Source organism: Acomys minous (assembly GCF_964271855.1).
Source record: "Acomys minous genome assembly, chromosome: 10".
NCBI classification, from domain to species: Eukaryota; Metazoa; Chordata; class Mammalia; order Rodentia; family Muridae; genus Acomys; species Acomys minous.
The window spans coordinates 118,684,897-118,754,372 of NC_140491.1; the positions used below are offsets into that span (position 1 = coordinate 118,684,897).

Below are 69,476 nucleotides of genomic sequence, written 5' to 3' on the forward strand. Positions count from 1 at the left end.
TTGTGAGGCTTGAAGCACACTGTGATGGGCCGCACATTTAATAACTTCTGTCTTGGAAAGTGTCCATCCTACCGCAGTCACTCGGCAGTGTTTGCGTCTTTCTTGGTGTGGCGCCTGCTCTGGCGTTCAGGGGTTCCTCGCTGGCTCTCTATCTCTGTGGAACTTCGCAGCTCTGTGAACACCACCCTGCTGCACTCCTCACTTGCTCTTGTTTTGAGACACGGATTCGTGTAGCTCGGGTTGGCCTCTAACTTTGAAGACAACCTTGAACTTCTAATCCCTTTGCCTCGAGCTCTCCTGTACCAGGATTAGAGACCTGCACCACCAACCCTTCTTTGTGCTGTGCTCCAGATGGATCCTCAAGCAAGCACTAGACCAGCCCCACTCTTACACACACACACACACACACACACACACACACACACACACACACCTTTCTTTCTTTGTTTTCATCTTTTTTTTTTCAAGACAAGGTTTCTCTGTGTAGCCTTGGCTGTCCTGTACTAACTTTGTAGATCAGGCTGGCCTCGAATTCACAGCAATCCACCTGCCTCTGCCTCCTGAGTGCTGGGATTACAGGTGTGAGCCCCTTTGTTTTCCAGACAGGGTTTCTTTTTGTAACAGCCCTGGATGTCCTGAAACTGTAGACCAGGCTAGCCTTAAAGTCACAGAGCTCTGCCTGCCTCTGCCCCCGGGGTGCCAGGATTAAAGGTGTGCACCAGCACCACTCTTTCTTCTCTCTTAATGCACTCCATCAACCCACATCCGTATTTTCCTTCAGCATGATTATTTCCTTAATCTCCACCATTGTCCAAAAAAGTACTGAATACCTTGCCGGTTTTACAGAGGAGGAAACTGAAGGCAGGTGGTCTGAATGACTTCTCGAAAGACCACTTAGCGGCCAGAAGCACCTGATCACTGAGTCTCTCGAAATAATGACGGCAGCCCCAACGAATGAACATTATGCTCACTATGCCAAGTGTACCATCAGTTCAACTGAATCCTAATTCAACTCTTCGACAGGCCGGCAGATTCTACTGCTATCCACATTTATACAGAAGGAAACTTAAGCCCTGAGAGGCTAAGTTTCCCAAGGCAACTCGGGCTAGTCAGTTTTCAAAATGCAGACTCCTAACTGGAGCGTATAAATAAACTCCCAAAGAGTTCTGACTCTCAGAAAATACTCCTTTTTGACTTCACAGTTTAAAACCCCACCCAAGCCTTTTCAGCATCCAATCTAACTCCAGCCAAGTCCTTGGTTGTTTTGAACAAAGATGCAGGGAATGCTGTCAAACGTTAGTTCAGGAGGTCAATAGAGAAGGTGGGGTCAAGAGTGGAAATGTAGGCTCCCGGGGTGTACTGGGTAAGAGAGTATCTGGGGGGACCAACAGGCGAATCACGTGCGCATGAAACTCGACCTAAGGGGTGGGGAAGGGACGGGAACCCCCGCCCCCACCTTGGGGCGCTGCTCTCAACGCCTGTAAATACAACTATCAACTCGGCAGATCGCGTAGTCTAAGCCCTGGCTTCACTGCTTCACTAATCTGTGGCGCCCGGACGCTTCTTGGGAGGGCGCAGACGAGGTGAGACCGACGAGCTGTGCAGCTGACACTCCAAGGCCCGCTGTGTCGGGCACGCAGCAAAGACCCCCCGGCGTGGATGCGATTTGGGATTGTGATCCTGGGTCTCCGGAGGTCCGGAGTGTGGAACCACCACAAAGGCTCTGTGTTACCCCGGGTGTCAAGAGCTGCGGGAGGCAAGTTTGCCGGGGACAGGTGAGCAGCTAGGACCGCTCAAAGTCACCTAGCCACACTTGCAGGTCCTCAAGAAGCGTCCGTTACCTGAGTCTTTGGGCACATTAGCCCCTCTGTCCTACCCGTCCGTTCTTCTTGTTCCACTCTTTTTAGAGCCACTTGTCACTGTGGGAAGGGATCTCGGGGATCCCTGAATCGAAAGCCCCATTTCACAGATGAGGGGCTGGGCAACCCTGAGAGAAGGGGCGAGTGTCTCCTTCCCCTCCGTCTTTCTTGCTTGCTCTTCTCTGTTCCTTCTCTGCTTGCTCGGGTCTTGCTCCGGGTCCCCGCGTCAGATCGTCTCCCTGGTTGGCGGTGGCTACCGCGGCGCTGGCGAGCTCGGGTTTCTTCATTCCCTCTGGTAAACACACCCGCCCGCCGGTCACCCCCATCCACTGCCTTATAAAGTCAGTCCTTATAAAGTCTGCAGGCAAAGGACTTCCTGCCAGAGCCCGAGCCCCCTCCCGGGGACTGAGTGTCTGGCGCATTCCCAGGCGCGCTGCAGAGTGAGGGGCGCGCGGGGGCGCCACGAGGCCCGCCCAGGGTCTCCCTCCACGTGGCAGTTAAGGGATTGGTCCGGAAGACCGGAGGGACACTAGCGCCGCCGGCTGTGGCGGGCGGGAGGAGTTTTTCTATCCGAGCGCTGAAGAGGGGGAGTAGAATGAAAGGCGTAACAAGAACGGAGGGTCTCCGGCTAGCCGCAGACTTCCCTTTCCGCCTCCTGCCGGCTTCTCAGAGTCCGATCTGGCGCAAGAGGCTGGCTAGCTGTGGGCCAGCGGTGGCTACAGAGCACGGTCCGCCCTTGGTGACTTTGAGAGACTTTGGGAACTTGGGGTTTGCCTCCAAGAGCGGGCTCTGTGCGCCCTTGCCTGGGAAGGCAAGCGCGGCAGCGCGCCAAGTGGTGGCTTCGCTCAGACCAGACTTTTCTAGTTCCTGATAGTGCCCTGCGGGCTGTGGCGCGTTCGCCCCTGGCGCTGCCAGAGCGCGCGAAGCCGGCTCCGCAGCACCAGGCTCTATGGGGCCTCCATGAAGGCTCCATCTCGGCTTGGCTCCAGGGGTCTCAGGAGCCACCGTGATGGAGTACCCTTCTCAAGGGCCGCTGGGAAGCCCTTCTTCTCTCAGCGCCCTGTTTCTCTGCAGAGTCTCGGCCACCATGGCCCCCACGCTGAAGCAGGCGTACGGAAGGCGCTGGTGGATGGCTTGCACTGCTGTGCTGGAGAACCTCTTCTTCTCCGCGGTGCTCCTCGGTTGGGCCTCCCTGTTGATCATGCTTAAGAAGGAAGGCTTCTACTCCAGCCTGTGCCCAGGTATATCCGAGAAGGGTTTGGGGTGGGAGGTGAGGACCGCTAGGGACGGTAGAAGGAAGAGGTAAGAAGTTGGAAAATGAGGACAGGTGGCCAGGCGGAGACAAAGCAGGGCTGCCAAAGACTGGAACGTTGGGCAGGCTCACTTGGTGATCTATTCAAACTTTATGTGGCCACTCTCTTAGGATTCTTTGATTCAGTGGTCGCCGAATTCCCATGTTCTACTAGGCAACTCTATCCTGAGACCGATTTGCCTGGGACAACCTTAAGTCTGCACCTACCCAGAGTAAGGAATTGTCAGAGTTAAACACAGGGCTCTTTGGCGTGCTAGCAAACATCACTAACACACAAGGGAGTTCTTCAAGAGATCAAGCCGCCACACAAACCGGAGTGTGAATGTGAGGGACCAGCACCCGTGGGGTCCCCAGTTCTACAAATCACCCATTTGTATAAAGTTAACATCATTATTTCCTCTAGAATGGATATTTACTTGTGGAGGGTTTGTTTCTGTTTTCCACATCAGTCACCTTGGTGTTGTGTAAATGGACCCGAACCTGGCGTGGGAATCCTGAACTCTTTGAGAACTTAACAGCAGCCAAAGGCTGCCTGTCTGCATCTGTCCAGGGGGAGGGAGTTCCTCTCTTGGTGGGTGGCATTTGGTGGATATTTTTCTTTTCTGAAAGGAGAGTGCTGAGCTCAGTGAAGGAGCTGTGTGATGTGCAGTTTCGTGTCTCTCATTCCTGTCCTCTGTCCCCAAGTCCCATAGGATGGCGATGACTCAACACTTAACAGATGCAAATGTCCTCCTGGCTTCTGGCTCAGGAACTCAATCCCTTGCCTCATAGCTTATACTGTGAGTGTGGAAGGATGGAGAACTACGTTCTTTTCTTTTCTTTCTTTCTTTCTTTCTTTTTTTTTTAAGATTTATTTATTTATTATTTATACAGTATTCTGCCCATAGACCAGAAGAGGCCACCAGATCTCATTATAGATGGTTGTGAGCCACCATGTGGTTGCTGGGAATTGAACTCAGGACCTTTGGAAGAACAGACAGTGCTCTTAACCTCTGAGCCTTCTCTCCAGCCCCTGAAAACCACTTTCTTGAGGGTGGAGATGAGGCTGTCTTGATATCTGTTCTTACTTGCAGCACCTGCTATACTGTGGGGCCACCCCACCCCTCCTACGGTTATCTCTGAGGAAGCAGTGGGTTGCACCCATGCGCCTGGCCCCAGTTTCAGAGGGCTGGGACCGGAGATGATGGAGTTAGCGTGAGGCCTAGGAAGGCAAGGTGGGTCCCTTGAGGAAGAAGTCTGAGATGGAATGATAGGCGTTCCAGGGTAGTTGAGAAGACCAACCTTAGGGCTGCCCACCCACCTGAGGCTCAGATCCTCTGAGCTTTCCTTGGAGTCTAAAGAGGACCTTCCCTTTGCTGCCCAGCGGCCTTGGTGCTTGTTACAGCCCGGCCAGTGGCTTCTTCCTGCCTTCTGCACCCGGAGGTAGTAGGGCTTCACTAAGAATTCTTTTTTTTTTTTTTTTATTTATTATTATGTACACAGTGCTCTGCCTGCATGTACACCTGCAGGCCAGAAGAGGGCATCAGATCTCATTATAGATGGTTGTGAGCCACCATGTGGTTGCTGGGAATTGAACTCAGGACCTTTGGAAGAGCAGCCAGTGCTCTTAACCTCTGAGCCATCTCTCCAGCCCCTACTAAGAATTCTTTCTGTCTTTCTTTTTTTCTTCCCCAGGACATAGTTTCTCTGTGTATGTAGCCTTGGTTGTCCTGGACTCGCTTTGTAGACCAGGCTGGCCTTGAGGTTAAATTGATCCACCTGCCTCTGCCTCCCGAGTGCTGGGATCAAAGGTGTGCGCCACCACCGCCTGGCACATAATGTTTTCTTGTTCATCCTTGTTCCTTATTATTATCTTTTTTTAATAGCAGAGTGACTCTCCATCATATGGACTGACTATATTTTCTTCACCAGTTATTAAGGATAATCCTCTTGTGTTTGCTCTATAACTTCTCCTCCTCTCTCTATTTTTCTGTCTCTCTCTTGGGGTACCCCTCTTTCCCCCTTTCCTTCTCTCCCCATGCTCATTTAATAAACCTCTGTATAATACCTATTGCTGGGCATCTTTTATTTTTTAATTATTAGACATAAAATAAAGGTTAAATTTTTTTAAAGGAATAAAAAAATACTCTCATGTTTATGTATTTATTTTGGAGTAGACTTGCTGGGTCATGAAGGAAACTTTAATGTTTCCCAAAATGACCACTGCATTTTAAATTCTCGCCAGCAGTGTATGAGGGGCTCTGGTTTTTCCATATCCTCAGCATTGGCTGTTGATTGTCTTTTTAATTTGTGTTTCCCTGATGGCTACTGAGGTTGGATGCTTTTATTGGCATTTTCTCTGGAATAACATCTAGTCAGCTACTTCTTCCACTTTTAGGTTATATTATTTGCTTGTTTATTTATTTGGAGATTGGTCCCAGGGCCTTATACTGCTAAGCATATATACAGTATAGCACTGTCTTTTTACCACTGAAGTATAAGAATTCTTTATACACCAGATCTAAGTCATTTATATAGTTTTCTTTTTTTTTCTGGTGTGTATTTTTGTTGTTGTTTTGTTTTTTGAGACAAGGTTTCTCTTTGTAGCCTTGGCTGTCCTGGACTCACTTTGTAGACCAAGCTGGTCTCGAACTCACAGCTATCTGCCTGCCTCTGCCTCACAAATGCTGGGATTAAAGGCGTGCGCGCCACCACTGCCCAGTTGTATCTTTTTTTTTCTTTTTTTAAATGTTGATAAAAATCCTATTTGCCTATTTTTTATTCCACTACTCCGTCATGTTTAAGAAACTGTTGGCTAAATTTAAGGTCACACAAATTTGTGCCTGTGTTTCTTTTCTCTTCACACTTTGTGTGTGTGTGTGTGTGTGTGTGTGTGTGTTTGAGACAGGGTCCCTTTGTGTAGCCCTGGCTGTCTTGGAACTTACTCTATAGACCAGGCTGGCTTTGAACTTAGAGACCAGTTTGCCACTGCCTCCAGAGTGCTGGCACTAACGGCATGCAACACCACCACTAGGCTATAGACAGAGTGCACCTGTGATTTCTTAGGTTTGTGGCTTGGGCTCCTAATATTTGGATCCTTGATCTTATGAGGTACAGCCCTGATGTTTTGAGTGACTTGAAAGTGGGTGTGGGGTTGAGTCTGGCTGTCATCACTAACTGGTAAAATAAGTGAACTCTTGTCCTTTTCCCCAGAACATATTTGTGCACTTTTGGAAAGCAGTGCACAGCATCTCTCCCCGCCTCTGTCTAAGGGGCCCTGCGGGCTGATGGATGGGGTGGTGTTTCTTTCCTGTTCTGTCTTGTCTGTGCTGTCTGATCACAAACAGCCCTTTTGCTTCCTGGTGCCTCATTCACTGTGAGTCTCTGCTGACGTCCTAGGAGGCGCAGTCTCACAGCAACGTCTTCTCCTTCTGGCTCTTCTGCCCCCTCTTCCATTGTGATTCCTGAGCTCTAGGTGCAGGAGTTGTGAGGTAGATGTGTCACCTGGGGCCATAGCACTACACGGTCGGTCACTTGTTCTCTGCCTTCTGGTGGGTTGTGGTTTTCTGTATCGGGTTGCCATCTGGATACTTGTTATTTTCCTGTCACGGAGCAATGTGAAGTCTCAAATGATGTTGTTTAACAGACAGTTGAAGGACTCAGCACATGTGAAGACCAGAAGCGAGGTTGACATTAGTATAGGCTTTGGGGTTCCTTGGTCATATTGTCTGTTTTCGGGTTCTCGCACCCCCATGGGGTGGGAGCTAGTGGGAACTATTACTTAAAAGTTAGTCAAGGCCATCTCAGTTGATGACACAGTAACAGAATAACAGAACAATGCCAACAGTCGTTATTTACTATTTGTTAGGTCTTTAGAACTCATTGTAAATCAGTGACAGCAGCATTACTATAAGTCCACTTTGGGGGAGAGAAACCTACAAGTAAGAGATGCTAAGCAGTGTGCCTAAGGTCACTCATCTGGTAAGGGGAGGGCTAGGACTGCTCCTGAGACTCACAGGGTTTCCCTGAGAAGTGAGAAGCTGTGGTCTCCATCCCCAACACCTGGAGGTGAGTGAGGAGCACACAGAGTGAGGACTTACTTCAGTTCTGACCGTAGAACCTTGTTGCTAAGCCTCATGGGAAAAGCCGGGTGCCCCAACCACTAGTGGCTGAGGGTTGCTCTGGAGCATTCCAGCGTGTTTTAGATACTGTTCGTGTTGTGGAGGGATGCCATAACCAAGGCAACTTATAAAAGGAAGCATTTAATCAGGTACCTTGCTTATAGTTTAAGAGGATGAATCCATGAGCGTTACGGCAGGGAACATGGCGGCAGGCAGGCAGGTAACCGAGAGCTTACATCTGACCTGCTAACGGGAGGCAGAGAAAGATAGACTGAGTCTGGCATGGGCTTTTGACACCTCCAAGCCGGCCTCCTAGTGACCCACTCTGAATCCTTCCTAACCAACCACTCAAATACCGTTCACTCCATTCCCTGGACCCCATCAGCCTCGGGCCACATCATAATACAAAATGCATTTAGTCCAACTTCAAAAGTTCCCATAGTCAATAACACTATCAACACTTTTAAAAAAAAAAGGTCTCTTTTGAGGCATTCTCTTAACTGTACTCCCCTCCCCCCGAAAATCAAAAGGCAAGTTACATACGTCAACATACAATGGCACAAAATATACGTTACCATCCCAAAACCGGAGGAAAGGGGCAAAGTGAGGAAATACTGGGCCAAAGCAAGACTGAAACTGAGCAGAGAGAACTCCAAGTCCTGTTGCTTCATGTCAGTTATCAAAGGGTTCCTCAGATCTCCCACTCCTTCCAACTTTGTTGACTGCCGCACACTTCTCTCCCTTGGGCTGGTTCCACGCCCTGTTCGCAGCTCTTCTCCTTGGCGGACATCCCGTGGCTCTGGCATCGCCAACATCTTGAGGTCTCTGGTGCAAACTAGCTTCACTTTCACAGCTGCGTGAAAGGGTTTCTTGGGGCCTCCACGGAGGGACTCTTGCTGAAGTAGCCTGCTCTCGGCGGCTTTCCTCGACTGAGGAGGAAGATTCCACAGCCCCTTTACAGTTGCCCCTCAACCACGAGGCGGAAGTTGCCATGCTGTCCGTGTGCTGGGGCTGGAAACCAGCCCCCTCATGAAATAATACTTACATGAACGTTGACTCTTCCATGCTGCTTTTTAGGCATCAAATCCCTCAGGCCTTTTCCTCTCAGCGGCTGCAGGATTAGCTGGGCGTGGTCTCACTCTGAGGGGACCGCTCCTTCTATTCCACTCAGCACCCTGCCTTTCTTTAGACTTTTCTCTGAGCACAGGCCTCGAGCCCCATCAGTACACTCCCTTGCGCCATAGGCAAGACTTTTCCGTCTGGAACTTAGTCCTGAGGTGTTTTGGTGGTTTGACCATGCCACCAGCTGGAAAGTGTCATGGGGAAGCAAACACGGATTAGGAGATAAAGAATTCTTCATGTAGGGGACTCAGGTTCATCCTCAGACCCAGGTATTTCAGGTCACTGTCCCCATTTCGAAGGTGGGAAAAGGCCTCAGAGAATTTCAGCAGCATAGCTGTAGTGCAGGCTTAACCACAATCTCATTCCCCAGGGTTCCCCAGACAGGATCATCTACAAGCTACCTTGGGAATTTTTATCATTTCTGTGTGCCATAGTTACTGTTATTTAAAGTGTGATGCAGCCTTGGGTTTGACGTTGTATATACACATGTACATATTTATATATATCCCTAAGAAATACATATATTCACGTGGTTTCCTTTTTGTTGTTGTTGGTTTTGTTGTTGTTTTTAAGACAGGGTTTCTCTGTGTAGCCTTAGCTGTCCTGGACTTGCTTTGTAGACCAGGCTGGCCTCGAACTCACATCCATCCGCCTGCCTCTGCCTCCCCAGTGCTGGGATTAAAGGGGTGTACCACCATGCCCGGCCTCACACATGTTTCTAATGCACAAATAACTAATAATTGAAATCTCAGAAGTCATTCCATATACTTACTACCTAGCCCTACTTTGATGCCCATGTAGTGTGTGTGGTCATGTAGTGTGTGTGGTCATGTAGCGTGTATGAGCGCCTAAAAAAGGAGGCAAACAAGGCCTGGGGCCCAGTGGTGGTCACCTGCTTTCCCTTGATGCTCAGCACAGCTGCCTCACTCACTTACTGAGTGCATTCTCTTTTCCCCTTCCCGTATCTCGTTTGTCTGTGAACGTGGGGCAGATGGATGCCAGAGACTTACTCTGCGGTAGCTGTCATGGATGCAGGTCCTTTAACCAGCCTTTCGGAGTGATCGGGCTTTAGGAGCTAGCTCAGACTGAACCCACAAGAAGTGGATTGAGGGGGCTGGAGGCATGGCTCAGTGGTAGGGAGCACTGACTGTTCTTCAGGGGGACCCGGGTTCAATTCCCAGCACCTGCATGGCAGCTCACAACGGTCTGTAACTCCAAAACCTGACACCCACAGACATACAACGCACATAAAATAATAAAAATAAAAACAAAAACAAGTGGATTGATTAAACCAGAAGAGCTTCTGTGTTCGTGGACCTTGGGTGGCCATTGGCAGTTCACTGGGCTCGACTCTGTACCAGAGTACACACATTCACTGGCATTAGAATATACGTGGGAAAGTTTTCATGTCTGCCTGTGGGACAGCCAGGATGGGTGCTGAATCTGTGCTGGCTCTGGAGACTCTGCTGTAGCCTGCTGGGTGGCTTTTGGGAGTGAGACTATCGCGTTAACTCTTTAGGGTTGTTGTTAAGATTAAGTGAGATTTTGCTTGGAACAGCCTGGCACAAAGTAGATGTTTGCTACAAGCTAGTGACATTATTTGGGAGGGAACTTGTCATTTGATTATGAAAGACTTAAGGGCAGGGACAGTGTCTAACGCAGGGGCCACAAATTCAAATGCCATCTGAGGGCAGGCACGTGATAATAAATGAAACAAGAAGGGCAGGGCTACGAGAGCCAGCATCTGGGAGCTGTGAGATAGACACACACCCATTCTAGAAGGACAGCCCTGGCAAAAGAGGGGGCAGCACCAGCTGGGTCTTCCTGACTTGCCCTCCCCCCCTCCCTCCCGCCCTCCCTCCCTCCCCCCCTCCGTCTCTCTTTCTCCCTCTATTTTTGCTATATTGCTCAGGTTCTCCCAGAACTCCTGCACCCAAGGGCTCTTACCTCAACCTCCTGAGTAGCTGCGAGTGTGGTTGCACACCACCATGCCCCAGCTGAGAACCTAGATTTTTTTAAAAACACATTGTTTTTAAAGACTTATTTATTTATTATTATATATACAGAGCTCTGCCTGCATGTATACCTGCATACCAGAAGAGGGCATCAGATCACATCATAGATGGTTGTGAGCCACCATGTGGTTGCTAGGAATTGAACTCAGAACCTTTGGGAGAGCAGTCAGTGCTCTTAACCGCTGAGCCATCTCTCCAGCCCCAGAGAACCTAGATTTTCAATGAACTAAAAATCTGGATGTTTATTTAAAGTGACTGCTGGTCCAGCAGAACATGGACGGGGAGAGAGTCAGTGGGGGTCACCTGATCGCGGCCTTTCGCCCGGCTTCTCTTCTGTCTCTTCTCCCCTGACTCACTGCCCCAACACAATGGAGGCATACAGCAAATGCCCAGCAATCAGCTGTAGAATAAACCCAGTGGGCGTGGATCATAAAGATAGTTAAGGAAGGTTAAGTAGTCAGGGTTAGCATGGCCCTCAAGGGCTGGATGCTCTAACCCCTGCTGACTTCCTCCAGGCCCCTTTAGCCCTTTCCCTAGCCTCCCAGGGAGTTGGTACTGCCCAAGGCACTTCCTTTCCTGCCTGCCTGCTCTTATGATCTGACTGATCTTTATGTTCCTTTTTTTAAATATTAACACACAGATCTCATTACTTTCTGCTGCCTGTAAGTCCTTTGGCAGTTTGAGGTTACTTGAAGTCAGCGGTGGACAACCACCCTCTTTCCCAGCACCCGGACAGTCATATCCCTCCCTCCGTTGTCTTTACAGAACTCACTGTTTTTCTATTTTCAGTTAATGACACCCCCCACCCCACCCCCACCCTGGTGCCCAAGGCAGAGTCTCACACACAACCCAGGCTGACCTCGAGGGCATCCTCCCGAGGGCTGGCATTACATCCATGAGTCACTAAAAACAACACACCTCCCCCTTTTTGATACTGTGTCTCTTTTTATTTATTTATTTATTTATTTATTTATTTATTATTTTTAAATTTTATGTGCATTTCTGTTTTGCTTGACCACCTGTGTGAGGGCATTGGATCCCCTGGAACTGGAGTTGCAGACAGGTGTGAGCTGCCGTGTGGGTGCTGGGAATGTAACCAGAGTCCTCTGGAGGAGGCACCACTGCTCTTAGCCAAGGAGCCATCTCTCCAGCCCCACACCTCCCTCGTTAAATCAGCATCCACAGTTCCCAGTCGTGAGCACAGCTTCCAGTCTTAGGGCATGATCCTGTGGGTCTGTGCTCAACCCCACTATCAGCTGTGTCAAGAGCTCTGGAATGTTCCCCAGCCCTTTCCCCTGGGCCAGAACCGTGCAGAACTCTCTCTCCATCATCTGCAGCTGAGGCTGTCCATCCTCTGTCCCTGTTAACAGACAAGGGGCCTGAGGCAAAGACTGAGGGAGTTTCCCTGGCCTAAAGACTTCATAGCTAGTGCAGTGGGAATGGAGACCCTGTTTAGCCTGTTTCCCCGGTAATGCCCTGTTTTCTCTTGGTAGCTCTAGCCAGAAACAATTTGGAGACAGCCACCTTATGGCTCAGTGCACAGACTTAAGTCACCCTCTGTCCCCTTTCCTTTACCTTGTCACAACTCCTGAGTTCACAGCTGAAGGGCCTTGGGAGGCAGCACACTTGTGATTTTATGTGGTGGATGGGTTGTTTTACCAAAGGACTCTTGGGGCCTTGTTGTGACTTACAGGGTCTGTGCAGAGCCGTGACTGGAACATAGTTAAATGCTAAACAGTACTAGCTGTTATTATCAGAATGCCCTTTACTGAGAAGGCGTCCTCTCCTTTTTTTTTTTTTTCTTCCCCATTCTTGTTGCCTTAAAGAGCCAGTCACCGATTCTACCTCTTGATTTGGGGTGTAATACCACGCTATGATGTCCACTTTTCTCAACTGAGCTAGCTGAGGCCTCAGATTGAGACTGCAGGTGGTGATCCTTTCAAGGCCAGATGCTAATTGCTGTCACCCAGGAGCTCTTTTACCCCCTCAGACAGAGCATATACAGGACTCCTCATTATTACCTCTAGGGACACCATGTTGGTTCCTCTAGGGACCTGGATTAGAAGGCAGGACCCCAGGGTCGGGTTGCGTGTGCTGAGCCCTCTCTTCCCCTCCTCAGCTGACAACAAGACCAACACCAGCCAAGATGAACAGCACCAGTGGCCAAGCTGCGACGAGCAGGACAAGATGCTCAACCTGGGTTTCACCATTGGCTCTTTCCTTCTGAGCGCTACCACGCTGCCTCTGGGGATCCTCATGGACCGCTTTGGGCCCAGGCCCCTGCGTCTGGTGGGCAGGTGAGGTGGCTGGGTGCTGGGGAGAGATGCAGGGCCAGGAAGATGCTGCAGAGGAGGGAGGCTAACAAACCATGCCCCGCTCCTCTGTGTCCTTACAGTGCCTGCTTTGCTGCCTCCTGCACTCTCATGGCCTTGGCCTCCCGGGACACTGAAGGTGAGCCATGTGCTTTCCTCTAGAATGGGTGGTGGACATCCTTTGACCCCTCAGCTCCTGCCTGTGTGCTCCCACGGCTCCACAAGTGCCTCTTATCTGCCCTTCTTTCTTTTCCCAGTTCTGTCTCCGCTGATCTTCCTGGCACTGTCCTTGAATGGGTTTGCTGGCATCTGCCTAACGTTCACCTCACTTACTGTGAGTACGGTGGATTTGCCCTGGCAGCCATCCAGACACGTGGGAGTGGGTGGGGTCAGAAATGAGTGAGAGGGGGCTAAAGAGACGGCTCCACAGTTAAGAACATTTGCTGTTCTTCCAGAGGACCAGAGTTGGGTTGCGGGGGTCGGGGGTGGGGTGGGGGAGTCCTACAGCTTGAGCACGAGATAATCTAGCACCCTCTTCTGGCCTCCGAGGAGACAGCACACATGACTGGCACACACACACACACACACACACACACACACACACACACACACACAGATATACATAAATAGAAATAACTTTAGAATCAAGTGGAGGGGTGATGGGCGGCTCTGATCAAATGCCTGTGTGTGATAGTCTATGGAGCTGTGCGTGGGTGAGACTCTGTGTGTGTGTGTGTGTGTGTGTGTGTGTGTGTGTGTGTGTGTGTGTGTGCTGAGCCTGTGAGTGTCAGTTGAGCTGTGTTCCTGCACTGAGCCTACAGAACAAACAGGACTATGTCCTCACCTTCCAGAAGCTTTCATATGGGGACTAGGGAGGGGCAGGACAGAAAGCCCAAAAACCGAGAAAACTAATAAATCATGTAATAAATCATGTCTGCAGTCATAAATACTGGGAAGAAAACTCAACTGGGTAATGTGGCCCTAAGGGCAACGGAGCAGCTTAGCCTTGGGGACCTTTGTCACGCTGTAGGGGAGTGTGTGTGAAAGGGCTTGAGTGGAAAATGCCTCTGTGAGGTTGTGCCCGCGTCAATTTGCCAATAGCGGACATTTCTGACCTACAGAACGAACTTTTCGTGTGGCTCAACCGATTGCGTTTTTGTGTGGGTCTGCTTTACTGTATATGTCTATGCATACCTGTGGGTATAAAGGTTAAAAGTTTCGCAGGGGTTGGGGGGGGGGAGGGTGAGGAAATGTCCTGTTGGGCCTCTTTGGGTTGTTTATTTCTGATGCGGACAAACTGGGTGTTTTGGCCGAATTTCTCATCCCAGCAAGCTGCCTTTAACTGCAGCTAGGGACATTTCACAACTTTTAAGGAAGCTGATCCCTTCCGATCCACCCCTCTGTGCGGCAATCCCGTTCCCGCTGTGCAAATTGGCTCAGGTCTCTTAATCTCTTCTGGGGCTGGAGCAGTAGGCTTGACCTGGACCCTGCCCTCAGTACTAGAGGGGATCGGAGGGCCAGCCAGTCTGTGCTTCCCACAAGTCATCACCCCTGTAATCTCCAGCCAATGGAAGGGCCTGGCGCCTGCCCCGCCCCGCCCCACCACTTGTTGGCCCTCCCCTGATGACAAGCCTAACCAGGATCTTTTTGCTGTTGCAGACCGCCCCTGGGCGATAACTACTGCCAATATGCTTCCTCCCGGGTCACCCTGTGGTTAGCTCCGGCAGTGCTAGGCTGAGACAGAGCCTTTCCGACCCTTGAGGTACAGGGATCCTTCCTGATGTCCTTGACAGTGTGCATGGCCGATAGATGGCGCTAGTGAGATCTCTGTTCTAATGGGAGCCTACTTGGTCTCCCAGTCTATTTCCTGGGGTCTTTTGAGGCCCCCTGGGCTGAGCCTCTGTTCTGGTGGAGAGGTTTTATTTAGTATCTGCGTGACATCTATGGTCCTACCCACTTATGGCTTCTCCTAACCCTGGAAGTCAGTGGGATTAAGGGAGAAGGTAAGCAAAGGATCAGGAGGACCCTTCCCCTGAGGGCGTGGCTCACCGTTAGCGAGCCCAACATGACCATCCATTAATTCATTACTTGGCACTGTGGGTCTGTTTTGCACACCAGAGCCCCCTCAGCTCCATTCTTACTTCCCTGGTCTTTCCCATGATTTATCCTCGTTCAGAAGAACCCGTGGGCTGTGGTATTTGGGCCACATGGAGGATTAAAAGTCACCTTCGTGTTAGAGCATCATCCACAGACAAAGCCTTGACGGGCCAGGACAGGGAGGAAGTCTTTAAGCCTGTGAACTTGAGCGTTCTTCCCCTCCCTCCCCCACCCCCCAGCCCCCCAACCTCCACCCGCAGCTTCAGTTTTCTCATTTTGGAAATGAGTTGGATGACGTCAGTGTTTTTGTTTGTTTGTTTGTTTGTTTCTTCATTTTTTTTTTTTTGGTTTTTCCAGACAGGGTTTCTCTTGTAGTCCTGGCTGCCCTGGACTGGCTTTGTAGACTAGTCTGGCCTGGAACTCACAGAGATCCACCTGCCTCTTCCTCCTGAGTGCTGGGATTAAAAGGCGTGGGACATCAGTGTTTATTTGTGTTCCATGTGTGTGTGTGTGTTTTGTCTGCACGTGTGTCAGCCTATCTTGTGCATGCCCGGTGCCCTGCAGAGGCCAGAAGAGGCTGTCAGATCCCCTGGAAATAGAGTTACAACAGTTGTGAGCAACTGTACGGGTGCTGGGCGTTGAGCCTCTAACTAACTCCCCTGCTCCTAGCTCGGGGTTTCCTACTATCTGTTCCAGGGGCTTATCCAGGGTGTCAATGAATAAGGTGGCTTCATGAGTGCAAGAGCAAAATAAACAAAACAACACCCTGGTCAATCCTGGGATAAGACAAAGTTAAAGTTTCTCCCTAAGGGTACTTCTGGAACGCTTTTAGGTGCCCACGTGCACTGACAGTGTGCTAGGGGCCAGCGTGGGAACGGGGCTGCCATTCCTGCAAGCTCACTTTGAGAAATGCCTCCAAGTTCTTATTCATTGTTTGTTTGCTCATTTTGTTTTTGGTTTTTGTTTTGTTTTGTTTGCAAGACAGGGTTTCTATGTGTAGCCTCGGCTGTCCTGGAACTTGCTCTGTAGACCAGGCTGTCCTAGAACTCGTAGAGATGCCCCTGCCTCTCCCTCCCAAGTGCTGGGATTAAAGGTGTGCGCCACCACCGCCCAGCAGCCTCCAAGCTTTCGTATGGAGTGCTAAGACAGGGCAGCCGGGGTTTTACCAGGGCATCGCCAGCTCACGGGAGTCACCCCTCTCTTCAGCTGCCCAACATGTTTGGGAACTTGCGCTCCACTTTCATGGCCCTCATGATCGGCTCCTACGCATCTTCTGCCATCACGTTCCCTGGAGTCAAGGTATGGAATTTGTGGGAGAGCTGGGAGGGCTGGGTCATCCCCACCCCCACCCCTACCCCCGGCACATTGTGTGTGTGTGTGTGTGTGTGTGTGTGTGTGTGTGTGTGTGTGTGTGTTACAGTTGGGCTTATCCATGCTCTTTCTTTTTCTTTTTTTGAGACAGGATAGTTTTCTGCTTGGCCCTGGCTGGCCTCAAACTCACAGAGATCCACCTGCCTCTGCCTCCTCCCAAGTCCTGGGATTAAAGGCGTGTGTCACCACCACCTGGCTCCACCTTATATTCTTTCTTTTTTCTTTTTCTTTCTTTCTTTCTTTTTTTCTTTTTGGTTTTTTGAGACAGAGTTTCTCTGTGTAGCCTTGGCTGTCCTGGACTCACTTTGTAGACCAGGCTGGCCTCGAACTCACAGTGATCTGCCTGCCTCTGCCTCCCCAAGTGCTGGGATTAAAGGCGTGCGCCAACCACGCCTGGCCACCTTATTTGCTAAGACAGAATTTCTCACTGAACAAGAGGCTTGCAGTTTTGTCTATCATAGCAGGCCGGTGAGCCCACTGGGTTGTTTCTGTACCACAGCCCTCACCGGGTGGCAGACGCATGCTGCCACCTTCTGCCTTTAAACAAGTGGCGGAGATCCAAACTACCACACTGAAGCACTTTCCTGGTCTTCTCCATTGTCTGTTCACCATAACCCAGGAATTGGATGGGGCAGGGTGAACGGTGAGGGGGGTGGGTGGGCTGAGGAACTTGGTCTGAGCGTCACAAAGCAAGTCGGTGCCAGAGTAGATTGTGGTCAGGCCGGCCTGGGGGACCTGGCAGAGGGAGGACTGAGCTCTCAGTTTGGGGTGGGCTGGAGGACTCTGCTTCATCCCCCATCAGGTGGTCCCGGTACTCTTTCCGCTGGATCATGACACCAGTCTTCAGAGTTGGCTGTGGGCAGTTAGTTACTTTTATGGGCATTTTTGCTTACCTTCTCTAAAGGGGTTTGGAGTGGGTGAGCTTGAGAAGTCCTGTGTTCCCCCCTCCGTGCTGCCTATAGAAGGAAGCTCCGTCTTGCCTCCACAAGGAACGAGGCTAAGTCCCCCAGGTTCCTGCAAGAGGTTTCCCACACACAGTACGACCAGAGCTGTCAGCTGGAGGCTGTCGGGGAAGACAATTGGAGGCAAATCTCTTATCAAAGGGGCTGTCACATTTGCACAAGATCCCAGGCAATTCTATTTGTTCTGGGGTTAGAAACTTGCCCGATTACTCCACACACCTGTGCCCTCCCTCCCCCACCGCCCACCCCCTCATGGGTGCACCTGTGTGCACTTGGGAGCGCTCTGAGATAAGGCGTCTCAGGTTGGGTTTGCCTCGCCATGAGGAAGTGTGTTAGCAAGGGGAAGGCTAAACACACAGCATTGATTTTCCTTGTTCATGTGACAGGAAGTAATATGTTTATGTGTGAAAATAATAATTTTTTACAGAGTCATGGGCAAAAAGAAAACCCAACCCCCCCAAAAAAAAACCCCAAAAAACAAAAACACAACCCAAAAAAAAAACGCTGGCATTCCTTTCCGGGGTAGGATAGGAGCTGAGAGTCTCTGGGCTTGGCTGAGTGAGTGGGGGGCACCTTGAGCACTCTGTAAGAATGGCTCCACACTCCTTTCGTGGGGCCCGGGTGAAGGATGACGCGGCAGGCAGTCTGGGGTCTGACGTTTTAGTTTCTGGCTTTGGTGTCACCACCTGCAAATTGGTTTTAAGGAGTGGGATGCAAGAGACCTTGGAGACTCCGGTCCTCCACGGGTTCTGCCTTCGTGGGCCCCGGGCAAGCTGGCTTCCTCCATGGCCTGTCCTTCCCCTACAGCTGATCTACGATGCTGGAGTGTCCTTCACGGTCATCATGTTCACGTGGTCTGGCCTGGCCTGTCTTATCTTTCTGAACTGTGCTCTCAACTGGCCTGCAGAAGCCTTTCCTGCCCCTGAGGAAGTTGATTACACGTGAGAGGCTGGGAGAGGAGGTTGGAGTGTGAAGCCGACCCCTGACCCCTGACCCCTGACCCCTGACCCCCGACCCCTGCAGTAGAGCATTGAGGCCAGGGCTATGATGATGTGAGCCACAGAATCAGCTTTGGCCTTAGGGCTGGATTTGGAATTCAGCTTCGCAGATGGCCACACATTTCCCAGCTCTGCTCTTGCACCCTGAGTCACCTGCTCACAGGTGTTTTTTAAATGGTAAAGCCGGCACATAGTAGGTGGGCAACAATGTGCTTTTGAATTATTTGTGGTAATATTCTCTCCCAGCTTTGAAGGAAGAGAAGGTCAGAGTAGGAGACCCCGCCACTACCCCTGAAATAGTGTTAAACAGCACATGGACCCAAAGGAGAGGCTGCCCCAAAATTTAGCATACTGCTTTTTGGGGGGTTGGGGAGGGGAAGAACACGATTGCCAGCTTTTCCCACCCCTTGTCAGTTCAGCAGCAGCAGGAGATGGTACTGCACAACCTAGCAATAGGGCAATAGTCAAATACCTGACATCTGTTGAGTGCCTACTGTATGCCATACACCGTACTTACTCTCAAATAGCTGTATGATATAGATTATTATTAACTCCATTTATGACAGTGACTTGATAAAGGTCGTAGCATTGAAAAGAGGTGAGTTGACGTTTTGATGGGGCCAGGCTGAGCCTCCGTCTGAAGTTGTTGTGCCACCTTCCATGAAAACAGACCGAGAGAGGAACACTCATCTGGCCCTCATTCAGAGTATCCGTATAAGCAGCTGCCTAAGCCAAGCTCTGAGCAAGAGAGATGAGGGGGCAGCAGGCTGCGGTGATACCTAGAGCTTGTAGTTAGGCTCTGCACAGCTAGTTCTCACAGGCTCTGTTCTGACTGTTGGCAGGAAGAAGATCAAACTCATTGGGTTAGCCTTGGACCACAAGGTCACAGGCGACCGCTTCTACACTCACGTGACTATCGTGGGTCAGCGGCTGAGTCAGAAGGCTCCCAGCCTGGAGGAGGGGGCTGACACCTTTATTTCATCCCCGGACATCCCTGGTACCTCAGAAAAGCATCAAGAGAGTGAGTGCTGTGGTTTTCAGCCCTGGTGGGCAGGGAGAGTACGGTCTCATCCATCCCGGCTTCTCACACCTGTAGATCTTGTGGATGGGGAAATCAAAGCTGAATGAGATCTGGGGAGTTCAGATGCAGGGGTACCCTGCTGGATCTTCTGGGTGACGGTAGGAGATGCTTCCAGCGTAGGACATAGGTTCTTTGACCCTCATCCACCCATCGTCAATCTCCTTGCCTATAGCATCAAGGCACAGGCCAAATCAGGGATCTTGCAGGCAGGGCCTCCAGTGTCTGACATACTCACACCCCCTGCTGGCCATAGGAGGAGATGCACCAGCCTGAGAGGTCCCTTAGCTTTCTGCGCCTCTGGGACTTGTGGAGGAAGGGTTCTGGAGTGAGAAGTTGAGAGTTTGAGTCTTGCTTTCTATTGCATGATGTTGCCATTGGGTCTCTGTCACCTTTGCCTTCCTTGTTTCTTAAATCATCATCCGACAGTTATGAGGACCAGATGACTGACTCGGTGGGCAGGAAATGGGTCCGGCCACAATAGTAACTATTCCCACTGCCCATCCTTATAGGAGGATGGTTAAGAGTAAGGGACCTGAGTCAGATGCCTCTGCCATTTCAGCCAGGTGAGCTCAGGCAAATCATTTGTTTGCCTAAGCAGTAGGTTCCTCACCATTTGGTAAAAATAAAGTATGTTGAGTATGTGGCTCAGAGCAACTGCCTCAAAGATGTTGCTAACAGATGAACACAGGAGGCACTCAGGGTTCACCTGAAAGTGCGCTGTGGAGCTTGTTCTAGAGCTTGGCTGGAGCTCTTGGTCTCTGAGGAGACCTGATCCTCCCCAGAGCCACACAGTTAGCATGTTAGTTCCACTAGACTTGTGTACGCTGGGAAATGGAAGGCCTGGGGGCTTGACCTCCTACCTGCTGTCTCCCCAGAGTCTGTCCCTTTTCGCAAGAGCCTCTGCTCCCCCATTTTCCTGTGGAGCCTCGTCACCATGGGCATGACCCAACTGCGAGTCATCTTCTACATGGCTGCCATGAACAAGATACTGGAGTTCCTTGTAACTGGTGGCCAGGAATGTGGTGAGGCTCTGTGGAAACCTTGTGTGGGGGTGTGGGAAGGGGTGTGGGGGGGTGTGAGGGGTGCTGGGTGTATGGGGGTGTGGGAGGGGGTGTGTATGTGTGGGAGGGGGTGTTGGGGGCTGTGGGAGGGGGTGTGTGGGTGTGTGGGAGGGGACGTTGGGGTGTGTGGGAGGGGTGTTGGGGGCTGTGGGAGGGGGTATGGGGGTGTGGGGGGGTGGGAGGGGACATTGGGGTGTGTGGGAGGGGTGTTGGGGGCTGTGGGAGGGGTGCTGGGGGTATGGGGGTGTGGGAGGGTGTGTGTGTGTGGGAGTGGGTGTTGGGGGCTGTGGGAGGGGGTATGGGGGTGGGGGGGTGAGAGGGGACGTTGGGGTGTGTGGGAGTGGGTGTTGGGGGCTGTGGGAGGGGGTGTGTGGGTGTGTGGGAGGGGACGTTGGGGGCTGTGGGAGGGGGTGTGTGGGTGTGTGGGAGGGGACGTTGGGGGCTGTGGGAGGGGGTGTGTGGGTGTGTGGGAGGGGACGTTGGGGGCTGTGGGAGGGGGTGTGTGGGTGTGTGGGTGTGTGGGAGGGGGTGTGTATGTGTGGGAGGGGGTGTTGGGGGCTGTGGGAGGGGGTGTGTGGGTGTGTGGGTGTGTGAGAGGGGAAGTTGGGGTGTGTGGGAGGGGTGTTGGGGGCTGTGGGAGGGGGTATGGGGGTGTGTGGGAGTGGGTGAGGGTGTGTGGGAGGGAGTGTGGGGGGTGTGAGTGGGTATTGGGGGATGTGTTGGGCATAGACTGGAGGATCATCTGGCTAAGCGTGCACTCACCATCTCTACCCACAGAGACGACTGAGCAGAGACAAAAGGTGGAAGAGACAGGTAGGGAGATGGAGCCAGAGGTCTGACCCACACTTACTTTGACATGTCCCATCCCTTGGGTGGGGGACTCACTGTCATAGTCCTGGGGTCCTGAGAATATGGTTCCAAGGGAGGTTGTTTGAGTGCTGCCTTCCTGTGCTAGAAGCGGAAGGCAGTGTCCACTGAGCTGCTGGCATCCTGACCCCACTTCTGTTCTTGCCCAGTGGAGTTCTACTCCTCCATCTTTGGAGTCATGCAGCTGCTGTGCCTTTTCACCTGCCCCCTCATTGGCTACATCATGGACTGGCGCATCAAGGACTGTGTGGATGCTCCAACCGAGGGCGCCCTGAAGGAGAGTGCTTCCTTTGGCGATGCCAGGTGACCCATAGGGGTGGTAGTAACAGGAGCCCAGACAACACTGCATTTCCTCTGTGCTTGTGCACATAGCATCTCATTGCATTCTCCTAAGAGGTCTGAGAAAGAAAGGCACTTGCCTGTTTTATGGATGGCGAAGCAGGCTAGAGGAGGCACGGCTTGTTTGACATATGAATACCTATAATTGAGGGCTGGTTTTGCGCTAGGCACTTTGCGCAATTTTGAGTCCTGCAGGCTCCTGAACCAGTGTCCTCAAGGGTATACTCCAAAGCTTGTCTGAGCTTGCTGCCTGACATCTAACAGGAGGCTGAGGCAGGAGGTGGCTGTGAGTTTGAGGTCAGCCTGGGCTACATGGCGGTACTAGGCCTATTTTGGCTGTAGAGTGAAGACCCAGATCCTGTTTCAAAACAAAAGGCGAGGAAGAGGGGGGCTTGGTTTATTCGCGTTCTGTTGCTGTGAGGTGCGTTGTCCTCCCCCAAACAACGAATGTTGACTGTTCCACATGGCTGAGGGTGGGGGGCCTGGGAATTCCTCACTCGGATCTGCGGTTTCTCATAAGGTTGTGTTCTATCTTCCTACCGTAGCTGTGCCATCTGACTGCAGCCTGGGTTGGGTAACTGCTTCCGGGTTTGCTAGAGCATGAAGTTCAGGGCTTACCAATGTGGCCCATGTTAGGGCTGCATTTGATCTGGCAGATGGCTTCCTGACAGAAAGAGTTCTGAGAGAGTGGGGTGGGGCCAGGCAAGTGCCTAGGAGCTTCCAGGGAGTTCCAGGCAGCGGCCACTGACTGCCTGCTCTTTTCAGAGATGGGACTGCCACCAAATTCACCAGGCCACGCTACCGCAAGATCCAAAAGCTCACCAATGCCATCAATGCCTTTACCCTGACCAACATTCTGCTTGTGGGTTTCGGCATCACCTGCCTCATCAGCAACCTACACCTGCAGGTACCTACTTTCCTCCACCCCTCTCCATTTCTAGGGCTTCCCTCCTAGTGTGCTCTGCCAGTGTCTGCATACTCTAGAAGCATGCCTATGTTCCAGGTCAGCTACCTGGGTTCTCCAGGAAATGAGCCTCGTAGATTACGTTGGATGAGGGTTGGGTCAGGGTAGAAGCATGGAGGTGGCCCAGCCAGGCCTTGGGCCCCTCTTTTCTCTGCCTTGATGTTCCTGACTCTCTTCTCTCTCTTGGGTTTCAGTTGGTGGCCTTTGTCCTGCACACCATAGTTCGTGGTTTCTTCCACTCCGCCTGTGGAGGTCTCTACGCTGCAGTGTGAGTCACAGTGGACCAAGTTGCCTCCTGGAGCCCTGCCTGCGTAGATAGGGATTCTTACATACTGGAGCCCACCTGCATAGTTAGGGATGCTTAGATACTGGAGCCTTGCCTGCGTAGATAGGGATGTTTAGATACTGGAGCCTTGTCTACATAGATAGGGATGCTTAGATACTGGAGCCATGCCTGCATAGTTAGGGATGCTTAGATACTGGAGCCTTGCCTGCATAGATAGGGATGTTTAGATACTGGAGCCTTGTCTACATAGATAGGGATGCTTAGATACTGGAGCCATGCCTGCATAGTTAGGGATGCTTAGACACTGGAACCTTGCCTGCATAGTTAGGGATGCTTAGATACTGGAGCCATGCCTGTGTAGATAGGGATGCTTAGATACTGGAGCCTTGCCTACGTAGTTAGGGATGCTTAGATACTGGGGCCATGCCTGAATAGTTAGGGATGCTTAGATACTGGAGCCATGCCTGAATAGACAGGGATGCTTAGAGACTGGAGCCATGCCTGCATAGATAGGAATGCTTAGATACTGGAGCCTAGTCTATATAGATAGGGATGCTTAGATACTGGAGCCATGCCTGCATAGTTAGGGATGCTTAGATACTGGAGCCTTGCCTGCATAGTTAGGGATGCTTAGATACTGGAGCCATGCCTGCATAATTAGGGATGCTTAGATACTGGAGCCCTGCCTGCATAGATAGGGATGCTTAGATACTGGAGCCTTGCCTGCGTAGATAGGGATGTTTAGATACTGGAGCCTTGTCTACATAGATAGGGATGCTTAGATACTGGAGCCATGCCTGCATAGTTAGGGATGCTTAGATACTGGAGCCTTGCCTGCGTAGATAGGGATGTTTAGATACTGGAGCCTTGTCTACATAGATAGGGATGCTTAGATACTGGAGCCATGCCTGCATAGTTAGGGATGCTTAGATACTGGAGCCTTGCCTGTGTAGATAGGGATGCTTAGATACTGGAGCCTTGCCTACGTAGTTAGGGATGCTTAGATACTGGGGCCATGCCTGAATAGTTAGGGATGCTTAGATACTGGAGCCATGCCTGAATAGACACGGATGCTTGGATACTGGAGCCATGCCTGCATAGATAGGAATGCTTAGATACTGGAGCCTAGTCTACATAGATAGGGATGCTTAGATACTGGAGCCATGCCTGCATAGTTAGGGATGCTTAGATACTGGAGCCATGCCTGAATAGACAGGGATGCTTAGATACTGGAGCCCTGCCTGCATAGATAGGGATGCTTAGATACTGGAGCCTTGCCTGCATAGATAGGGATGCTTAGATACTGGAGCCTTGCCTGCATAGTTAGGGATGCTTAGATACTGGAGCCATGCGTGCATAGTTAGGGATGCTTAGATACTGGAGCCTTGCCTGTGTAGATAGGGATCCTTAGATACTGGAGCCATGCCTGTGTAGATAGGGATGCTTAGATACTGGAGCCTTGCCTACGTAGTTAGGGATGCTTAGATACTGGGGCCATGCCTGAATAGTTAGGGATGCTTAGATACTGGAGCCATGCCTGAATAGACAGGGATGCTTAGAGACTGGAGCCATGCCTGAATAGACAGGGATGCTTAGATACTGGAGCCATGCCTGCATAGATAGGGATGCTTAGATACTGGAGCCATGCCTGCGTAGTTAGCGATGCTTAGATACTGGAGCCTTGCCTGCGTAGTTAGGGATGCTTAGATACTGGAGCCTTGCCTGCATAGTTAGGGATGCTGAGATACTGGAGCCTTGCCTGCATAGTTAGGGATGCTTAGATACTGGAGCCTTGCCTACATAGATAGGGATGCTTAGATACTGGAGCTCTGCCTGCATAGTTAGGGAAGCTTAGATACTGGAGCCCTGCCTGCGTAGTTAGGGATGCTTAGATACTGGAGCCTTGCATGTGTAGATAGGGATCCTTAGATACTGGAGCCATGCCTGTGTAGATAGGGATGCTTAGATACTGGAGCCTTGCCTACGTAGTTAGGAATGCTTAGATACTGGGGCCATGCCTGAATAGTTAGGGATGCTTAGATACTGGAGCCATGCCTGAATAGACAGGGATGCTTAGATACTGGAGCCTTGCCTGCATAGATAGGGATGCTTAGATACTGGAGCCTTGCCTGCATAGTTAGGGATGCTTAGATACTGGAGCCATGCCTGAATAGACAGGGATGCTTAGATACTGGAGCCATGCCTGAATAGATAGGGATGCTTAGATACTGGAGCCCTGCCTGCATAGTTAGGGATGCTTAGATACTAGAGCCTTGCCTGTATAGTTAGGGATGCTTAAATAGAGTATAAGTGGCCCCAACTTCCAAAGCAGCCTTCCTCCTGGTGTCCCTTCCATATTGACTTTTCACTGGGTGACGTGGTCATGGGAGCTAGCTGTTCATGTCTTATGGCAGGAGCTTGATGATGACAGGCCATCCACCCCTTAGTCACAGAGATGCCAGAGTCATGATGTCCTTCCCAAAGAAAATGGGAGTCTCCTCTGATGAGTGTTTCAGCCCTGGGGCTGGGTTGTGGCCTAGCTCCCCATGCCTGTCTTGTAGAGATTTCTTGTAGTGTCACAATGAACAGCCTTGGGTCCAATGGCAAGGCACCATTGAGAGGCTTCTCTGCACAGATCACATCATGCAGTGTCCCCTCCCTTGAAGGCTCTGGCTACATGGTGGGCTGCCACTCCCTGCAGCCATCTCATCAGAGGACAGCTCCTCTCCTTCTGAACTGTCCCAGCCAATGCCTGGCAGTGCCCTCTGATGTCTTCTTTCTGAACACTCATATCCTGGGTACCTGCAATCCTTTTGGCTCTGCCTTTCACATGCCCCACATCTGGTTTCCCAACCTTGCCCACCCCAGTCCCACTCCAACCCACTGTCATCTCATATATGGATCATTGTAAATCTGTGTTACCTCTAGCTGTTCCCCCCTCCCTCTCTCTGTCTCTTCTTCCCTCCCTCCTTTCTCGTCCTCCCTCCCCTCCCCACTTCTCTCCCTCTCTCTATCTGAGATGGTTTCTCTGTGTAGCCCTGGCTTGTTCTGCAACTCACTCTGTAAACCAGACTGGCCTTGAACTCAGAGATCTGCCTGCCTCTGCCTCCCGAGTGCCAGGATTAAAGGCGTGTGCCACCACAGCACACTTCCACACTCTCCCTTTAACATGGCTGGCTCACTAGTTAGGACCCAACACTCTTCACATATCAACTCCTCTTGCTCTAGAGTAGGGCCAAAGGTCCTAATGCCCCGGGCTAGGCCCCTTTGCTCTTTCCTTTCCCTTCCCTCTCTTCTGTCCCTCTGCTTTAGCCTCATGTGCCACCTTGGAAACAAACAATCCTAAGCATGTTTCTTACTGAGGGCCTTTGCCTTTCCTCCAGGTACCTAGAAGGCTGACAGTTTTACCTGCTCACCTTCTCCAGGGGCCATATCTATCTGTTCTTTCAGCATGGCCACCTCTGGCTACTTCACCTACATTTGCAAGGCCCTGGTCTCCATGCTGTTCTGCACGTCTCTGTTTAGTGTTCGCCCTCAGCATTAACACACTGTGCATTTATCTTACATATACAACCACCGCTATGTGGAATCTGATGGGGTCACGGCTCTCTTCTTCTTCTCCTTCTTCTTCTTCTCCTTCTTCTTCTTCTTCTTCTTCTTCTTCTTCTTCTTCTTCTTCTTCTTCTTCTTCTTCTTCTTCCTCTTCTTCTTCTTCCTCTTCTTTTTCTTCTTCCTCTTCTTCTTCTTCCTCTTCTTCATCTTCTTCTTCTTCCTCTTCTTCCTCTTCTTCTTCTTCATCTTCTTCTTTAAGATTTATTTATTATATACAGTGTTCTGCCTGCAGGCCAGAAGAGGGCATCAGATCTCACTATAGATGATTGTGAGCCACCGTGTGGTTGCTGGGAATTGAACTCAGGACCTTTGGAAGAGCAACCAGTGCCCTTAACCTTCGAGCCATCTCTCCAGCCCTCACTGCTTTTATGAGCATTTATGGAAAGAATGACATGAGTAACCCAGTGAGGCTTGGATATGTCCTGCTACTAGTGAAGGAACTGGGACACGGAGAGGGATACTTAAAATGGCCACACAGACTGCAAGTGACTGAACCCAGCCTGCTGGCTCTGAAGTGGTGTATACCCTTGAGGGCAGGGACCAAAGGCTGCATGCAGATTCTGGATTCTTCAAGGAACATTCTGCCCAGCTAACACAACGTGATACCTGGGCATGGAGCAGGATGGGTGCTGGGCAGCAGCGGGTCCTGCCTCTGACTCTTGGCTGTCCCTCTGCACAGGTTCCCGTCCAACCATTTTGGGACGTTGACAGGCCTCCAGTCCCTCATCAGTGCTGTGTTTGCTCTGCTGCAGCAGCTGCTGTTCATGGCCATGGTGGGACCCCTGCACGGAGATCCCTTCTGGGTGAGAGCCGGTTCAACACGGGGCCTGGGGGATGCTTTCCCTGGTCCTGCGGAAGGGGCGGGGGCTGCAGGAGGTGCCTTGGAGGCCCCTAATCTGGGTCTGTCTGGTGCCTGCTCATCAGAACCCTTCCCAGAACACTTAGATCAGCAGCCTCTCTTCTGATCTGGCTCCAAGGGTCTGCTTTTATTCTATTTTATTGTTAAAAACTTTAGTGTGGTGTGGTGAGCACGTACGAGTATACTCAAGCTTGCGTGTGTGTGTGTGTGTGTGTGCGTGCATGCGGGCGTGCATGTGTGTATAGGCCCGTGGTTGACACTGGAGGATTCTTTCATTGCTTTCCACCTTATTCACTGAGGCAGGGTCTCTCAGTTGAGCTTGGAGCTTAACAATGTGAGTAGTCTAGTTAGCCAGTTTCCTCCAGGGAAGTGGACAGGTGGACCACCACTCCCACCCAAGATTTATATGGATGAACTCTGGTCCTCATGCATGTGAGGTCCCAGGTGTCAGCTACTGCCAGGTCATGGTCCTTGGGAGTGCATTCTGGTACTGCTGGTCCCATCCGTGTTGACTTGACGGAGGCATCCCCTCTCAGTACTCTTTAACAGGTTCCTCCCCACCAAGCTTGGGGTGTTCAGTGGCAGAGTACCTGCCCTTGCATGAGGTACCACTGTTGTCATCAAGTCCCTACCTTGCAGAACTCCCATCCCCCACTTCCCCTGCCCCCCCACCCCTGACACACACCGAGTTCTGCTTGTGGGACACTCAACCCTCCTTCTTGGGGAACTGTGACTTGTTACCCTCCCCACAGCCTGCTGAGCAGTTGCTGTGCCAAGCGTGCTGGGGTTTCTTTCGCTCCAGCTTTGCCGCAGTCGACCTGTGAAGGAGGTGCTCAGACTTGAGATTCTCTGCCCAGAGTCACACCTGAGTCATGGAGTGGGATGTAATTTTTTTTTTGAGTGGGATGTGATTTTTTTGGGGGGGGAGAGGGAGCTCGGGAAGGTCTTGGTCTTGGGTGCTGCAAGTCACATGTGCTCTAGGGTGGCTATAAGTCCATTCTGACTCCTTTAACCATGACAAAGAGACTTTTCTTGACACTCAAGTGGGGGTCCTAGTGGCATGAGCCTGCCTTCAGGGCTAGAGAGTGTTGCATTGTGGGGGCCTGACTGTCACTACCTAGACTTCAGTATTCTCACCTCAGGCCCTGGCCAGGTTGCTAGCCATCTGAGATGCTGGCGGAACAGTTACCACACCTGCTAGGTCTGACTATTTCTACCCTAACCTCCATGATGGGAGTCTTAGGCTGGTCCTTCAGGAGGATGTGTTCAGCCGGTGCCCATCTGACTTTCTTTGCTTCTCTGTCCATGTTCTGAAGGTGAATCTGGGCCTCCTGATTCTCTCGCTGCTGGGATTTCTCCTGCCTTCCTACCTCTTCTACTACCGGTCCCGTCTGCAGAGAGAGTATGCCACCAGTCTGCCAGACCCACAGAAGGTGCTCAATGCTTCGAAGGAGGGGACATAGACTCCCAGGGCCGAGGGACTTGGAGGACAAGCGACCAAGGCCTGATAGAGTGAAAGGGACGCCCTCGTGGCTTTCTACCTACATCGTGTGCATGGAGCTGAGGGCCGTGGACTTATAAATACTAAAGAGTTCTATTTTTGTAGGGACTTGCAAAAAGGGAAACAAAACAAAACCCCCAAACAAAAAAAACAGCCCTTAAAAAAATATTCCCCAAAGCAAGCTGCCCATTAACTGAAGACAGTGCCCAATACCAAGAAGACAGCATGGGGCCATCTTCTTGGCCTGGAGGAAGGAGGAGTATGGGGCTGCCCTAGAAGCCTCTGTGGACCTGCCTCCTGAAGACTTACGGGGTCGGTGAGCTGATTATCCTAAGATTCCAGCTGCCAAGTGTGCGCACAAACATGCTATGCACAGGCACATAACAACCTTTCCTGAAGAAGAGGGGCTGAGGTGCTGGCCGTATCCATGATGGGGTGTGGGGCTGGAGGCTGAGGTGCTGGCTGTATCCATGATGGGGTGTGGGGCTGGAGGCTGAGGTGCTGGCCGTATCCATGATGGGGTGTGGGGCTGGAGGCTGAGGTGCTGGCTGTATCCATGATGGGGTGTGGGGCTGGAGGGCGGGTTCCCTCCCTGGTGCTGTTTCTTACAGGTCTTAGAGGAAATAAAAAGGGAAATGAAAGTTTGCATCTGTAACTGGAAGGAGTGGGTGGCTGTCTTTCCACAACTCCATTCCTCTGCTTCACCCTGGCTTTCCGGGTGAGGGAGCTGGAGAGCTGGCTCAGTGGTTAAGAGCACTGCCTGCTCTTTCAAGGGCCTGGGTTCAATTTCCCAGTGCCCACATGGCAGCTCACAACTGTCTATAACTCCAGTTCCAGGGGATCTAACACCCTGACACAGACATGAATGCAAACAAAAGATCAAATAAAAATTTTTTAAAAATATATTTAGCTGGGTGGTGGTGGCGTATTCCTTTACTCTCATCACTTGGGAGGCAAAAGCAAGCAGATCTCTGAGACTGAGGCCAGCCTGGTCTACAGAGTGACTTCCAGGACAGCCAGGGCTACACAGAGAAACTCTGTCTTCAAAAAATAAAACAAACCCCACTGTGTGTGTGTGTGTGTGTGTGTGTATTTTGGTTTTTCAAGACAGGATTTCTCTGTGTAGTCCTGGCTGTCCTGGACTTGTTTTATAGACCAGGCTGGCCTGGCACTCATGAGACCTGCCTGCTCTGCCTTCTGAGTGCTGGGTTTAAAGGTGTGTGTCACCATGCCCAGCTGAGAGCTCACATTTTAAGACAACAATCAAAGAGAAAGCTAGGTTTTTGAAAGCTCAATGCTCCCCCTCCAGTGACACACCTCCTCCAACAAGGCTACACCTCCTAATCCTTCCCAGATAGTTACCAGCTGGGGACCAAGTATTTAAGTGTATGAACCTAGGGGGCTGTTCTCAGTCAAAGCACCAAACCATTAGTGTTCTAAAGGGAGTTCAATTTCTGTTTCTCCACTTTCCAGGGCTTGGCAGTGTGTGTGTGTGTGTGTGTGTGTGTGTGTGTGTGTGTGTGTGTGTGTGTGTTACATCTTGGAAGCTACACTTTCTCCACACAAGAAATCAGGGCCAAATGCTTAAGAAAGACATAGTTAAGAGGCAGGTGTGGTGGACCCCAGCTGTAACTGCACCATTTAGAAGGCTGTGGTAGAAAGATTGCCAGGAGTTTGAGCCTAGCCTGGACTACATAGTAAATTCCAGCAGCCTGAGCTTCAGAGGGACACACACACGGGGGCCGGGGGAGAGGGAGAGAGGAGAAATGTTCAAAATGACTCCAACTTTCTTGCCACCAAGGCATGGCCACCGGGCCTGCTGAAGGCAACACCTATTTGTTGCCTCCTATTTTATCTTAAAACATCAGGCAAATTCTGTTATGCTATATTTACATTTACTTTAAACATTAAAGTGAGGCTTTAAGATTATTCACATTTAAAGAAAACACCATCTTGGGTGGTGAGACATTCCAGGAGATGTGGCCTTGTTTATCCCAGCCCCTCACTAGTCCACGCCCTGTGACATAAAGCCTTAGTCATAGACAGGCAGGGCCACAGGTGCCTGCCAGGGATCTGTCGGCCACAGGTGAGTCATTTTACCCCAGCTGGAGTTGGAAAGGTTAGTAGTATACTGCTTTGTAGTTTTAGGAAAACACCCAGAAAGGTTAAGGCAAAAGCCAAGTGGTACCCAGAGGCAAGGAGCAACGTGGCTACAAAAGCCTTCCCCATTGGCAGTTGGGGGTTCTTGTTGTCAGGGCTGGGTGACTTGTTAGCATGTTGGAGGGTTTCACACGTTAGCTTAGGCTAAATGGGAATCCATTGCATATCGTATCTGGGACTGGCCTCCAACCCGCAATCCTCCTGCCTCAGCTTCCCAAGTGCTGAGTTGACAGATGAGCACCACTATCTCTGACTTTGGAGTGACCTCGGTAGAGTCCTGATCCATTCTTTTAGCTCCTACCGCATGAAGGGCCCCCGAACGCTAGGGCTGGAAGCTGGCATTCCAAATAAGCTGTGCTTCCTCTACTTGTTCTGAGTTCTCTTGAGGAATAAATAAAGAAGAATGACCCACCCGTCTTCAAATGACAAAACTGCAGAGAGGTCTGGAGAAAAGTCACACAGCAGATGGTTGCTTCAAGCAGACTCCTGACTCTCCATGTGGCCTTTTGTGCACAAGAAAAAAATCTCAGAGTGGGAGAAATCCTGTCAGCAAGGCTGGCTAGCTCCCAAAGGCCCTGCCAGGGTCTTCCTCCTCTCTCTGCCCAGGACTCTAATTTTGCCGACCTCAAGCCATCAAGAGGCCTGTCTGGCATCCCACCAGCCTGTCTCTGAAAAAGGCAGGTTCTGGAAGCCCAGTGTGTGTGCCTGCGCGCGGTCCTCAGTGTGCCCAGCAGGCGGCGCTGCGTATTTGCGCGTGGCCAAGTCGAGGGGTGGCAATCCAGGAGGGGAACCCCAGACCACTGCGCTCAAATACACGCTGCCGGCACTTGGGCCTCGGTTTTTCTACCTCTTGCAGTTCTGCCCTTTCCCGAGGTCTCCTCCACGTCTTCCCCGATCCCCCAGCTTTGAAGCATCCTTTCTCCAGCCCACGGACTCCTTAGAGCGTGGCTTCCTCAGCTATCCTGCCCAGCAGCGCCCAGGGGCTAAGGAGAAATGGAGGCCAGCATGTGGACCTTCTAGGAGAGGGGTGTCATCATTCTCCCACTCCTGGGGATGGGAGTTTGGGGAGGGGGCTGGGTAGGGGCGGAAGCAAGCTAGAGCCGTGTTTGTCTCGGCGCTGCCTAGAGGAACAGATGGCTGGGGAGGGGAGAGGGTGCCTTGCCGGGAGGAGGGGTGCGGGGGCCGGAGGATGAGGAACGAGGAATTTCGACGCCCCGAGTCTCCCGGGAGAAGCGCCCCTCCTCATCTCTTCCCAGAAAGAGGGGCGGGTGGGCGCCTGTCATTTTCCAGAGGAGCACTGGCCTCTGGCCCGCCCTTTGAGCAGTCGGCCGCCTAGGGGCACGTTCCTCGTTCGCTGGCTCCAACCAAGGGACAGGCTAGAGGCCACCGGGAACTGCCTGGGGCTCGGGGTTTAATGGGGTTGCGGTCCGAGGGGACGAGGGGGCGGCAGAAAGAGGGCTCTGGGTTGCGAGCGAGTTCAGGGATCGCAAACAGCTCTGGGAAAACGTGTTAATTGGAACTTTATGCAGATAAGCTGGGACTGGAGGCTGGGGAAGTCCGGAGAGAACAAGTCAGAAGGATCCAGGACGCAGCAGGGCTTCTGCCGGCGCTGAGGGCCCTGGCTAAGGCGGTGACACATGCGGACCCCGTGACGCATCCTATAGAAGCCCACTGGTCTTGCTTGCTCTCTGGCCCTTCTGTCCAGAAAGCTAGTGAGGGTTCTCTAAATCTTGGGTCCAGCAATGCAGAGTCTCAGGTGACCCTAAAGAACGAAGGGTGGGTGGGCACACTCTGCATGTGTATGCTGGCTTCCGGCTGCTTCTCAGTCTCATTTTGGCTATGTCCCACCCCCATATGCCTTGGGTCCCTCTCTCTCCACTTATCATATTACACAGGACCTCACTTTGTAGCTCAAGTTAGCCTGGAATTCCCCATATAGCCCAGGCCGGCCTCAAACTTATGACTGTCTTCTTGCCCCGGCTACTCTGGTGCTGTGATTACAGGCAAGCACTGTCACTCTGGCTGGCATCCTCCATCTTTTATTCGTATCCACTGTCCTCTACACAGAATTCTCATTCACAGTGTGTTTGTTTGGCGGAGGACCACTAACTTTGTTTTGCTCTGTCCTGCCCGCTCCCTTTTCTTCCTCCCCTCCCCCACCCTCAAGAAGACAATTCTGTCTAGAATCCACTTACAGAGCATCTCCACTTGATACAGTGCATGTTCCTGGACCCCCAGCTATCTGATTCAGCAGCCGTGGAGGGGCTCAGCACTCGGCTTCCCACTTATTCAGACAGACAGGCCCTTATTTTTAGAACCACCGTGCAGGAGCTGAATGGACTGGAAAAATAGGGACCCACTTCCTCCCACAGCCCCTCCCCCCACTTCCTCCCACAGCCCCTCCCCCCACTTCCTCCCACAGCCCCTCCCCCCACTTCCTCCCACAGCCCCTCCCCCTGCACACTGTGGCTGTCTCTTTCTGGTGTGATGATACCTGACATGGAGAAGAGGAGAGGAAAGAAAGGGGTGAGGACAAAGGGGAGGAAGAGTGAGTCTGAGCAGGGCGTGGTGGCGCACGCCTTTAATCCCAGCACTCAGGAGGCAGAGGCAGGCGGATCGCTGTGAGTTCGAGGCCAGCCTGGTCTACAAAGCGAGTCCAGGATAGTCAAGGCTACACAAAGAAACCTTGTCTTGAAAGACTTAAAAAAAAAAAAAGCCAGCACTTGGGGAGGCAGAGGCAGGCAGATCTCTGTGAGTTCTGAGCTAGCCTGGTCTATAAAGCAGGTCTGGGACATCCAAGGCTACACAAAACGAAAACAAACGGGAAGAGTGAATCTGGCCCTGGCTCTTCTCTGGGCTGGGTGCTGCCCCACCTCAGGAGTTCCCATCTCCTGCCTCTTCCCTCCACTCCTCAGCTTTTCAATTGTTTACTTTTTTGCTCAGCCAGCCTTGCCCACTTCTTAACCTCTGCCTCTTCTCATCTGTGGTTCTTGGGAGGATTTTTGAGGCTCGGGCTACTTGGAGGTGACAAGGAACACCAAAACCAGCTAGAGTCCCACTCTCAAAACAAAGCAACAGAGCTACTCCTAGGGGTAGGAGAAAGCAAGAGAAGGGGCAGGCCTTGGAGGAAGATGGTACCCACAAATACATAGGCCATTTCCCCTTCCCCATGGCCTGTTGGGTGCTTGCTCCCCACTGCCACTCCATTATGTCGGGGACTCTGCCCCGCCACCCCCCTCCACCCCCAGATGCCCAAACCAACAACATCAACTAAAAGGGATATGAGGAGAAGTAATCTGCCAGGGTCACAAAGCCAGGAAGTGGAAGAACCTTCTACTACCCCAAACCAAACCACTTTCCATGAGCATAGCTGTCCCCAGGGCCTTCTCCCTGGCCCACTCCCCAGGAGCAGTGGGACGGACAAGGACATCTGGTACAGATGGAAGAGATGGATACTCAGGTTTCAGGACATCTGACAGGTTTGGCTGGAAGCATTAAAAATTCATAGAGAAACCTGGCCCCAGCCGGACCTTGGGCCTGCCACCTGGACTGGGCCTGCTTTTGTGGCCAGCTCTCCCTTCTACAGGGTCCTGGAAGCCCACTCTACATATTTTATAGAAGAGCTCTCGAACAGATTACAGATCTAAAGCGGGGAGCCAGCTGCTCAGAAAACCGAGCTGAAAACACCCTCACCCCCACTCTGGGTGTAAGCACCTGAGAAGCTTAAGGGCTTATAAAGCTTGTCATCTGGCGTCCTTCTATTCCTCTCCCCAGGCGATTGCATGCTCACTCTGCAGTTTTGCGATGACAAAGCCTGTCTGTGCTTCCCACGATGGCCAGTAGGGGGCAGCAGTCCCTCTGGGCTGCTTCATCTTTTCTATGCTATGAAGGGCAGTAAAGTGAGCCCTGGCTTGTGGGCGGGAGGTGCGGTCTTGGCTTTGAGGAAGGGCTCTGGAGTCCGTGATCTGAGGAGAGCAGGGAGGAGTCTCCTTGTTTTGGGGGAGGTGAAAAGGGCTTTAGGGAGCCTTCAAAGTGGATCTCTGGGGTTTCTAGCGTACCAAACCAGGTGGCCAGGTGGCCACAGGCATTCAAGCTTTAGAGAGAAGGCTGGCTGCTGGCCAGCGAGGGTGAGGGTGGAGGCTTGAGCAAGCAGTTGCTTCTTGATGGAGAAACCCCTCGGATTCCTGGATAAGATGTTTTTACCTTGAATCTGAAGGCGATGGGGGAGCCACCATAGCTTCCAGAGTGGCACAGGGACACAACACACAGTTTGGCCACATGAGTCTGGTCACTGAGGGTAGACTGGGTTGGAGGGGGCGGGGCGGGGGGAGACTGAGTGCTGGAAAGCAGAGTAGAGATGAGATGACTTCCATTTTCGTTTATATCCCAGGCATGAGGCAATGAGGAGCTTCCGCGGGGAGGTGGTAGGGATAGGAAGAAATGGACAGAGGCCAGGAGGGGGACTTGGGAACTGAAGAGACACAGGAGATTAGAGAAAGGAGGAGCTACCGCCAACTGCATTGGGTGTCTGAGGGGAAAAAAAAAAAGGCGTGCAGAATGGGGACATGCTCATGGAATGTGGGAGGTGAATGGATTTTGTTTCCTTTAGGAGTTAGGGGAGCAGGGTCAGGTCCGTTCCTGAACCCTCTGGCCTCAGTGTCCTTATCAGGCCATGGGTTTTGGGAGGTTTGGTATACATGGCTTTCCCCGTCTCTTCTATTTTGAGGTAATATGGCTCACGGCTGTCAACCTGGATTGTTTGGAGAAGCTGGGCTTCTGAGCTTGTGAGCTTGCTGGGGGTAGGGGTCCCGGGTGAGTGGGTGTGGGTACCCCGTCCATATCTGGGGTGCACCCGCCTGTTTGTGGGACCTGTGAGTGGCTGGTGTGCTTACACGTGCCACAAAGCTCCAGTGTGTGTGTGTGTGTGTGTGTGTGTGTGTGTGTGTGTGTGGGCGTGCACGTGACGGGCGTCCCTTGGTCTGTCTGGGCTGGCGGTGGTGCCGTGGGGGCCAGCAGGGGAGCAGCACTGCTCTAGGCTTCTTCCTGAGGCTCTCACACAGTCCTCCTGCTCTCCTTGTTCTGAAATAGCATCTGGACCGAAGGTCCATGAATATTTCACAACGATAATTCTGTGACCTGGACAGCCTGCCTCGGATTTACCAGCATACTCCCCCCGCCCCTGCCCTGGACCAGAAGCCCCTCCTCCAACACAGCACTTTGCTAGCTCGCATCTCCACCCCTCCACACCCCCCCGCCGCCCCCCCCTGTGACCTTATCCCCTCCCCACTCCCACTCATGAACCTCCTCAGAGCCAGCCTGACACTGGGCCCTCATAAGACCTCAGCTCAGAGCTCTCCACTTCTGACCTCTGCTCTCACTGGCCCCTCCCCCGTTTCACATTTCTATCTAAAGTCTTTCCGCTACAGGATGTGGATGCTGACTCCTTGCTGTGTCTACGCCTCCCTCTTCTGACTATCCCTGCACATCACTGGTGGAGGTGGGGAGGGGGGGGGTTCTAGAATCCCGGCAGCATCTGAGTCCTGAAACCCTAGCACTCAGGTCCCTCCTGTCCTTGCCAGTCTCACCTCCCAGGCTACATCCTCAATTCTGGCTCCTGGATCTCTTCCATCCGATGAGTTTTGAGCCCAAGCTTCGTTTCTAGCCCTGCCCCGGCCTCTCTTTACTTGCCCAAGAGAGGGAGGTTCTAGCGACTTGAAATCCTTTTCCCTGATCATCTTAACCTCTTAGTTTCTTCTAATCTGCTCAGAGAACTGCTTCCTTGGCTGGATCCACCTGTGAAAGCGTCTACCTCACTGGAGCAAAGGGAAGAGTGGACGGCTGCAGGGGCATTGAGCATAGCCGAGTACCTCACAAGGGGCGGTCAACAAAGAACTGCAAACACGGCTGAAGTCTAGACTTCGTTTCTGCTCTTTACGACAATTGTGGTGTCGCTGTGTTCCACCAGGAAGGCGTGCCTTTCCCAGATAGGCTCACAGCCATGTTTAGGCAGGTTGTGCCCATGTTTATCTACGTGACTCCTCTTGCAGGGGAAGAAGGTAGGTGATGCATTTCTTCCCTGGAGGCCACTTGGCCAGGCTGGTTGCTCGGCCACCAAACACTTCAGGGCCGGAGTAGCTGCTTCTCCTGGGCAAATTGGTGCCATCAGCACACATCCTTAACATCTAGGTGACTCAAGCAAGAAACAGAGGCCTCAGGAGGACCAAGGTGACCTTGAGGCCCAGGTGAGGTGAAGCCACCCTCAAGGCCATGCACCAGGAAATTCTGAGAGGGCCTCTCTATCTCTAGCCCTCCAATCCTTAAACACAGGTCTAGGTCCTACAGCTTTTGAGGTCTCTTTTTCCAGACAGGGTTTCTCTGTATAACAGCCCTGGGTGTCCTGGAACTCGCTTTGTAGGCAGGCTGACCTCGAACTCACAGAGATCCGGCTGCCTCTGGCTCCCAAGTGCTGGGATTAAAGGTGTAAAGGCATGCACCATCACTACCGGGCTGCTTTTGAAGTCTTGAGGGGGGAAAAAGCCTTACAGGAGATAAAATAATAGAATTTTTTAATAAATTTCCCCCCAAACAACTTCTTTTGATCTTTACCACACAGGGGCCATGGTGGAGAGGAAACTCTCTTCAGGCACCCTAAAAAGTGTCCTGGGTAGACTTAGGAGAAGTATTCCTCCTGTGTCAGGAGGCTGAAGGGATCAGGACAAGCAGGCTCCAGGAGCAGCCTGGGCCTTGCTGAGGCATCCCTCCCAAGGTCCGGGAGGAGGAGGGGAGGCTCCCCGGGGGAGCTTTCAAAGGCTCTGCTGGTGGAAGGTGCTCTGCAGACAAAAGCCCCTCCGAGTCCTGGAAAGAGGAGCAAAGGCTGCCTGGGGTGCCCCGCCCCAGCCTTGGGATGGGGGAAGAAGGGTTAATGGCTAGAATGGGGCAAACGGGGCTGGGCCACCTTATACATCATCTTAGGGGGTTGCCACACACAAGTCAGAGCAGCCCAGAAGGCAAATGAGACGGCATGGTCCCCGGGGAAGAAAAGGAGCGAGGAGGACTAGGGAAGGCGCCAGGCCGGGTCTGCAAACGAGGGGCGGCGAGGATGGAGGCTGGGCTCCGTGGGGCAGTGAAGGGGAGTCAGGCCTCTTCCGTGTGAGCACCGCAGTCAGAGGTGATGGGGCGCCAGGATCAAGAGGCAGAGCAGAGGGGTACGCAGCCCAGCCGAGAGCACCGGGCCACGCGAGTCTGCGGGCGCCTGACACGCCGCCCCGGGACACGTCTGTTCGCCCCGCTGGTCCTCGCCCCCGTAGCCCCCCCAGTAGTCGTCCTCGGTGGGCGCGTCCCCGCCTTGGCGCCCCCGCGAGTCCTCGGCGGGCAGGTCCCGGTAGAGGGTGGACGGGTCTGCCGGGGGCGCGCCCGCCTCGGCCACGCCGTACAGGTGGTTGGAAGAGCTATTGCCGCGCGCGCGGCTGCCCGGCCGCGTGGGCGTGGGCGGCGGGCACGACTGGAAGTCGGCCTCGCGCAGCGCGCGCAGGTCCCGGCCCTGGCGCTCCGGCGGGGTGGCGCAGGTCACGTCGGAGCTGGACACCCGTGCGCGCTGGAACCAGGCCCAGAGCGGCCGAGCGCGGCAGTCACACGCCCAGGGGTTGGCGTTGAGCCGCAGGAACTCCAGCGCCGGCAGGTCGGCCAGCGCCTCGCCCGGCAGCGAGGCCAGGCTGTTGTTGAACAGGTAGAGGATGGTGAGGCGGCTAAGGCCGCGGAAGGCCGCGCGGTGCACGCCCTGCAGCCGGTTCCCGTGCAGCAGCAGCCGGTCCAGGCTGCCCAGGCCGCGGAACACGTGCTCCGTGAGCAGCCGCAGGCGGTTGCCGTGGAGGAAGAGGTGGCTCAGGTTGGCCAGGTCCGCGAACAAGTCATCCTGAGTGGGGATGGAAACAGAAGAAAGTGGTCTGAGATAGATAGGGTCGGGTGGCCGGGGGTGGGGGGGGGTGGGGGTGATGAGGAGGGGGTGCGGACGGACTCCATCCACTCCAGGACCTGGGGGAGGGTAACGAAGGCATAATGGCAGGGTGGACTTATTTTTTGAGCTAGGAGTTTACGTATCCCAGCTATGGAACCAAGAGGATCCTCTAATCTCCCGCCTCCACCTCGATTTCTGAGATTTCAGGCTTGTGCTATCAAAACAGTTTTATTTGGATCTGGGTTGGATTAAGCCCAGGGTTTCAAACAGGCTATAGAGCACCTTATCAACTGAGTCTGAGTCCTGAACTTGACGTGACGTGCACACACACACCGCCCCTCCGCCCCTCACTCCTCCCCACATCTTCTAACTTATTTTCTATGGAAAAAGCTACACAATTCAGGTCAGTGGGCTACTTTCCCCAGAGCCAGAGGGGCTGAACCCAGCACAACAATGCCAGGCAAGAATTCTACCGCTGAATTTAGGGCCCGTTTTACATTTAATTTTGAGAGTTGCCCAGGCTGGTTTTGGACTTGCTGTTTAGCCGAGGTGTATCTTTTTTTTTTTCCCCCAAGACAGGGCTTCTCTGTGTAGCCTTGCCTGTCCTAGACTTACTTTGTAGGCCAGGCTGGCCTGGAATTCACAGAGATCCGCCTGCCTCTGCCTCCTAAATGCTAGGATTAAAGCCATGTGCCTCCACGCCCAGCATGTCAGTGAGCTTTAATTTTTATTTATTTATTTATTTATTTATTTATTTATTTAACATAGCCCCCACCCATCGGTGTGTGTGTGTGTGAATGACTGTAACTTGTGGGAGTGGATCCTCTCTTTCGATCCTATGAGAACTCAGGCCACCAGACTTGGTGATAAGCATCTTTCTGATGAACCATCTTGCCAGTCCTCCTAAGTGAACCTAGATCCTGCAGACAATACTAATCATCACACAGGGGCGATGCCATCTCACCAGCCTGATTCTTAAATTTAAAGCAAATCCCAGTAACTTCCCAGTGCTTGGTGTCTGGCAGATGCGGAGCTAGCCTGAGAAGATTGTGCCTTCCCAGGTGAGGGGGATGAGGTTGCCTGAAGACCATGCTTGGTGTTTGAGAGTCAGATGGTGAGTCTGTCAGGAACTGACTGGGATACCGGGGAAAGTCATTCTGTCTTTCCGGGTCTCAGTTTCTTTCCCTGTAAAATGTAGCAATTAAATGGAGCAGCATGTATTAAAATGCCTGGATTTCTCACATGGGCAGACATCATGTCAATTAGCCATGTTCATTAACTTGGCCAAGCCTAAGCATGTTTTCTCCTCTGTAAAGTGGAAATGAGTGTTCTTAGCTCTTGGCTCTGTTCTGAGGACCAAGGAAGAGAGTTCACATAAGGCTCATGGCGAGTGGAGTGCTTGGGGCAGTTCTTGCCTGTAGTTTCAGTCCAGGTAAGAAGCCCACAGGCTCAGGAGTTAAAAGCACTGACGTGAACCCCAGCTTTTCCTTTTCCCAGCTGCTAGACAAGTTGTTTAACCCGCAGAGGCTCTGTTCCCTTAGTATGAAACGGAAGAGTTCTCTAACAGACTGAAGGGAGGTTAGATGTCAGGATGCTGTGGTGGGTACCACAGCTGATAACAGGTGTAGCCAACCATCCATGATCCACAGTTGTCATGACAGCAGGGGCTCGTTTAGAATCCCATCCCATCCACTGGAAGTTCTGCTCAGGGGACCAGTGTCGGCTGAAGTCCCTGATGCACTGTCATTGTCCCTCCTACAGTGTTGGGAGGACCTTGAGATTATGGCTTAGAAGTAAAGGTCTGACCATGGGGCTGGGGTGGGGGTGGGGGGATGGACTTTGCATTCTAACCAGCCTCCTGGGGAACTCTTGGTGGCCAGCTGCTGTGGGGCTGTAGCTCAGTGGCAGAGTGCTTGCCTGTCCGTCTTCAAGGACCTGAATTGGATTACTCCTTGGCCCCTGACCCAGGCACAGTGTGATTCGGGAGCTAGTGCTTAGTATCTGTTAGGATTCTGCTTCAGTTTGCCTACCTGTGATGTCATTGCCTACCTTCCACGGGGGCGTGGCCCTGCCCAGGGCTATATAAAAGGACAGACCTACCTCGCCTTCCTCTCTTCCTCTCTGTCTCTGTCTCTCTCTCTGAGGTGCCCCTCCCCATTTCCCTTTCTCCCCCACGCTCACTTAGTAAGCCTCGTATCATTTAATATCTGGCATCTGGTACCTTGTATCTTACTATCTTATTGCCTTACGGATTATATTTTTAGTCATAAAAATATCTACACATCAAAAGTGCCCTTTCGCATCAGACATGAAGGGTTTGCTATAGAAAGAGCCAAAGCCCCACTCCTCTCACCCCCTGAGGTCCTCTCAAAATTGTGTGGCCAGCAGGTCCCAGGAGAGCTGGGTTAGTAGGATTCTCACATCCTCTCCCCAGCGCACCTCGGGCAGGCTCCCCCAACTCTAATTCTCTTCCCACAGCGCAGCGCCCCCGGGAGGTGACCCCTCCCCCATGCTACCTGGACACCTGGTTGAAGGTCTCAGGAGGGAGCATATGCTGAGGCCCAGCCCGTATCCGCAGCCTCCACCTTCCTATGTCCCCCACCTTGGCCGCGCCTCCTCCTGTATGCCTTCCGTCCTCTCTGCTACAGGAATGGGAGTCTGCCAAGAACCCTCCTCTTGGGCCACATTGAGATTGGTCCTCCCCAACCTTCTTGCTACCTCTGACATCAGCACCGTGTTCTCCACCCTTTGATGCCACTACCACCGCCACCATCCCCCCCACCCCCAATGCTTGTTCAGGCCCTCGCTGGCCTGCTCACCCCAGCAGCCACAGCCTTGCTGTGTGTCCCTCCAGTTCCTCCTTTCCTGTCCTGCCAGAGTGTGTAGCCTGAGTCCTCCTGCTTAACCCTTTCCAGGGGGTTTCTCTTCGTTGAGTGTCAGCAATAGGAGGTCACACTCAGAGAAGTATGGCCAGAGATCAACGTGGGGACACAGCAGGGCGGCTAGTGGGTTAAGCACGCACTACTTTGGAGACTTGGCGTTCTGGAAGGGAAGGCAGAGGTTTCAGAGGCTCCAGGGAACCCAGGTATTTCCAGCGGCAGCCCAGTTTTGTATTCCGGTCTCCCCTCCTCTGTGTTTCTTGGCTAAACCAGTCTTGTTCCTCAGCTTTGGGGGTCCCTCCCCCTCCCCCACCCAAGCTGTAGCCACTTCCCTGGGCTCTCAGATCCAATCCTCCCTCTCTGTACATTAACTTGTTCTCTGTGCATTAATGAGCTCTTGACTTTCACAGCCCCTGCCCTCCCCCATCACGCCCCCTCCCTCTGGGCTAGGAACATCTGCTAGGAGTCATCCTCTTCCATTTCAAAAACCGCATCTCCCTTGCCTCCTGCCTGGCCGGTTCACAGCTTTCTGCATCCATTTGGAATCTTAAGTGCAGCGTCTTTGCACTGCCCAACCTTGCCTGAGAGTATCCTGTCCTTTTCTTTCCTTCTCTCTCTCCCTCCCCCTCCCTTTCTTTCTTTCTTTCTTTCATTCCTTCTTTTCTCGAGACAGGGTTTCTTTGTGTAGCCTTGCCTGTCTTGGACTTGCTTTGTAGATCAGGCTGGCCTCGAAACTCACAGAGATCCTCCTGCCTCTGCCTCCCTGAGTAGTGCTGGGATTACAGGCTTGCATGCTACCAAACCAGCTCAAGCATCCTTTTCCTAATCTTGTCTTCCTCCAGCCTCCCAGCACCTGGCCTTGGTGCTGATCTTATCAGCCATTCAGGCTGTGTGACCTTGGGCAGCTCCAGGCTCCTGCCTGTGCCTCAGTGTGTGTGTGTGTGTGTGTGTGTGTGTGTGTGTGTGTGTGTGTGTGTGTGTGTGTGTTTAATCTGAGCCATAAGTGACTTGGAGCAGCTGATCCTTCAACTTCCCTAAGCACTTGCTAAATCTTGACTCAGTGAGTCCGGGAGTCCATCTCACTCATTCAGCAAAGCTGTTCTGTGTGTGCGCTCTGCACTAGGCACCCCCCCCCCCCACGGTGCTTGCCCATCCATGGCAGGTGTCACAGTCATCGGCGTCAGCAGGTGATCTGCCAAGTTCTCGCTGAATGCCAAACAAACCCTGTGTGGCACAGATCCTGATAGTATCTTAATCATCAACACTATGAGGCAGATGCTATGGTTATCTCTATTTGGAGACTAGAGAGAGTGGGGATCACAGAACCAGAGCCACCTGTCGAAGGCCCAACAACTAACATGGGCATGAATTCCGGAGACAAGACACTCAACACCTGTGCTGCTGCAGAGCCTAGCCGACCTCGGCCTGTTCTACCCTGGCAACTCAGCCGGCTAGTAGTGCCGAGTGCCCTTAATCCCAGCACTCAGGAGGCTGAGGCATGTTGATCTCTGTGAGTTTGAGGCCAGCCTGGTCTACAAAGAGAGTCTAGGCTAACCAGTGCTACACAGAGAAACCCTCCCCCACTACCAAAAAAAAAAAAAAAAAGGATTCTACCTCGGCAACTCTAAGGTTGGTGAATTCACTGCCGCCATCCACTCCCACCCGCTCTGTGTCCTTTCCAAGTTAGCATCTCCTGTGGTCCTCATAGCACCTCCTACCCCGAGCAGCAGGCCATTGCCTTTCATAGATGGGATGTGAGGGCACAGCAAGTTAGGGGAGGGCTTAGATTAGGACTCTGCCTGAGCGCAAATCCTGCCTGCAAACACTTAAGTAAGCCACCGCAGTAACTGAAAGGGAGAAGCAGCTTTACCATCTGGCCACCCTCCAACGGGCTCCAACGGAGCAGGGATACTGTTTTTATTCACCCTGGAATCCCTGGCACCCTGCACGCTGCCTGGCATGCAGTAGGTGCTCAGCGAGGAGACTGCTGGTGAATGAACTGGCCTGGCACAGTGCCTAGCCCTCAGCCGACATTCCATGGGAGCCTCCACCATTTCCATGTGCACACACCACCGCCCAGCCGCATCCTGTCAAGCGGCCTCCCTCAGAGCCTCCTGGGGCAGGCTGGCCTCCAGCCTAGGTCACACCTGCTCCCTGAAGATCTCACTGAGCCACATGTTTCCTCACCTGCTTGTGGCAGCACCTCGCCTTGTTCCACCAGGCACTTCACAGACAGAGGCTGCCTCTTTTCTTCTCTATAAAGGGCCGGGTGTGAAGGAGCTCCCTTCCCTTGATGCCCGGCGCCACACAGATAAGATGGTTCAGAAAACAAAATGGTCTCCAACTCAAAAGACCCCAGGGACCACCTACAGGTTCATTAGGCTGGGGCCTTAGCTGACCCCAGTCACGGATTGCTGCTTGTGGCCTGAGGGTCAAGAGTAATTTATTAAACTCTGAGCTGTGTACTCTACACGTGAACTAACTTGCATCTCGAAGCCTGTCTTTGTGGAAGACATCATTTTTATGGCTTCCCACTAGGAAGAGGAGATGAAGGCTCCGAGAGGGGAGCCGCCCTCCCGAAAGCCAGATAATGAGTTGCTTCTAGATACTGATAAAGAGGTCCGGATCTTAGGAGGATAATTAGAACAGAGTCAAGGCCAGCAAGTTGGTTCAGCCTGTAAAGGTGTCTGACACCAAGCCACCTCCGCACAACCTGAGTTTGATAGTTGGAACCCGCGTGATGGAATTAGAGAACCCACTGCCCTGAATCCTCCTTCAACTACACGCATGCCAGTGCACATGCGTGCGCACCTATTACTCCCTACAAGCATTAAAAACAAAACAAAACAAAACAAAAAAAACCCCAAAGGCCAAGCATCCTGCATCAGAAACTATGAAACCCCAAATCTTCTAAAATCTGAAAACTTTCAGAGCAGCGAAGCAACATGTTGCCACTAGTGGGGAATTCCCCACCATGAAACTTTGTTTCGTGGGCAGAATTATGACATTTGTATGAAGTCGCTTTTAGGCTATGAGGCCGGATGTACAGGAGACGTGGGTGAGTTACATGCTCGGACTTAGGTCCTATCTTCTGGATAACTCATTATCTGTACACAGATTTTCCAAAGTCTGCAACAAGCACATCTGATTCCCAGCACTTCAGGTCAGGGGACTCAGCCTGTGATAATTACGGTGCCTTCATCTTGGAGTGCGGCACGTGCTGGAAACCTTTCATTTTATTACTTGTGAACATTCTCGATAGATAAGCATCACTGAGTTGCCAACCTAAGGATGTGGACACGAGAGTGGAAAGAACAGTTTGTCCAAAGTCGCACAGAGACCAAGAGGTGTTTTTAAAAAACGAACCCACAGCCCTGGGGATATATGGCTCAGTTGGCAGGCTGCTTGCCTAGCGTACACAAAGACCACAGTTCCACCCCCAACACTGTATATGCAAACCAGACATGCATATACATATTTGTAATTCCAGCACTCAGGAATCAGAGGCAGGAGGATTAAGCCATTCAAGGTCAGAGCTGGGGAGATGGCTCAGAACACGGGCTGCTCTTCCAAAGGACCCAGGTTCAGTTCCCAGCATCCACATGGCAGCTCACAACTGTCTGTAGCTACAGCTCCAGGAAGCTGCCTTTCTCTTCTGCCCCCTTCAAGTGCTGCGCACATGTGGTGCACAGATGTACATGTAGGCAAACAACCCATCCACATCAGCGTAAGTAAATTTCAAGAGAAAGAAAGAAGGTCCACGTCATCCTTGGTTACATAGTAAGTTCATAGCCAGCCTGGGATATCCAAAACCTTATCATAAAATGAAAACCAGTCAGCCAAACCAAAACAAACAAACAACAACGACAAAAAACATAACAAAACAAAACTAAGCAAACACAACTAGGAAAAACTCCTGTACTTTGGCGGCACTGTTCCTCTAAAGTACTAGGCAGGTCACGAGCCAGCTCCCGGGGCTGTGTAGTTGCACACTCACTCTCCCATTCTGTGTCCCTTCTGGCCATGTCTGTTGCTGCTGACAGGCACTTTGAGGTTTAGTTTGGTGGCTAGCCCAGTAAGACCCCAATCATAAGGACAATGGCTTCAGGGACTTACGTCCCACAAATCCACAGGATGCCCACTGTGCACTCCCTCGCTGTGCACTCTGTGGTGAAACCTCTGCCTACCAAGGCCTGTAGGCATGAGATGAAGTGGCTGAGTGCACTCCGTAGCTATGTGGTTCCCGGCAAATTTAGGAAGAAGAGAAAAAGGAGATGTGTCTTGGATCCTATCCATGGCCTCAGAATAATCCTTAAGAGTTGACCCAGATCTCTAAGATGAAGTTCAAGCTGGGGCACTTCACTGAGACCAGTGTTAAATAAAGCTCATTAAAAAAAAAAAACAACATGGCATTTTAACAAGCATTTATATAGCTCTTATATATGCCAAGCACTATTCTAAGTGCACTACAAATTATTCATGGATTTAGTGTTTATAAAACCCCTGAGCGATGGATGCTCATATTGCTCCCATTTCACAGATAGGAAAACTGGGGCCCAGGTTTGAAAGCTGCCACATGGTTGTAAATGTGTAAATGTCTGTGAAGGGCTTTGTCCAATGTCGAACACAATGTCTACTTGCTATGTGCCTCTTAAGTTGATCGCCGTTATTCAACTATAATGAGACATATTATCCCAGTCACTATGCATTTTCCTGCCCGTCTCTCCATTTGAATACTGTTTCCAAGGCTGCTGTATTTAGAACATAGCATATGGATGCTCAATACATTGATAAATTACCATCACTATTGCTGTGATGAGGAGCGTCAGGTGGGACTGATTTTCCAGCCCACAGACTGATGACCAAGCCCTGGTTGGGAAGGAGGGCTGTGTCTTCTGGGCTCAGGTGGGGAGTGCCCGCTTCTAGCCAGAGCTTCTGCTACTAGGGAAAGTGTGGTCCTAGGGATTTGTTAGGAGGATCTGTTTCTGCTTCCTGGGAAATGAGATGTGAGGGTTTAACTGCTAGGTGGCATAACAACAATAATAAATAATAATTAGATCAATAACAATAACAATAAATAACAATTATTCTTATTCCTGCCTCTTTTTTCTTTTTCCTCCCGAGCATCTTTTTTGCCCCCAGCCATGTAACAGAGTTTTACACCTGAGACAACAGGTTTGAGGGGCAGGATCTAGAAAGAGTAACGGTTTTCTCTTATGCTCTTACCCACTGATCAGGGAACAGTGTGACTTCTGTGAGACAACCCCCTCCCCAGCACTGACTCCACCCTTTGTCCAGCTTGCGTGAGAAGTGGGAGGGCGGGGGCAGATGGGAAAAGATCACGCAAAGGCCTTTGGGCTGAGGCTGTTGGAGAAAGGAGAGATAAACAGACATTGGGGAGTGTGCTGAGTGGGTGCATGAAGGGAGACAGACAGAAGAGGCAGAGGGAGGCATACACATGGGGGAGGCAAGTCAGGAGACAGGCAGAGAGGGACAGACGGACAGGCAGAGGTAAGTAGGGGTTGGAGAGATACACACAGGGAGAGGCAAGCAGGATTACTGCTCTGGGCGGACAGACATGGAGAAAGAAGACAGAGAAACAGGTAGATGGAGATACTGAGTCAGGGAAGGTGGCAGGAGGGATACTTAGGTCTAGAGGGGAGGTGGACGAGGCCTTGGGGAGGCGGCTGGCTCACCTGTAGGTGGAGCAGGCTGTTCTCCTGGAGGTAGAGGTACTGTAGGCTGACCAGGCCTCGAAAAATGTTGCCAGGCAGGCTGCTGAGCTGACAGCGGTACAGATGTAGTGACTGCAGCCGCTCCAGGCCCTGGAAGGTATCGGGCTCCAGGGAGCGCAGGTGCCGATTGTCACCGAGGTCTAGTTCCTCTAGGGCCTGCAGATGCCGGAAGGTGCCAGGGTAGATGGTGGAGAGGTTGTTGGAGAAGAGCCACAGGGTGAGCAGGTTGGGCCCAAAGGTGCCTGGCCTCAGCGAGCGGATTAGATTGTTCTGCAAGAAGAGTCGCTGCGTTCCAGGTGGCAGAGACAGCGGCACCGAAGAGAAGTTGTTGGCCTGGCAGCTCACGGTGGGCGGGGATGAGTAGCAGGTGCAGAGCATAGGGCAGCTGGGAGCCGCGGGAGGGAGGGCCAGGAGAGTCAGCAGGAGGCAGGCTGAGGCAGGACCTGTTGGGAGAGCAGAGTGAGGCTCACCGGGTGGGCAGGCAGGGGTCTCCATGTGGCTTTTCAGGCTCAGGAGGCCTGGTTCCCTCCCATGGCATCACCCTAAAGCTCCTTCGAGGTACACAACCACCCCGCCCCACCCCATTCCTTTTTGAGACAGGGTCTTCTGTCACCCACAAACTTAATGTTTAGTCAAGGATGGCCCTGCACTCCTGATCCTCCGGCCTTCACCTTCCGGGGGGCCGATGTAACAGTGGTGGACGGTCTCTACGCACAGTCTATGGAGATCGAACCCAAGGCCTGGTGCATGTGAAGGGAGCACCCCATGGGCTCAGGCTGGGGTTGTACAAGGCAGAGGGAGACATACTGGGGAGGCAAGTCAGGAGGGGGTCAGATGCACAGGCAGAGAGACAAATGGAAGTTACAGAGATACAGAGAGCGGCTTCAAACCTTTTTTTATTTTATTTTTTTATTTTTTGCTAGGGTTTTTCTGTGTTCCTCCACTGTATGGGAGAGTGAGGGGCCCCCTTCCTTCATCCAACCCTGTCCTTTGTCCTCCAGCCCTCAATGGAACAGATAAAGGTGGAGCCGGCTTGGCCTCTTCCCTCTGTCAGGATCCCCAGAAAACCTCTCAGGTTTGCCTGGGGAGAAGTGGGCCTGCAGCCTCAAACACCAGGAGGGCTTACAGACAGCACTATGAGTCCTAGGTTGTTTGAGGGACTAGGTGTCCGTTTATTCCTGCCTGTTTTCGCTGCTGTGTGTTTGACCTTGTTTGGAGTTAGGGTCAAAAGACTGAGTAAGGGTCAGGGGTTTCCTTCCCTCTGCACTGAAGCGGTGCTGAGGGTTCTTTGGGACAACCCTTTTTAGAGTGGTAAACTTCAGCACTTTCTTCTATCCGCCAGATGCCAGCAGCACCCTGCCCCCAGTTATGACAATCAAAATGTCTCTAGACATTGCCAAATGTCCCCTGGGAGCAACACCAACCCACTCGAGAAAGCCAGACACTAACTTGAGGCCCTTTGTGACTAGAAGGCCCGTGGGTGTCCTGGTGACCCACACCCTCCTCCCTCTGTCTCTTTGCAAGCTTTGGAAGAACCGTAGCCTGTCCCGGCTAGGAAGTGGTTAGAGGGGGGAGGGGCCGCAGAACCAACTCTGCCTCTGCTCATTCAACGTCTCCTGTCTCCTTCAAAGTCTTAGTTACTCCCTCCCCCGCCCCCCCCCAAGTAACTTTTAGAGCGTGGGTATAGGCTGTTCTCACCATGCAGACAGGAAAGCGAGTACAGGGGATAAAAATGAACGGTGCCTGTGTTCTCTGCCCCACCAAGGAACAAGAAGCCCCTAACCCTCAGGGCTACAGATAGAGGTTCCAGTTGTAACCGGCTTGGCCTTTGTTCTGGGAATCAGAGTTCCCGGGAAGCCTCTGAGACTTTCCTGAGAAGCTTTGCCTTGGGAGAGGTGAGCCTGCACCCACAAGGCCAGCAGCCAGCCATTCCTTTGGCTTCAGAAATCAGACATAGGACAGCCTGATTTGGGGTGAGGGGGTCCCCGTGGCTCAGGCGGCAGGCATCTGAGAGGTGGGTAGCTTTGAGTGCCAGAACTCCTAAGGCTGAGAGCTGAGATTTGAGTGTGATGTCTCTGAGGTGTCTGTGTGTGTATGAAGGTGTGCCTGTGATCTGGGGGTGAGGGGTAGCGTGAGCCGAGTATGTACTATTGAAGGTGCCATGCAGCCCCGTAGACATGCGTCCTTGTATCTCTTCTTTGGGAGCTTCCGCGCGGCCTGACTGAGTAGAGTTCCCGGTGCCCCCCGCCAGGGTGCTTCCCAGCTCTTCCCTTTCAGCCACTTCCCAAGGCCAACCCAGCCTACTTGTGTGTGTCGATGGCCCCTCCTGGCGTTTGAGTGAGCGAGCGTGTGCTGGCGGTCCTCCGCGTGTGTGAGTGCCGGGGCCCCGTGCGTGTGTAGGCTGGGTGTGATGTAATATTCAGTGACACAGCGCGGCTGTTCCATTCGTTCACACCACCTCCGCGTTTCTCGGTCCTTCTCACCCCTCCCCCGTGCGGCGGTTCACGATTACTTTTCTCCTCCTGAGTTTTTCAGAACCACGTGGGGGTGGGGGAGCACGTCTCTCACCCCTGATCTTAACTAGGAAGGAGCCGGTATGGAAGTTCAGTGCGGGACCCTGGGTGGGGTCCCTGAGCACGGAGGGCTGGGATTTAGAACTGGAGATGTCAGAGTCACGTAAGTCCTATGGAAATGACAACTGGATCTCAGAGAAGGCAAGTAACTTACCCAAGGTCACACATTAAAGTGGTACGGGACAAGGGCCAGAAAAAGCCTGGCCTGGTGTGCAGTAGGGCACTCTTCCTGTCAGTCACTCTCTGAGCTCTGCCTCACCAAGGACTTTACACCAAAGGAGCCAAATCCTTTTCTGATCCCTTAATCCCACCCCCATCCACAAGCTCACCAGAGTGTGAGCTGCAAGGCTGCCAATCTACCTCCCCCCCAACCCCCCATTCCGAGGGAGGCTCTTCCTCCAGCCTTCATGGCTGACTGACTGCTATCTGAGGAGACAAAGCAGGGAGGGGGACAAACCCAGAAAGCCACAGGTTCAGGAGGGGCTACTCCTTTGGCCCCAGGTTCCAAGCCGAGGTCAAGCTCCTCAGCGGCTGACAAGGTTCCCCCCATCCTTTTTGCCCAAACTCCCTGTTTGGCTCCACTTTTCCCATGTGTCTCTCTTCTTTGGTCCCACTGCCTCCCTGGCCCCGTAGTCCTTGCCTTTCTCTCAGCAGGATTCACTTCCCTCAGTCTCAGTGGTATTCCCTGCAGGCCCTTTGAGGAGGGACCCCGGTGGTGGTAGTGGTGGGGGCCCCACGGCAGCTGCTGCTGCGTAACAGTGACTCTGATGCCATTTCTGGCCCTCGCTGCTGCCGTGCAAAGCAGCTGTAACCCAAGGAGCTTCATCCATAATTCAGGTTGCGGCTCTCACAGGAGGCGAGGGGGAGGGGGAGATGGGGGGCTCTGGGCTTCTTTGCCCCCAGGCTGGGTTGGAGTGGGCACACCAGGCAGAGGCAAGGTAGGGGGCTGGGAGAACACCTTTTCCTCCCTCCCCTCTCCTTTACCCTACCCCCCTACTTCCTCCCACATCCCCTCCCCCCCAAGCCCTGCTTTTCACATCTCTTCCCAGCCCTCCCCTGAGGACCATTGCTATACTCTAGGTTCCCCTGTGCATGTCCCGGGCAGGCACAGTGTATCAGAAGTGGACTGGACATCCTCAGGCACATCTAGAACAAACGTCTATGAGACAGGAAATCACTGAGGTCCAGAGAGCAGGAAAAAGGGGGCTTCTGGTTGGTAGAACCCCTTTTCTGGCCTTCTTACAATCCTTGGTTTCTTCCTTCCCCTGCATTGATGGCAGAGGAAGCATTTTTTTTTCTGCAGGCCTCCCTCACCTTCTGGGGCTCATCCCTCTAAAGTCAGCAGGTAAGCCCCCCAAGAGGCATGGTGTGTGGGACCAGAGAAGAAGAAACAATCTGCCACGGAGCACCTACTGCATGCCATGACTCTACGTGTGAATGCTGCCTTCTTTATCCACAGGACCCAACCTGTCACAGCCCCTGATGAGATCAACAGTACAAAGGTCCCAGACTCTCTAGGAAGGGCAGGAGACTTCACCATGTGGTCCAAGTGTAATATGGGATACAGAGCAGAAAGGTCAGGTGCTGGGCTGTGGTCAGAAGACACAAACTCTGCTCTTTCCTTCAGAGCCCCTTCCCCCATCACATCCCCTGGATATGAGGTGCTGGCCTAGAGGTAAAGGGGTGCATTGCCCCATGTTCAGGCTTGGGATGATCACAATACTAGCTGTTTGGCTGTTCGGTGTCAAGGTGGGGAAGCGAGCTAGGCTCTCTCCATAGATTTCTGCTTGAGGGGCTCTAGGCTCAGGTTGCTCTATAGAGCACAGCACAACTGAGAGTCAAGAAGAGATTACCAGTGAATGGTGACCAAAGGCATATCCATATCTGACCGCGGGAGGGACTGGAGAGAGGCCACAACATGACATTGATCATCGGAAGGTTAAGGCACCCAGAGCCAAAAGGATCCATTCACCAAAGGATCATGGTCAAAGCCCAAGGGCTGCCAGACCTTGGAGTACCCAGGATCTGACATGAAGTTCTCAGCTTGTGCCAAGCATCAGACCAGAGGCCCCTGGGGATAAGAAACTGAGGAGGAAGGAGTGGGGGACATGGTCCAACGCAGGAGCCAGGGTGTACCATAATGGGGCAGAGACGACCCAGGAAACGGGTAGGCAGACCTCTGGCTCTAGGAGGGTGCAGGGTCCCAATACAAACACCATCACCATACCTCAAACGCTGCCTCAGGGAAGAGCCAGGGGCCTGCCCGGCAGATGCTGAGGGGGCAGAGGCTGAGGAGGTGGGGGCCTTGGGAGTGGCGTGGGGGCGATGGCATACCAGTGACGCAGGGGCCTTGGGAGGCACTGGTGCAGGTGACTGGAGGGTTTAAAGCTGCTGCAAACAGCTTCTCACTCTGCCAGAATGTAACACCCCAAAATAAGCAGCTACTGTGGGGCCCCGCAAGATCCGACGTCGGGTCTTGGAGATATAAACGGCAGCAGCACTGAGCCAGCCCAGGTACCCGCCCCAAGGAGGCTGCCACCCACCCCCTTCCCTTGCCTCACAGCTGACCCAGACCCTGAGCTCAGGGCCCCTGGACTACCCCACCTGCTACTCCCTGAGAGAAGGCATAGAACAGGCAGGCGCTTTGGAATGGAGGGCTTTCCACGTGCAAGTGTTACCAGGAGCCTCTTTGTCTCCTTCCTGGGCACCCCGTTGCTTCTCTTCCATCTCTCTCTCTCCCTGGCTTCAATTGACACTCTAATCCATCTCAAACCGTTCTACCATGTAGGGATCCCTGCCCCCGACCCTGGTAACCAGTTTTTCCTGTGCCTGACCCTTACATCTATCCTCCATCACCAGCTTCCGCTGGCTTCTAGTCCTCCCATCCCCTTTCCACCATTCCAATTTCCCAGAGCCCCAGTCCTCACCCTTCCGGTTATCCCCCCACCCCCACCCCCGCACCATGCTTGCTCTCTATCCCTAGTCTCTAGCTCTCTCTCCTGAACTGGTCCGCTTCTCCTCCCTCTTTCTTGGTCTTCCCCTGCACCCCGGTTTCCCCTGAGCTCTTCGGTCGTCTAACCTTTATCCCTCCCCTATCCCGCCCCCACCTCCTCTTTCTCACCCCTACCTCCCTAGACACTTTCCTCATCTTGACTCCCCTCCTCCCTCCGACCCCTACCCTCCCCGCCCCCAGTCTCCAGCCCACACCCTTGGCTGTCACTCAGTGCTTGGAACTAGCCTCCTTCTAGCCTCTCCATCTGTCCGACTAGGCAGGGCCATTGGGAAATCGTTCTCCGGCCCCCTACGTTCTCAGACAGCCCCCTACCCACATGGCTTGTCTTCCCAGGTGACTGGAAAGTGCTGAGACACACCGAGCGTGAGGAGTTGCTGAGTCGGCGCTTCCCCAGCCGGCCCGAGTCCTCGGCGTCCCCCGGAGCAGGTGGAGCCGGGACCGAGGAACCTGAGCCTCTTTCTCCTCCTCCCAGCCAGCCCAGTTTGCCCTCCGCTTTCCCCCTTTGGTCACGAGCTCCCCGCACATTCCCGCAGGCTCCAAGCCCAGTGCCCTCCTGCGGCTGGCAGCTCTGGGGGCGGAGGCGCGGCTCCCGCGCTAAGCGGTTTTTTTGCTCCCTACCCACCCCACCCCCTTCACTGCCCCACCCTCGTGCCCAAGGAGAGGGTGCGCCCCTCTCTAGGGTCCTCCCGCCGGCCAGTGTCCCTACCTTGCAGCAGGCGCCGGAGCCCGGGCAGCATCTTGTCTCGATGCTCGGGGGAGGGGGCGGCGGGGGGGGGAGGGCGCTCCCACTCTCTCCCTTATCCCGCTGGACAGACGGCGGGGACTCCGCGGGACTCTTGAAAGACCCGGGTAGTCCTCGGGCTACGTGGCGGGGCTACGGAGCTCTACCCTGCGCCCCCCGGACTTCGTGCCTCTGAAGGAGCCATCGGCCCCGACGGGACGGGGCGGGGCACGGCTGAATGGAGAGGGCTGGGTTGGCCTTGGATATCCAGTGTCCGCGCCCGCTCTGTAGCTCGGCCCCGCAGGGAGTCAGTCGGTCGGTCCGTGCATCCCGGCTGCTCGCCGAGGGAGAGTGGGGACAGCGGAGAAGCGCTTCCCCCCCCCCCCCATTCCCGCACTCACTGGCTCCTCCCTCGCTTCCCGGCTTGCCGGTTTAACCCTTTGTTGGCTACTAGGAAGAGGGAGTAGTTCTCCATCTAGCCCACTCCATTTCGGTCCCCTCCCAACCTGGGGAGATCGGGAATGCCGAGTTCCCATTGCCTCCGCAGCGCCTCGCCTTTAAAGAAATCCTTTCCTGGTGTGTGTGTGTGTGTGTGTGTGTGTGTGTGTGTGTGCAAACAGTAGTATTAAGAACCCCGCCCCCCAAACTTGTTCGAGGTGGGGATTTCTTTTGCCAACTTTCCCAGAAGATAGGCAGTTTTTTGAGTACTTTCCCTCTCAGCGCCCCTCCTCCTGCCCTGTCCCTCTCGACCGTTTGTGTCCCCTTAGAAGACTCCAAGATTTCACTTTCTCTTTGGTTCCCAGACTCCAAGCACAGCTTGTACAGCTATAACAGTGTGTATAGGAGTCTGTGTGATAAGCGTAAGGCGCGTGCCCGCGCGGAGATGCTCAGGCAGGTGTGGCTGAGTGCTGGCTCTTTACTCCTGTCGGGTCTGCGTGTGTGCGTGCGTGTGTGTGTGTGTGTGTGTGTGTGTGTGTGTGTGTTCACCGGGTTCGGCTCTGGTGGGGCACATGAGAGCAGTGTGGGAAATTCTGAGCACGTGAGTTTGGGATGGGAGGCGAAGGGTATATGTGCTGGAGTGTGTCGTATGTACCTTAAAGATTTTACAAACTGGTGTAAGTTTGGGCGTGTGTGCGGATCGTGTGTGTGTGAGCGCGCGCGTGCGTGCGTGTGTGTGTGTGTGTGTGTGTGTGTGTGTGTGTGTGTGTTTGACGTGATATGCCCCAAAGGGGATATCTCATCCCTCGCCAGAGGGCAGAAGAGGACCTAAAAGTGGAAGCTGACTGTTAGCCTCACAGAAACTTCTCCCCCTTTTACAGAGGGGCAGATAGGAACCTCGTAGGGGCGGGTCTTAGAGGCCTCTCCTAGCCTCTTCCCTGACAGTCTCAGCCAACTCCTGACCTAAGCGCCTTATTTTTAAAGGCTTCGGACGCATTTTGCCCAGCCCTGGCCAACCAACCCAAAGTACCGATTGCGCGGATTTTGAGAGCCACTGTGTGAGGAATACTTGGGGGAGCCCCTTTGGGGACCGTGGCCAAGCAGCTCGGGCAGGCTTGGGACTGCTGCGGTGGTGCGTACTGCGGGTTCCGAGCCATCTGGACGCAGTCGGACCCTGCTGGCGACAGCGTGGGAGCACTGGGTGGCCACTCCCGCGAGTGGAGCAGAGGAACCCTTAGTCCGGACACCTGGCTCCTCTTTATCTGTGCCAGTACCCAACGCTGCGCATGGCATACAGTTGGCGCTTTATAAAAGCTAGTATTCTTCCCATTCATTTCATGCGCCTTTTAATAATCTGTCATTCTTCTCTCGTACTCATTCGATTTCTCTAATTTTCTCCCCTAACTCTTATTCATATTTTATGATCTCCATCTCTATTCTGTCCCTTCCTCCCCAAATATGCATATGCCGTCTGTCTTCCCTGCCTGTCTTTCTTTGTGTGTCCTCCTCTTCTTTGTCACCACATACACACACACACCGCGCCGTGCTTTCCTCTTGTTTCCTGGTGGGATGGTGGTGGTGCCTGTGGCTCCTAGGCTTCTTGCCCCTCACGCTGGAGTGCCCCCTGCTGGTTCTGTCTTTTTGTTGTTGTTGTTGTTGCTGCTTCTTGGACTGCAGCTTGGCAGCCCTTGAATTTTTCTTTCCCGCATTTCTCTTTTCCAGGTCAGACAGAAACAGAAAGGGGCATATCTGGGCTTCCCATCTCTCTTTTATAAGGCAGGAATAGGGCACTGCATTTCCTTGTGCAGGGCCCGCTCCCGGGGGGGGGGCAGTGCTGGAGGGGGCGGCGGGGAGGGAGTATTGGGGGTAGCAGGGTGGGATTTGGCGTCCTTCCCCGGAATGAGCCGCGGCACAATCTGTCGCTGGGTTTGTTTGCCGAGCTGCCTCCGGAGCGCAATGGGGCTGGCTCCCAGGGAGCGAAATATCACAAGATGCGGAGACAGACGCTGAGGGGCGGGTGGGCGGCGGGCTGACTCAGGTGTGCTTCATCGACTCCCTGGGCCGCAGCTCTTCTCAGAGGGGTGGGAGGGGACACTGGCCCCCAGCACAGGCAGGCAACTAAAGCTTGAAGGGGAGCTGCATCCTGGGATGAGCTGTGAGGGAAGAGGGTCCTTAGCACCACCAGGTCTGCCTTTCAGCCCAAGCTGGGATTCCCTAGACAGTCACAAGCTCCCTGAGCCACCACCATGTACAGGTGTCCGGGTTTCCCGTAGTTTATCTGTTGACTCACCATTTCCCTTTCTAGAGTGCCAGCGTTTTGAGGGCAAGAAATGCTTCTTACACAGTGTGTCCAACAGGTGCCGAGCAAGGCTGGCGGTGGTGGGTGGGTTGGTGGCTAGGATCAGTTTCCCAGAATCCTACTATACATTTGGTCTTCCCTGTGGGCTATTCCCACCCCTTGTGTCTCCTCTCGTTGTGCTTCCTGACAGCTCTCTCTGGTTTGAAACACCAGCTTTCTCTACGTACCCCGGACCGTTCGCTCCCTCCCTTGTGCCTCCTTTCCTTATTTGTACTTAGAGAATATACAAATTACCAAATTACTTTACAAAGGGCCTCATAACTGTTTCGAGGCCATCGGGTTTTTTTTGGGGGGGGAGTACTGGCTGTCCCACTAGAAGCAGACTTTTTGCAGTTAAATGTTTGGAGATCCCTAGGAGTAGACTAATGGCACAGTGTAATAGGGGACTGTGGCTTGGTCCTACAGGCCCATCTCTCCCTAGACAGTTGGCCAGGCCCTGGGTACTTCTTGGCCACAGAGTTGGCCCGCCCTCTGGTGGCTCTACGTGGGTCTGCAGTCCCAGTGGAAGCCAAAGCTCTCTAGAAAGGGGTTGATGAGTACAGACTTATTTCCTGAGCAAGCCAGTGTCTGGAGAAAAGTAGGTCTCTAGAAGGACTCGCAGGAGAGGTGGGATGTTGGCACAAATGGGCCTTGTGTCCTCCATGAGTGTGACTGTTCTCATTGTGTCACTGGGGCCTGTCTTCCCTCTGGTGGCCCCATATATAGTGAGTTGACAGAGCCTCACCGGTCTGGCACCTTCAATACTAGAACACTGTTCAGTAAATGTATCCTATGAAATCGCTCAGTGGTCACAAACACGGAGGCTGTGCACAGTATGTGTCTCTCTCTGCAACCCTCACCAAGTGGTTCAACTCTTCTAAGCCTCCAGGGTTCTCAAGTAGAAAATGGAGAAGTTGTTTTAGTTTCCAGATCATAGAGTTGTTTGAAAACTAAATGAGACAAAGCACGAAAGAATCCAACAGAGTCTCTGACCCTGTTGCTCAATACTGATAAGTAATGTGATTACTTGTGCTTTTAGTCTAGAATGACCTGGAGACTAGACTCCGCAGTCTAAAGGTAAGAAGCAGAGTTAGAACCCAAGTTTGAGCCAGGTGTGGTGGCGCACGCCTTTAATCCCACCACTCGGGAGGTAGAGGCAGGCGGATCGCTGTGAGTTCGAGGCCAGCCTGGTCTACAGAGCAAGTCCACGACAGCCAAGGCTACACAGAGAAACCCTGTCTCAAAAAGTCAAATAAATAAATAAATAAATATTAAAAATAGGTAAAGGTCAGCCGGGCATGGTGGCGCACGCCTTTAATCCCAGCACTTGAGAGGCAGAGGCAGGAGGATCGCTGTGAGTTCGAGGCCAGCCTGGTCTACAAAGCGAGTCCAGGACAGCCAAGGCTACACAGAGAAACCCTGTCTCAAAAAAACAAACAAACAAACAAACAAAAAATAAGTAAAGGTCAAGTACGGCATCTGGAGAGGTGGTTTGGTGGATAAAAGCACTTGTTGCAGAGGACCAGGGTCAGTTCCGGCATCCGCGTGGGGGCTAAGGACCGCCTGCAGCTGGAGTTCCAGAGGATCCACTTCATGTTCCTAACTGTGTCTAAGGACTTATTTCAGGCCACCAACTTCTGTGCATCGGATGACTTAGAGTAATTATGTTAGGGAGGATTTTGTTTGTAGTCCTTTTAGCAGATGGAACACAAGCTCAAAGAAAACGGAGCCGCCTTGTGCTTGTGCCAAGAAGAGTCTTTCAGAACTCATCTGGCCTTTCTCCAGCCAATATCCCTTCCTGGGTCAGAACTGCTTAAGGCCAGGGAGATGTGCCCTCCTAGAGCCTGCATCCCCCATGTGGTGTTGGGGGGCTACTGAGTTTTTATCTCAAGTGGCCCAACTCTCCTTTGAGGATACCCATGAGCCTTTTCTCCAGCCCACCTTTCTCTTCTGTGTGTTCCCATAACAGAAGCTTGGCTTCAGGGGCCATTTAACAGAGAATTCTCCTGGACCTTAGATCTGCAGATAGGGGTGTTTATGTGCATGTCCCTGAGGACTCATTTGGGGTGAAACTATAATCCAGAAGAGACTGGGACATGGTATATTTCGGTATAGGACCCTGCAAAATCCAATCATTCTAAATTCAAATTTAGATTTCTAATACCAGGTTTCTTTTCAGAATGCAGGAATGGTGGCTGTGGCTTGGGAAGCAAGGGTAACTTTGAGGGGAAATCTTGCTTGCTTTGACTGATGCATGGGGAAAGCGCTTTCATTCTATGTTAACAGTATTTCTCTCCTCCTTCCCCTTCCTCTTCCTCCTCCTCCTTCTCCTCTTCCTCCTTCTCTTCTTCTTCTTCTTCTTCTTCTTCTTCTTCTTCTTCTTGTTTTTTTAGTTTTTTCAAGACAGGGTTTCTCTGTGTTATCTTGGCTGTCTTGGACTTGCTTTATAGACAATAATCAGCCTGCCTCTGCCCCCCAAGTGCTGGGATTAAAGGCATGCACCACCACGCCTAGCTTAATAGTATTTCTTTTAGCACTTGCACCCCAGCTCTGTACATGCTGGGGCCAGTGATGCCAAGGAGTCACATGACTTCATCAAAGACTGAGCAGCCACAGAACCAGGCCCTGCATTCGGCTATATACTCACCCCCTGAAGCACCATGCAATGCTGAGCCTCTGTCAGGATTTGGCTGCTTAGATGCTTACTTAATCAAAAGTTGGGTCCCACTGGGTTGACTGGACGCCCTCCTGGATGAAGGGCTCTTGTCTCCTTAGCCCGTGAACTTGTTCACTTGCCTAGCTCAGAGTCTACATTTTCTCTGATTCTATTTTATGCACCCGGAAGTAAGCGGCATGAACGTCCCTGACTTATCATGCACACACTCTGCTAGGGCAAGAGTCAGTCATGTCGGTGTTTATCAGAATATGAAAACTTAAAGTGGAGGCGGGGGTGAGGCAGCACTTAGAAGTCCTGCTTATGGTGTGTATTAGATGGGTTGCCTTGGACTCTTTTAGTCTGAGAACCATGTTAGAGAACAAAACCAAACAAACCCAAACAAGCAAACAAAACAAACCAGCAACAACAACAAAAAACCAACCAACCAACCAACCAACCAAACCAAACCAAACAAAACAAAACAGTTCCTCCCCCTCCCCCATGAGTCCAAACTCCCTATGGCTGTAACCACCCATCTTTCCAATGCCCTCTTTGAAGACATCACAGAAGGCTGGGCGTTTTGGCAGCTCTTCACTGTGGAGCCCTCTTTGGGAAAGACTTTCTTTGGGGCAGAATGGTTCTTTCCCCTCCAGCTCCACTAGGTTTTCAAGGGAGAGCAAGTTGGTGAGAAAGGTTGGTTGTAGGATGTGAGTGAAGAGAAGAGCCACACCTTTACGAGGAGGCACGTAAGACCACCTCTGACTGCCCGGTCCAGGCCCCCATTACAATCCCTTGCTGACAGATGTCTCCGCCTCTCAGCCCATTTCCCTCAATCAGTCTGAGAAATTAATCTTCCTAAAGTGTAGTGTTGACCATGCACCATCCCGCTCAAAAGACTCAGTGGCTAAAGGCGGCTGGTAAACGATTCTTTTCTGTTGACTCTGAGGCTCTCACTCAAATCGAAAACTTCAATAGACAAGGAGGTGAGGGATGCGGCTGCCTGCTTCACCCAGTTGGAAGGGAGGGAGCAAACAGATACTTGGAAAATAGTTCAAACCGTTTGTGATCAAAGAGATGGAAATGAAAGCCGAGTCAGGGTAGCATTTCAGACTGATTAAATTAGCAGAATTTAACAGACATCATCATCCTGCGCTGGCAAGGCTGGGTGAAGTCTGTGCTTGTAAAGTCTCTGGAAGCAGTGTGAAAGTCTGCAAAACAATCAAGTAAATGTAACAAGAGCCCTGGGAGTGTTATTATCTTTTGACCCACTAAGCTTGCTTCTGGGAATTGGTCTGAAGAACGTAATTCAATAGATGGGGGGAGGGGGAAGCCCCCAGGCATGCCACTAGCATCCTTCTTCTCTTTCACTTCTCCAGGCAAGGCAGTGAGATGGTTAAGAAAACCATGGCGGATCTAGTTAGTCAACGCGATATTATACAGCCGCAGAAATGGTAATAATCAAGGATATGCAGAGACATGGAAACCGTCTATAACGTGTTTGTTGATAAAGGGCAGGGCACAAAATTTGCATGAATACTGATTGCAGGCATACAAAATAAGTACTCATTTAGAAAGTCAAGGGGAGAGTATGCAAAAAGGAAAATTATGGACGGTGCTTGGGAGAGCGATGGGTGGCTTCTCTCTTTTGCTGTCTTCCTTGTTGATAATGTTGATTTGTGTTTCCACAACAGAATAGGTTCTGCAATAACACAATCCTATATAGCCAGTGAAATATAAAACTCCTAAGCTTGTGCTCACTGTAATTACAATTGGGCACACTATTTTTTTCCCAGACACGGTTTCTCTGTGTAGCCTTGGCAGTCCTGGACTCGCTTTGTAGACCAGGCTGGCCTTGAACTCACAGCGATCCACCTGCCTCTGCCTCCCGAGTGCTGGGATTAAAGGCGTGCGCTGCCGCCACCGCCTAGCTGGGCACATTTATTATGCACTTCATACATTCCGGGAAGTGAAATGAGCACCTTGTGCTCTTGTGACATCACTGAATCGTTGTAGGCATCTTGTGACATAAAAACATCACTCTTATTTTCTAGATTAGGTATCTGGGTTCTGGCATGGCTGGCCCACCTGCCAAGCAAAAGAGTGGGCCTTTAACTCTAGTCTGTATGACTCATAGAACTCATGTTGGATTCTAAAATTGGCATTGTATATTAGTATTTAAGGAACTCTAGGCACTAATACGTTGCCATCATGATTTTGAGGATAGCTGTGGTTCATATACCATCTAATATGAATCACTAGTTTTAAAATTCAATCAAATCACCTTTAAAATATTTAAATTCTTTCACTAGCATTTTATTTGTAAAACCATCCATTATTTATTTATTATTATTTTTATTTTATGTCTATAAGTGTTTTGCCTGCCTGGGTGTCTGGTTGTCGGACCTCTTGGAACTGGAGTTATAGATGGTTGTGAGTCACTACAAGGGTGCTGGGACCTGAAGCTGGGTCCTCTGGAAGAGCAGCAAGTGCTATTAACTGCTGGGCCATCTTTCTAGCTTTCTCATTTTCTTTCTTTCTTTCTTTTTTTCTTTCTTTCTTTCTTTCTTCCTTCCTTCCTTCCTTCCTTCCTCTTTCCTTCCTTCCTTCTTTCCTTCCTTTCTTTCTACCTACCTATCTATTTTTGTTGTGTGCGATGTGTGTGTACATGTTCACGTGTAGGGACATGCATGTAAGAGGCTAGAGATAGCTGGGTGGTGGTGGCGCACGCCTTTAATCCCAGCACTTGGGAGGCAGAGGCAGGTGGATCGCTGTGAGTTCGAGGCCAGCCTGGTCTGCAAAGCTAAGGCAGCCAAGGCTACATAGAGAAACTCTGTTTCAAAAAAAAAAAAAAAGCTAGAGATCAATGCTATGTGTCTTTCTTACTTACTCACTCTATTTATTTATGTCTACGTGTGTCTGCACATGTGTCTGAGCACATGTGTGTGGGTGCCCACAGAAGTCAGAAAAGGGCCTTGAATCCCATCATATACCCTGGAGCTGGTGTTTCGGGCAGTTGTGGACTGTCCGGTGTGGGTCCCGGAACACAAAGTCAGGTCCTCTGGAAGAGCAGTGAATGTTCTTAACTGCTGAGCCATCGCTCCAGCTCTTCCACCTGATTTTATTTTTTATCTAAAGGACTCTGGAATTATTTTTTAAGTGGATTGGTTCTATATTTCACTGCACAATAAAATATCAACATTTACATTGCTTTAAAAATCAATGACCTTGCTGGGCAGTGGCAGCTCACACCTTTAATGCCAGCACTCGGGAGGCAGAGGCAGGTGGATCTCTGAGGCCAGCCTGGTCTACAGAGTGAGCTCCAAGACAGCCAAGCTACACAGAGAAACCTTGTCTTGAAAATCCAAAAAACACCAAGCCAACCAAGCGAACAAAAACCCCCAAAACCAAACCAAAGCAAAGATCTTGTGTATCTTCCTTTGGGTAAAATCTGTTTTACCCAAACTTCCTGTGTGCAGGGAGTTTCAGTCTCACTCCAGTATTACTATCTTTACACCCCTTTAACTGCTCCACTCTTCACTCAGGGCCTGCCCTTCCCCTCAGCCTGAGCTTTCCCAGCCCCTCTTACAAGATGCATTCAGAACTGCACCCTCGTCATCAGAGATAACACTTCCCCAGTTCTTGCCTGGATCAAATGAAGATCAGGGCTGGAGAGATGGCTCAGAGGTTAAGAGCACTGACTGTTCATCCTGAGGTCCTGAGTGCGATTCCCAGCAAACACATGGTGGCTCACAACCATCTACAATGTGATCTGATGCCCTCTTCTGTGTGGCAGGTGTACATGCAGGCAGAGCACTGTATACATAATAAATAAATAGATTTTTTTTTAAATCGAGATCAACATCAGTCACAGAGGCAAGTTGGGTTCGGACACTTGCCTGATTGCAGCACCACTACCTTTTTCTGCACATCTTTTGTGCGCTGGCTCTTTATAATGACCACATATGTTTTTTGTTTGTAGGTTTCTTTGTGTAGCCCTGGCTGTCCTGGAACTAGCTCTGTGGACCAGGCTGGCCTCGAACTCACAGAGATCTGCCTGTCTCTGCCTCTCGAGTGCTGGGATTAAAGATGTGTACCACCACCATCACCCAGCTCAGATGTGGTTTTGAAAGGACTTATGCTTTACACATTCGGAGTGTGAGGCCCGCTGTGAGCTAAGGGTTTGCTCAAATCACACAGAGAACGGGTATTTAAATGTGTATACTGGCCCTTGCCAGCGATCTCAGCACTGGGGAGGTAGAAACAAGAGGATTAGAAGTTCAGGGACATCCTTGACTACACACTGAGTTCCAGAGAAGCTTAGAGGATATTTGGGACCTTATTTGAAAACACACACACACACACACACACAAAATTGCAAAACAAAATGGCAGGGTTCAAGTCTGGCACCACTGGGTTCCCAAGGGCCTTCATCGCACTGATCTGCACCTGGGTCTGATTCATGGTAAGGGTCCTGTAACGGGCCAGCAGCTTCCTTCTGTGCACCCCTAAGACTTGCTCTGTGAGTTGCTTGCCTCCTCAGAACGTGGAGAAAAGAGGCACTCTCATCTATCACGGGTATGGGTGTTAATTGGTATGGCTGCTTTGAAGGTTAGTTTGATAAATGGCTATTAACTTTAAAATGTACATACTCTTTGATCTAGAAATTCACGTTTTAGGAAGCTATCCTGCAATTATTCTTGAGGTGTGCACGTGGATATCTATGGCCTGAGAGCAACGCAGCCTCGTTTGTAGCTGTTTATTGTGCAAACAACCCAGTGACACATTAGAGACTCAAATTCTATTCCACATGCAAGTAGCTCAAAATTGTCACCAAACTTAATACAAATTATAAAAAGGAGGAGTGGGGGCATCTATGTTCTTTTGTGGGGCAGAATTACATATGCTAATTTGTGGCTGGAGAGAGGAATCACTGGTTAAGAGAGGACCTGTGTCCACACTGGGCAGCTGGCAACGGCATGTAACTTCAGCTCCAGAGGATCCATCCAGCATCTCTTCTGACTTCCACACGGTGCACATACAGATCTGCGCACACACACACACACCATGCACACAGAGACACTATACACACACACACATACCATATACACACACACATACACATACCATACATACAAACACACTATGCACACACACACACACACCATGCACACACACACACACCATGCACACACACACACACACACACACCATGTGCACACACACACACACACACACACACACACTCACATACCAGCGCGCCATTTTTAAAAAGTGTAAAATATCAAGTTAAGCGTTGGGGAGACGGCTGAGTTGGTACAGTGTTTGCTCTGTAAACACAACGACCTAAGGTTGATCCCCAGGAAACACTAGGAGAGCTCCAGGCCAATGAGAGACTCCAAATCTAAAAACCAAGGTGGATGTCTTCTGAGAAACAACACCTGATGTTGTCTTTTGGCCTTGGCATACATGCACATGCATGTGCAAAGGCATCCCTTACATGCACAGACACAGGAGCATGCATACAAAACAGACACAAACACACTAGAAAAGACTAAAGATACTGTTAAGAAAAGGAAAAATTCAACAGTATACCCACATTGCACCATTACATGCAGAGACTGTTTCTGGGAGGACTCAGAGGAAGCAGTAACAAAAGCTGGCCAGCATTATGGCTTGGGCTGGAGCGCAGGCCAGGGACTGGTCCTGACACTAGGTTTGCACAGCTGACTACTTGAATCTCACACTGATTTGGTGGTTTGGGGGGATATGGTGTGAGCAGCAATGATCACAGGGAGTCCAACTCCTTCAACGTCATCTTGCACAGACTTTGGATGCTGTTGATATTGTCCTGATGCCTGAGAGTGCCCTCTCTCCTTCCCTCCCCCTCTCCTTCCCTCCCTTTCCCCTCTCCCCCTCCTTTCCTCCCCCTCTCCTTCCTTCCCTCCCCTTCTCCCTCCCTCCTTCCCTCTCCCCTCTCCCTTCCTCCTCTCCTTCCCTCCCTCCCCCTCCTACCCCCTTGGCTCCCTCCCTCCCCTCCCTTTGTTAAGAGGGATGTAGGAGATCAAGCCTAGGGCCTCACAATACTCTCTCTCCAGTTGTTCTATCCCCAGGCTGTGACCCTTACCTTGTACTTGTGTTTTACTGCATAACCTTTTGCACTTAAAAAAAAAAAAAAGACAGAGACCTGGTGCATGTATTATCTCTTTAATAATTTAACATTTAAAATTAAAAACTGAAGAAGTTCTTGCTTCGGTCATCCACGTAAGAATGAAGAACTTTCCAGGCTTCAGGAGGAGCCTTAGTACCTGTACACTATGGTAGGAGTAGTTGGGGTGTTGTAGTTGGGGTGTTGGGGCCTAAACCCCACTCCTATAGCTCTGCATGACTTAGGGTCCTCTCTGCCTTGTCCTTTACTTTTTCTGGAAAGCAGCTGGCCACCGTTCCAGAGTTAGAGACATGAGGATTGGTCAATTCAACGGCTTAATGACACCATGAAGATGCAAGCCCTGCCCGCAGTGTGGCTTCATCCTGAGCCAGATTGGCTCTGTCCTTATTATAAGTTGACTTCTAGGACAGCCGAGAGACATGATTCACCTTCACATTGACAAAGTGACCTGAGGTAGTCAGGCTTTTCGTAACCATGGCAAAAATACCAGAGAAAACAAATGAGGAAGGATTTATTTTGGCTCATGTTTTTTGGATGTTACAGTCTAGTGGCTGCCCGCCTCTGTCGACTCTGGGGGCCTTGGCAAGGCAGAGCACTATGGTAGCATGTGTTAGAGCAGAGCCACTCACCTCATAATAGCCAGGGAGCTGACAAAAGGCAGGGGGGCATGGATGGGCAAGAAATGCCTCCCAAGGATACCCTATACCAGGGACCTCCTTCCTGCCCGTGTGATCTTACGTTTTAAAGTTTCTATCCCTTCACAGAACAGCACTGCAGCTTCAGATCAACTCTCCAACACACAACTCTGGCAAACATTTGCTACTCAAACCTTAACATGACCCAGCCATCGAATGAGGACATTTCCTTCTTTCATCTGGGATTACTTGAGTCAAAACCCACCAGAGCTGGCCACTGGAGAGTGTACAGGAGGTTGCTTTTGTCAGGGCTCATGAAACTGCCGCTTGGAAAGGACCGTGTTATTAGCACAATTGTTTTGGACCCGTCAAGGAGGCTTTCCCAATGGGATGGAAGCACAAACATGCTTCAGTGGAGAGAGAGAGGGAAGAGTTTCCAGGGAAATGGAGGTGAAACGCAATGTCTACCCTACTCCCCTAAAGTCTTGCCTGGACATGAGACAAAGAAAAAATGTTCATACATTCAAAACATTCATTTGTTTAATTACTTTATTTCTCTTCCTTCCTTCCTTCCTTCCTTCCTTTCTTCCTTCCTTCCTTTCGACAGGGCCACAGGTACTCCAGGCTAGCCTCAAACTTGCTGTATAGCAGAAGATCACCTTTAGCTTCTGATCCCCCCGCCCTTCCCTCCTGGGTGCTGGATCTGTAGGAGGAGGAACCACTACAGCCAGGTTCTACAGTGCTGAGTATCAAAACCAGGACTTTACCAGCTGAGCCACAATCCCCAGTCCCATCCACTTATTTTTGTGGATGAATACTGGATACAAATATAGGTCCAGGGCTAGAAATTATGACAGGTGCATCTATGTGACACTATGATGACAGGGCTGCCTTTAAGGTTTGGCTCAGACTGCCTGCTTTTCAACAAAACCACCTCATCCTGAACCCCATGCCCTGCTCCAACTCTCTCACTCTGTCTCTGTCTCTGTCTGTCTGTCTCTGTCCCTGTCTGTCTGTCCCTGTCCCTGTCCCTGTCTCTCTGTCTGTCTCCTCTCTCTCTCTCTCTCTCTCTCTCTCTCTCTCTCTCTCTCTCTCTCTCTCTCTCCTCTCTCTCTGGCTCGGATGTGAAATGTCCTTCAGACCTCTAATATTTGACACTTGGTTCCAAGGCTAGTGTCACTGTTTTGGGAGTTTATGATACCCTTGGGACACGTGCCTTGGCTAACAGAAGTGTGTCACTGGGGTTGAGCTTTGGAGGTTATGTTTACTTCTGGTTCAGCTTTAGCTCTCAATGCCCTGACCCACCGAGATGTGAATGCTGCCCTGCTTGTACCACCAGGCTCTCCTCACCACGATGGCCTGATGACACCGGAGTACAAGTCCTTCCTCCCTTAAGTTGCTTCTGTCACGCACATTGTCATAGTGACAGGAAAAATACCTACGCGACACCCACAACCTCCTGATATGCTTCTTACATTATCTATCCTTTAGGTTTATTATTTATTGTCTGCCTTACCCTATTTGAGTATAAACAGAGATTTGGGGCTTTTAAAAAAGATTATTTTAAGAGCTGGGTAGTGGTGACATATGCCTTTAATCCCAGTACTCAGGAAGCAGAGGCAGATTGATCTCTGAGTTCCAGGCCAGTCTGGTTTATAGAGCAAGTTCCAGGACAGCCAGGGCTACACAGAGAAACATTTTTCAAACAAACAAACAAATAAACAAACAAAATTAAAAAAATTTTTTTCAAGACAGGGTTTCTCTGTGTAGCCTTGCCTATCCTGGAATCACTTTATAGATGAAGCTGGCCTTGAATTCACAGAGATCTGCCTGCCTCTGCCTCCCCGAGTGCTGGGTTTACAGGTGTGCCTCACTGAGTACCCCACTCAAAAAATTGTTTTTGACAGGGTCTTCCTACGGAACTCTGGTTGGCCTTGCACTCACGTAGATCCTCCTGCCTCTGTCCATCAAGTGCTGGTGATAACAGTGTGTACATGCCTGTCTGCTGCTGCTGCTGTGCCTGTGGTCCTTTGAAGTGGTGTCCTTAGCATACAGCAATCTCTCAACAGTTCTTTTAGCAAATGGCTAGAGGACCCTGCCCAAATCAGGTGTGTTTACACAAAGGGAGAATTGAGGAACCAAGCACCTCCTCAACACGAAAGCATAGTTAAAGCAGGCAAGGTCTATGATGAACTAGTAGGGGTCACAGAAAGCGCCTGCAACTCTGTGTGAGTCAGTGTGGCAGCCCATCTCCTAAACTCATCTGCTTTGGACCTCTTTGCTGATAGCCAGCTTCATCTAAAACTTCTAGATTTGGCCCAAGACCTTTTTCCTCGTCCTGCGTGGGAAGGGAAGAAACCCCGATAGGTCCAGTGAGAGGAGGATAAGCCAGTTCTGCCCAAGCTGCAGTGTGCAGATGCCTGGAGTGTGCCGAGCAGGAGGAAACCCAGGGCGAGGGGTGGAGCCTTGAGGATGTGCCTATGGCCTCCTGTGCTCAGCACCGGTGCTGCGACTGAGCAGCTGTCTGGCTTCGGAAGGTGGAAGAGAGGTTGTTGCTAGGTGTTACCTGAAGGCCCCTTGAGATTGGAGCATACTTAGCCTTAACTGGCTTGACCGTCACACGGAGTGTCAGCAGTAGATGTTGACACTGCCCCTCTTGCCTGCTCAGGTTCTGTGTCTGACCCTCCTTATTGCTCAGTTTAGCCGTGGCATCTCTTATGTGTCTCTTCTCCTTAGATGTGATACTTTTCAGCTGTGGGTGAATGATGTTTCTTCTGTACCTTGGAAGTGTCTGTAGGCACAGAGGGAACTCCAAGGCCAGACCTGCCCAGAATCTGCTAGGATGCTTCAGATGGGTGGGGTGAGGAGGAGGCAAAGTGGACGCGTTTTGCCTGGCAAATTGCAGAGAGCTTTGTAAATACAAGTGGGGGGAGGGGAAGGAGAGAGAGGGGGGGGAGGGAGGGAGGGAGGGAGAGCTTGTGCAAGGAGAGAGCATCTTCCAGAGAGGAACCGGCCACAGGAATCTCTGAAGGACGGAGGCTGAGACTCAGCTAGAAGAAAACTAGGAAGAGAAGGAGCGGGGTCTTGAGCTTGCCCTGCTGCCATCCCTTCCACAGAAGCATTCACAATTGTTTTCCATTTTAATACAACACACACACACCTCACCACATACAAATACCACACACACCACAATCCCCTGCACAAATAAACATAATAAAATTTATAAAAAGTTATTTAGTGTTATTGGTGTGTGTGTGTGCGCGCGCGCGCCTGCATGTGAGTGTATGCGTTATGGGAGGTGCACCATGCGTTACAGAGATAACTTAGGTTACCAGGCTTGCATAGCATGCACTTTTAACGAATAAATCATCTCACTGACACCATTTATACTGAAGGGAAGACTGAGAGGGGCCTGGGGACATGCTCAGTTGGTGGAGTGCTTATCTAGCTTGTATCCAAATTCTGCTTTCACTCTCCTAATGCTAGTAAG

At 51.8% G+C, this 69,476-nt stretch overlaps 2 protein-coding genes across 6 annotated transcripts; one reads left to right on the plus strand and one right to left on the minus strand.

The window, feature by feature from the left end:
- The first annotated feature begins 672 nt into the window (after positions 1-672).
- On the plus strand, positions 673-29,621 carry SLC43A1 (solute carrier family 43 member 1). Of its 4 annotated transcripts, none has more exons than XM_084799677.1 (16): positions 674-1,775; positions 2,934-3,100; positions 12,528-12,705; positions 12,804-12,859; positions 12,978-13,054; positions 16,024-16,116; positions 17,958-18,091; positions 18,991-19,169; positions 20,105-20,251; positions 21,068-21,103; positions 21,307-21,460; positions 22,262-22,403; positions 22,655-22,728; positions 27,038-27,161; positions 28,534-29,130; positions 29,260-29,621. In XM_084799677.1, the coding sequence occupies exons 1-15, from the start codon at positions 1,660-1,662 to the stop codon at positions 28,678-28,680; spliced, it is 1,824 nt and encodes a 607-aa protein (XP_084655803.1). In that variant the 5' UTR covers positions 674-1,659; the 3' UTR covers positions 28,681-29,130; positions 29,260-29,621. The 4 variants fall into 4 exon arrangements, with proteins under 4 accessions (XP_084655804.1, XP_084655803.1, XP_084655805.1 ...); XM_084799679.1 differs by having other exon boundaries at positions 675-1,583; XM_084799680.1 differs by lacking the exon at positions 674-1,775 and adding an exon at positions 2,212-2,587.
- Positions 29,622-37,417: 7,796 nt separating this feature from the next.
- RTN4RL2 (reticulon 4 receptor like 2) lies at positions 37,418-54,116 on the minus strand. Of its 2 annotated transcripts, none has more exons than XM_084798009.1 (3): positions 53,739-54,116; positions 47,408-47,889; positions 37,418-38,790 (listed from the first exon to the last, which is right to left on the minus strand). In XM_084798009.1, the coding sequence occupies exons 1-3, from the start codon at positions 53,767-53,769 to the stop codon at positions 38,041-38,043; spliced, it is 1,263 nt and encodes a 420-aa protein (XP_084654135.1). In that variant the 5' UTR covers positions 53,770-54,116; the 3' UTR covers positions 37,418-38,040. The 2 variants fall into 2 exon arrangements, with proteins under 2 accessions (XP_084654135.1, XP_084654136.1); XM_084798010.1 differs by lacking the exon at positions 53,739-54,116 and adding an exon at positions 53,391-53,634.
- Between the last annotated feature and the right edge of the window lie 15,360 nt (positions 54,117-69,476).

What these genes read in the sequence shown, in the direction of transcription:
- SLC43A1 (XM_084799677.1), top strand. Translation starts at nt 1,660, where the DNA reads ATGCGATTTGGGATTGTGATCCTGGGTCTCCGGAGGTCCGGAGTGTGG. An exon ending in CTACTCCAGCCTGTGCCCAG is followed by an intron (nt 3,101 to 12,527) that starts GTATATCCGAGA and finishes TCCCCTCCTCAG; the next exon opens with CTGACAACAAGACCAACACC. An exon ending in CCTGAGGAAGTTGATTACAC is followed by an intron (nt 18,092 to 18,990) that starts GTGAGAGGCTGG and finishes GACTGTTGGCAG; the next exon opens with GAAGAAGATCAAACTCATTG.
- RTN4RL2 (XM_084798009.1), bottom strand. Translation starts at nt 53,769, where the DNA reads ATGCTGCCCGGGCTCCGGCGCCTGCTGCAAG. An exon ending in GCTCCGGCGCCTGCTGCAAG is followed by an intron (nt 47,890 to 53,738) that starts GTAGGGACACTG and finishes CTCTCCCAACAG; the next exon opens with GTCCTGCCTCAGCCTGCCTC. An exon ending in ACAGCCTGCTCCACCTACAG is followed by an intron (nt 38,791 to 47,407) that starts GTGAGCCAGCCG and finishes ATCCCCACTCAG; the next exon opens with GATGACTTGTTCGCGGACCT.